We start from the raw sequence: 72,089 nt of genomic DNA, 5'->3' as shown, positions 1-72,089 counted from the left end.
GACAAGACACGAAACGTATGTTGTATTGGAAACCAGCGGACGACATGATATTCTAATAATAAATTTATAAAAGGCAAGGTGATATTTATCTACAGAATTACAGTTTGGATAATCTACTGATACGCAGTAATATTCATGATCATCTTTAGCGCTATTACCCCGAGAACAAGTTACACCATGGTATATCAAGTTGCTGTTTAATACTTTTTACACAATTGCGTAAATATTTAGAGAAAGCCATGTGACATCTCGAACTTCACGCTCACAATGTCTGATGCTAAAATGTGTGCACGAAGCATTTTTATTGCAGGTAACTTAAAATTGTGCACGATGCATCCATTAAGTTCCATAATTTACATATAGGCGGCAAGGTTTTGAGTAAAACGTTCTATCTGGCATGAGTTTACCTAAAACTTGCGTCTATATCTACAAGCTTTAGGTCACGTGCATGATTTGGACCAATGACGATCTTTATAGCAGACAGTCGGAAATGCTTCATTAGAAACCAATAATGATCCAATTATTTATACTCCCTCTGGGCCAGTAGTAAAGAACTGAGCATGTGGAAATGTATAACTGAATTTGCCAGATGTTGAAGGGCGTGTGCGAGGCTGCGATTTGTCAGATATTTATTCTCTATCAGGGCCAGTTGTGAAGAACTGAAGAAATGGAAAGGGATAACTAAAATTGTAAGCCGTGTAACTCTTTCCAACCTATACCGTGAGGCAAAGCGAAGGAGCCAATAACATGATTGGAAAGAAGTGACACGATGTATATGTTAACTTTTGAGTTTTGCAACCATAGAGATTCATTAGTCTGGTGATTTGAGTAGAAAATGCATGATCTCAATTCCAGTACCTGATGAATTATAGTAACCACTGAAAAAACCCAAGTAGTCCGCCGGACTAGTGCATTTATATTTCCATTCGCCCGTCAAAACATTTATTCGCCACGGGCGTGCGGGCGAGCGTACAGATCGAACCCCTGCGTCAACATATGTTTGGCTTCAAGCATTGATGTCAGATCACGAACCTGTGTTGAACTCTTCAACATGACATGTTAAGCCCCGGGGTCATCTACTATATCGCTTTTAAAAACTATTCTTGAATAGAACCTATGTTCTATACAATGAACATATTGATTTATGTATTATATCTTTGTAATGTGACATCCTCGAAGATAAATGTAATTAAGATACCAACGTTGGTAAGGTAAGATATTGAAACACAAAAGAAACGTCACCTTTCAAACCCAAATGCAAAATGTTGTTCTTACAAAGTAGTGTTGTAAATCCCATCTCGCTGGCTGAGGTCGAAGCAGCTATTGCACGTGCGAAACGAGGAAAGGCATTTGGCCCGGACTCTATACCTGAAGAACTGACATTCTTTATAGACTGTTTTCATATTGTTATGATAACAGTACTTGTCCAGATGTTTGGCGTTCAAGCATTATTAACCCAGTGCGTAAACCTGATTGTGACCCCAGAGACCCTTTAAGTTATAGAGATATATCTTTCATTTCTATACCATGCAAACTTTACTGTGATATTTTAAACATTCGTTTAAGTAAATGGTTGGAATCTAATGATGTTTTAGCAGACGAACAAAACAGTTTCCGATCTAAACGTGGTACCACTGAATATATCTGTCGTCTACACTCCGTGATTAGCAACAGAAAGTCAACACGCCAGTCTACTTTTGTTTGTTTTATTGATATACCAAAAGCTCTTGATTCTGTAAACCGTGATTGCCTGTGGTATACGCTTAGATAAATTGGGATTCAGGGTAGAGTTCTCACCATTGTTCAAGCAATGTATGCTAATACTTGGTCTTGTGTCCGTGTCAACAACTTTCTTACAAACCCATTTCCAGTCACTTATGTTGTTATGTTGCCCATGCTGTTTTCACTGTATATTAATGACTTAGTGGATGAAATTAACAGTTTGTCATGTGGTGTTAAGACTGATGACCTAATGCTTGGTGTGTTACTGTACACTGATGACATAGCTCTCCTTGCACCTGACAAACTTTGATTACAGCGACTGCTATATATGTTGTTATTAATTAAGTAATAATTATTATTGGGTCACAACGTTTAGTGTTTTGAATAATAATTATGGTGGGTCACATTTCGTATAAAAGACGGTCAACACTTTTGGGATCCTGGCAGGAGGTTTTCCGGAAATTATCTGCCCTTGGCCTTCTATTTCTGACTTCCTGGAGATTATTTGAGGGCATTTCACGTGAGTGGCGATGGTCGTATTTGCTCGAACTTTCGGGAAATGATTAAATATACATTTATAAAGGCTAGTTGTCCTGTTGTGAGGGACACATTCACATAACTGGAGTATACACCATCATCAATGGCTGCCAACGCTTCATCTTCATAACCGCTGTCAGACCGGTGGCTGTGTTACGTTCTGCATCAGTGCATGACTGTTTCTCTCTCGCACTAAAAATTAAAACTTTGGTGAGTTTGCTTTATTATATTTTGTGACCCATTGCCTTAGATTTTGTCTCACTTGCATTGTATTTGAAATCGATATTATGAAATTGACTTGTGACTTTGTATAACTTGCTCTATTTGCCTTAATACAAACTCTGAATGTTTTAGACTTGTCTTTGTTCTGTTTTGCTGGTTCACAAGGGAGTTTCTTACATCGTTTGTCATGGCAAATTCGTAACCGTAACAACGTCGACTGGAACTACACCTAAAGAACTTGCTAAGTCTGCTAGCCGTGCCTTGGACGTGATAATTTGTAAACTTAAATTCGTTGGTGGGATGGCCTATGATGTTTTTAACATCTTTTTCGATAATTTAGTCCAACCTATTTTATGGTTCAGTCATTTGGGCCACCCGGCAATTTAGCTGTATAAATGCCGTTAGAAACCGTGTCTGTGGGTTCGTTTTTTAGGGGTAACGGGTAAGACTCCAAATGTTGCAGTCAGGGGTAACTGGGCTGGTTTTCTGCCTTTACCAAACGTAAGATTGAAATTGTGAGATTTTGGCATAAGTTGCATTCCAACTGTCACAGTATAATACCCACTGCCATTAACAAATGGTCCACTAAATTCAGAAAATGATGGTATAATAAAGTATTGTCGCTACTTAGTTCTTTACAGCATCCTACCAAGGATATAAACAACATGTCTCAGTCAGACCTGGAGTCTGCGCAGGAATGACCCTTAGCATTAAGCTATAGGGAATGACTCTCGGAGCTGTGGAATGACCGGGTACAAATTAATGGTAACAAATTACGCACATTCAGCCTAATTATGCAATATCTTTTTACAGAGACTTACGTCAACTCTATTCTAGACAGATCACAACGTAGTATATTTGCAAAATTTCGTTGTGGTACATTACCTTTACAGGTCGAACTAGGCAGGTTTAAACAATCTGTAACATCAATAAAGTCGAGGACGAAGTTCATTTCTTGGCTCGCTGTAGTTTTTATTGATGTGATTTATGGGATGCTGTCTCAGCAGTATATCCGACCTTCACCCAGTATACCCCTGGTGACCAGGTCACTCTCATTATGCAACATAGCCAGTTTATTAAACAAATAGCCGCTTTACTACTACACATGTTTAGGCGTCGTCGGCTCACGAGTTAGCTCACCTCTTCACAATTTTCCTTCAGTTTTCGCTCTCTTAACGCTCTCGTAACTTAGTAATCTTATTAAACAACACTATTCTAATGCTACACTGTTAGAACAACTTTAGTTGTTGGTCATTTATTTTCTTATTTTTAACTCTTCCTTTTTAAAGGAATCTAGTGTCTCATAGGCCGTGTTGGCCGGATGTGGTGCTTTAGTTTATGCCAATGCTATATGATGCTTTCTACGATGTATAACTTGTGACACTTTAATAAAAAATCTTCTTCTTCAATATTCTTTAGTTAGCATGTTTTTCTTTCAATCCAAACATATATTACAAACAGCAATATGTTTTCTTAAGAAAAACTTCTGGCCAAGCATGCATATGATGGCTACCCTACGTGTAGTCTGGCCAATTTGCAATCCTCCCAAGACATGATTCCTCTCATCTCTCGTAAGCCGAGGCACGGTGGTTGAGTCAAAACAACAAATGATTCCAGACGAGCTTGGGACTCGTCATCATGGGTATAGTTGTCACGATATCCACATGCATATTCATTTTCACGAATATCATAACGAACTGTTTACAACTTTTGCCTTTTTCCTTGAGTTTGGTCGGTATGCTTTATCATCAGAAAACACACTGATGTTGTAAAAGATGCTAACCATTGGGTACAATCTATTATACAAACGCCGCTTTGTAAGAAAAAAATCTTGTATTTGTTTTTTAAAGGCAACGTTTCTTTCACATATACACAAACTCACAAAGTCATGTTTACAGATACATGATAGAAAATTCAAATAAAAGGTTTTATTTATGATATCTCCCTTTTCTCAATTCAAACATGATCAAAGTAAAAAACTAAATCAACCAATTCAATCACATAATTCAATCACATAATTCAGTCTAATATGCAGTGACACAATAATGGGGTCAGAGGATGTGGTCATGTAGGCAGAGTTAATTCACAACAAATGTATCGAAAATTTAATATCATGGAAAAATACGTCCCAGGCCCGATGTTCGATGAACGAATACTGGACGGTATCACAGACTTGCTGAGCCTGAATAGTGAAGCCTCGTCTGTGCCTAAAGTGTCCATCGTTCAGGTCATGTAGGTCCAGTATTGACATGTTAATTCCCACTTGCTCTCCATTTGTAAGAGCTCACACCGAGAAAACACGTCCCTGTTAGATGCGGGTTCGTTTATTGCCGAGCTAATTAACATAAGAGTCGTGAGTTTAGTTTTACGCCGCATCAGCAATTTTTCCAGCTATATGTCAGCAAGCCTGACCACCCGATCCTATTAGTCGCCTCTTACGACAAACGTAGTCGCCTTTTATGGCACGCACATGTTGTTGTTGGGGTGGTTGCATATTCTACCCCGGACCTTTCACTGGTCGATAAGCATAAGAAAAGTACCCTGTAAACATTTCATCATAAATATTAATCACAGTATTTTGTATCACAGTGGTATCATTAGCGCGTATATTATGAGAACAGAAACGCAACTGAAAAAACATGTAACGCATGATCACATTAAACAATAAATACATTAGTAACGAACAGGTCTCCCTTCCAATTATTTCGCTCAGAAAACGGCTGTAGAAGAGTTGGTGGCACAATCCAACCTATCTTGCTCTATGGCTCCGAAATTTAGGGGACAATGTTTCGTAATAACTTTTAAACAGTCCACTTTAAGTTTTGCAAATTTGTCCCAGGAGTTAGTTACCGATTTTCTAATAAAGCCATTTCACCAGAATGTGGAACATATCCACTTGATGTCAGTTATATAGCAAACGTTATATCAGGCTGGCTAGGACAGCTCACTCACAGCCGGCCACGAGATATTCTAAACGTTGCTACAAGCTACAATGTGATGAAAAATCTACATGATAATGGAGATACTACATGGACATCTTCAGTTAGAACACGGTTTTACATATGCATGGATCCACTAAACAGTTGGAGAGGCGGTCAAAAAACGCTGTAGAGATACATGTTACAAAGAATGGTTATCCGATATCGCAAGTTCCATGTATTTGCATGCATATTCATTACTTAAACATGGCATTGTCCGTGAAACATATTATCCTCTATGTAGTTCCGTAGATCTCATACAAACTTTGGGTATGGGGTTAGTAAACTAAATGTTCAAATCTGCAGAAGACCCCAAAACGACCACTCCAGTTCTGATAACAGGCCTAGAACTTAGAATGGATTGTCTGGTCAAGAATGGATTATTTGCAGACCCCCGTCACATGACTGGAACCTTGCGGAGTGTCGCCGTAAACACCACACCCACACCAGGTGACTGACATACAGGCAACGCAGTTCAAGGGAGGTAAATCGTGTAAGCTCACCGCTTAGTAGACTGATGAGGAGTCCTAAAATCTCAGTTACCGAGTCCCAAACATACCTTCAGACCGCGCTGCGCTTGTAAGATGTTGGCAAGTCACCGGTTGCAGTTATTTGTGAGTTACTGAAAATGTTTTAGTTGACTGAAGGAAAGTGACTTCTAGATGAAAACGATTACCCTCATTTGACTGTACACCATGCGGTGTTTTCACAGTACAAATAACGCTCAGAATCTGAATATATACTGAGGGACAAAATGAGTGAGTGAGTTTAGTTTTACGCCGCACTCAGCAATATTCCAGCTATATGGCGGCGGTCTGTAATAATCGAGTCTGGACCAGACAATCCAGTGATCAACAACATGAGCATTGATCTGCGCAATTGGGAACCGATGACATGTGTCAACCAAGTCAGCGAGCCTGACCACTCGATCCCGTTAGTCGCCTCTTAAGACAAGCATAGTCACCTTTTATGGCAAGCATTGGTTGCTGAAGACCTATTCTACCCCGGGACCTTCACGGGTCGGACAAAATGAGGGATCACATGAAAGCACGAGTGTTCCCGTATTTTTATTTTGTATCGCATAGCTTGTGAAAAAACCCGGAAAACACTTGTGCTTTCATGTGAACAATTGTTTTTCCCCTCAGTAGACCGTGCTGGCTCCATACTTTCGTCGTCATGTACACGTCATATGTTGTGATATATTCAAGCATCTAAAATCCCGATGATGGATACACCCCTGTGGAATGAACATGTCCTGATGTTTACGTTTGCCCACAATCAAAGACTGATGATGCACACTTTTCTTTAGATCACAGATCACGTCTACAATACACTAGGATAGCACTACGATGCACATTAAAACAGAGGCACAATACATCCTATGATAGCATGGCAATATAAATACACACTCATGGGTAGCACTGCAATCCATATCTGGATGGTACTACGATACTGCCTCATCGATAGGACAGAGCATTGGAATGTGCTACTGCGTAGGACTTTCAAAGTCGATTATTTAATTGTGGCTAAATAATATTAATAAAAGAAATCTTTAATTAATTTCCGATTATAAACATATTTACTGACAAAGTAAAATGTTGCTGAAATATTACGAAAATATTCCAAATGAATAAATGTGTATCGAGAACACTATTCAGATTTTTGTTTGAAAGTTTGTTTTAGTTAAAGTTCTCATATAATGTTTCTTACATCGAAGTGAGAGTTTTCATTGAATGTTCTTCACAAGAAAGTGATACTATTATGTTTACTATTCTTAACAATGAAGTGACAGCTTTTAAATTCTCTTTCACAGCTAGGGTGCTACTATATACTTTTACCTAATTTTAGTGGAGTTTTAGATATTATTCTTCACAACGGGTTTTCATGCACCGTTCCTTACACAAAAGCGATAGTTTCTGTGGCAGAGTCACCTTTGCATATAGTTACTGTTGTAAATATAATAAACATGTGATTCTTTTAAAGTATCGTGTCATGGTATTATTTTGATGAGATATACTATCTCATTAAATAGCCTAAATCTACCTAAATTTATCAGTTATTTTACCTTCAACATTTTATATCCTAACCCTAGCTCTCTAAACACCAATCTAGTCTCAATGTTATGATCTCTTTCAGTAATATTCATTTGCACTGCATGCTTTTCTCCTGTCAATCCCTCTTAAAACATGTCCTTTGCTCAGGCTAGTGTGTAAGTTCTATTGTTCTGTGTCCATCCAAGCGTGTAAGGCATCATGGTATTTAAAGTTTAATTTGATCTAGTTTCATGTCAGTATCTTATGTGGTCAGCGTCAGACAGGTTGTGTTTTTTGGAATCGAGATCATGGTGATCTGGACTGTGTTTCATATATGAAGGTTAGTAATGCCTAGTCTTGTATATATTTCTGTGGTTTGCTATGTGTGTTTAATAGTTGGTGGTTGCATTGGCTATTGTTTATAGTATTGTTAACATCTCAACATGCACTCTTCATTCTGTGTAAATAGTTTAAATGATGGTAAGTCACAGTACAGTGAGTTGTGTAATTGCTATGTTACATAATTACCTATATTATAGTATCACATGTAGTTATTAGTTTCTATTTCACTTAAGTATAATCTCAATAATCTTCTCATCTTCCTACTATGTTGAAACATAATTGCCGTTAGTACCCTCGGCCTTACAATAAAATGAATGCTTGGATAGATGTATGTGCGTATGTGTGGTTAGATGTGGTTGTTTGTATTTTTGCCGTAGTTGCTATTTTAATACTTTGTTATACATATTACTATCTGCACATGGCATTTATTCATCCTACAGATAATGTGGGCAGGATGACGTAGGTGTGTCAAGTTGGCAATAGCACAGGTGTCACCAACCTAGTATATTTTCATTGTTTAAAGTACATTCTTTTTCGTATATTCTAATGTCTACAATAAGTGTAATGTTTACATTATCAGACTCGTGTAATGTAATTAATGTATTATGATGGTGCTAATCATATGAATATCAGAAGCTGTCATGGTAATGCATATATGTTTAGCAATATATGCGCATGTGTGTGTTTACATTTAGTATTTGTGAATATGTAGTAAGTATGTAGTAATGAGATTTGTTTTACCATATTTCAGGCTAAATCGTATTTATTGCATTTATGTAATAAAATATCCACCTCCTCACACCCCAGTGGTTTTGTGATTTTGTCTGTATCCTAACGCTACTACATCTTATATATGTACATGAAATATAGATACTATTCCTTTCATTAAGGTGATATTTTCATGTACCTTTACCCAGTAGTACTTTTCCGAGATTAGTCCTCACAAAGAAGTAATAGTTTTCATAAACTACACTTCACAACGAATTGATACCATGGAAACGTTTTAATACTTGTATAATATTTCTATGTTTGTGCAAAAAAATCTACTTTAAAAAGTGATGCTGTTGTGTGTGATGTGTGTAGTCAAAAAACGGGTTGACGTTTCGTATTAATGGTCCCTATTGTCTGCGCTTGTCAATGGCGCCACGACAGTACAGTGTATGGAAACCCGTTTGGGTCAGAATCGAGACGCGTAAGACAAGTGCTGGTACGAGCTGTAGGAGATGACAGTGACCAAGTGGCAATATATAAAGGAATAATCGTTGTACTTTAACCAGTCAATAAAAACACAGGTTTGACTTCCTTCGTTACTTGTCAATGCCTCGCATGTGGGCCATACTGAACACACAATCGTGTTTGATTCAAGGGAATACAGAGGTATTGTGGGAATGCGCGACGTCATCTTTCCTGGGAAATTCGAGGACATTGTAGAAGTTACTACCATCCTGTGTCTCCATTCACGGACTGCTTTACAAGTAGGCCCATATATGTATACCAGTAGGAAATTGCATGTTCTCTAATGACAATACGTGTTTGATGACACTTAAATAGAAATGTAAATGTCACTCTATGTTTATAGTTGAAATAGTTGTTTATATTTATTGGAGTAAAACATGATTTTAATTTGTGGCATACTCGGTATTTTTAAAACTGCTTGGTACATTAAACTGACTATAACTAAAAAGTGATTTTTCATGATAAATATACTCTTACTTTCATGTCTTCTCATATCAAATATATCAACACTGATTGTAAAAAGGGAAATATCGTCGACAAGGTTCGGGTATTTGTAACTTTATCAACTCGTGGTAATATAATTGATATCAAAATCGGTACTGAAACTGCTTGGTACATGCACAAGGGTCTAAAGTTGTGATTATAATAATGACCGTGTGCCCTTTATAATGCCGATCAATCCTCCATATAATTACACCAGCTGCAAAATACCATCAAGCGTTCACTCATCACCCCACGTATAAATGTCGGTACAACTTACAGTGACTGCTCCTGTATTCCATGACCAACATTGTACACGACCACGTGGTCTAGGAGTGACTTTGGTATTGCAACCTCTACATTAACCCGAGTGACATGTGCGATACTCGCATGTTTCAGCAGCCATTGATCTAGCAACATCATCATTGACCTAGTACAATTACCTTGAGAGTAATCATATTTTGTGAGATCATATGTACACAGTCTAAAGTTTCGTCTCTAAATATAAATATATTATCTTGATAGTAACAAACAAATCAATTCAAAATGTAAATAATCCCCAGGGAGACCAGAGAATCTACAACTGGGGGAAACTACATCTAGACTTGCTTCATTAAGAGGTTCAGCATTTCAGAGAGAGCTAGTCAGTAGGGAAAATAATGAAGTTTGAGGACCGTGAGATAGACTAGATTGCAGGGAGGGCAAGGCAGTGGGGAAAATAATGTGGTTCGGGGACTGTGAGACAGACTACATTGCAGGGAGGGCAAGGCAGAAGGGAAAATAATGAAGTTCGAGGAGTGTGAGACAGACTACATTGCAGGGAGGGCAAGCCAGTGGGAAAAATAATGTGGTTCGGGGACTGTGAGACAGACTACATTGCAGGGAGGGCAAGGCAGGGAGGAAATAATGTGGTTCGGGGACTGTGAGACAGATTACGTTGCAGGGAGGGCAAGGCAGTAGTGAAAATAATGTGTTTCAGGGACTGTGAGACAGACTACTTTGCAGGGAGGGCAAGGCAGTGAGGAAATAATGTGGTTCGGGGACTGTGAGACAGACTACATTGCAGGGAGGGCAAGGCAGTAGGGGAAACAGTGTGGTTTGGGGACTGTGAGACAGACTACGTTGCAGGGAGGACTAAGCAGTAGGGGAAAAATGTGATTCGGAAACTGTGAGACAGATTACATTGCAGGGAGGGCTGGGCAGTGGGAAAAATAATGTGGTTCAGGGAGTGTGAGACAGACTACATTACAAGGAGGGCAAGGCAGTGGGAAAAATAATGTGGTTCGGGGACTGTGATACAGACTACAGTGCAGGGAGAGCAAGGCAGTAGTGAAAAGAATGTGTTTCAGGGACTGTGAGACAGACTACATTGCAGGGAGGGCAAGGCAGTAGTGGAAACAGTGTGGTTTGGGGACTGTGAGACAGACTACGTTGTAGGGAGGACTAAGCAGTAGGGGAAATCATGTGGTTCGGAAACTGTGTGACAGACTACATTGCAGGGAGGGCAAGACAGTAGGAAAAATAATGAAGTTCGAGGACTGTGAGACAGACTACATTGCAGGGAGGGCAAGGAAGTGGGAAAATTAATGTGGTTCGGGGACTGTGAGACAGACTACATTGCAGGGAGGGCAAGGCAGTAGGGGAAACAGTGTGGTTTGGGGACTGTGAGACAGACTACGTTGTAGGGAGGACTAAGCAGTAGGGGAAATAGTGTGGTTCGGAAACTGTGTGACAGACTACATTGCAGGGAGGGCAAGGCAGTAGTGACAAGAATGTGGTTCAGGGACTGTGAGACAGACTACATTGCAGGGAGAGCAAGGCAGTAGAGAAAAATAAGGTTGTTCGGGGACAGTCAGACAGACTACATTGCAGGGAGGGCAAGGCAGTAGGGAAAATAATGTGGTTCAGTGACTGTGAGACAGACTACAGTGCAGGGTGGGCTGGGCAGTGTGAAAAATAATGTGGTTCAGGGACTGTGAGATAAACTACATTGCAGGGAGAGGAAGGCAGTAGTGAAAATAATGTGTTTCAGCGACTGTGAGACAGACTACATGGCAGGGAGGGCAAGGCAGTAGGGAAAAAAATGTGCTTCAGGGACTGTGAGACAGATTACATTGAAGGGAGGGCAAGGCAGTGGGAAACATAATGTGGTTCAGGGAGTGTGAGACAGACTACTTTGCATGGAGGGCAAGGCAGTAGGGAAAATAATGTGGTTCGGGGACTGTGAGAAAACTACGTTGCAGGGAGGGCAAGGCTTTAGGGAAAGTAATGAAGTTCGGGGACTGTGAGACAGACTACATTGGAGGGAGGGCAAGGCAGTGGGAAAAATAATGTGGTTCGGGGACTGTGAGACAGATTACATTGCAGGGAGGGCAAGACAGTAGGAAAACAATGAAGTTCGAGGACTGTGAGACAGACTAGATTGCAGGGAGGGCAAGGCAGTTCGAAAAATAATGTGGTTCGGGGACAGTCAGACAGACTACATTGCAGGGAGTTCAAGGCAGTAGGGAAAATAATGTGGTTGAGGGACTGTGAGACAGACTACATTGCAGGGAGGGGAATACAGTAGGGAAAATAATGTGGTTCGGAAACTGCGAGACAGACTACATTGCAGGGAGGGCAAGGCAGTAGGGAAAATAATGTGGTTGAGGGACTGTGAGATATTCTACATTGCAAGGAGAGCAAGGCAGTAGTGAAAATAATGTGTTTGAGGGACTGTGAGACAGACTACAGTGCAGGGAGTGCAAGGCAGTGGGAGAAATAATGTGGTTCAGGGACTGTGAGACAGACTACATTGGAGGGAGGGCAAGGCAGTAGAGAAAATTATGTGGTTGAGGGACTGTGAGACAGACTACATTGCAGGGAGGGCAAGGCAGTGGGAAAATTAATGTGGTTCGGGGACTGTGAGACAGACTACATTGCAGGGAGGGCAAGGCAGTAGGGGAAACAGTGTGGTTTGGGGACTGTGAGACAGACTACAGTGCAGTGTGGGCTGGGCAGTGTGAAAAATAATGTGGTTCAGGGACTGTGAGATAAACTACATTGCAGGGAGAGGAAGGCAGTAGTGAAAATAATGTGTTTCAGGGACTGTGAGACAGACTACATTGCAGGGAGGGCAAGGCAGTAGGGAAAATAGTGTGATTCGCTGACTGTGAGACAGACTACATTGCAGGGAGGGCAAGGCAGTGGGAAAAATAATGTGGTTCAGGGACTGTGAGATAGACTACATTGCATTGAGAGCAAGGCAGTAGTGAAAAGAATGTGGTTCAGGGACTGTGAGACAGACTACATTGCAGGGAGGGCAAGGCAGTAGGGGAAACAGTGTGGTTTGGGGACTGTGAGACAGACTACGTTGTAGGGAGGACTAAGCAGTAGAGGAAATAGTGTGGTTCGGAAACTGTGAGACACATTAGGTTGTTTTGAGGGCTAGGCATTGGGGGAAATAATGTTGGCTGAGACACACTACGTTGCCTGAACGGCTTGGCTGTAGGGGACTGTGAGGCACAATATATGATACAGTACGAATATTTCAATAGAATTGTTCCGATGAATTCGGAAGTTTGTGTCACCCATCAAGAACATGTGTTTGTGTATGTCTTTGTAACACACGGGTGCAAAGTACCGAAGAGCGAGTGAATGAAGTTTTACGCAACTGTTAGCAATATTCCAGCAATATCACAGCAGGAGACACCAGCATTGGGCTACACACACACTGCACACATGTCCGAAGACGGGTCCATGGTGTGATGCACGAACGGTTTAACCACTAGAATACCCCATCGCCATACATTCCTGATGACGAAACACAGAAGGGTGAACTCATTGAGAGAATTCTGTGACATTCCCACATCAGTTCTCAAGTGTGCATTGGTCTCTTTAAAGCCTTGGTTATTCTTTACGTCCCGGTGAACATACAGGTTAGAGTTTGGTAATCGGGTTATCCCCTCTGTCAGTTACTTTCCCTACTAATGAAATATAGAGAATACATACACCGGTTCCTATAAAATTATAACTTTAACATTATTTAATCATTTTGGCTTTGAGTATCTCATACTCTACTCGTAAACGTTTTCATTGATGAATATACAAATATAGTGTTTTGTGTCGAACGTGGTTAGAATGTGGACGAGAAAAACTGAACTGAATTGAATTGAATCGAAAAAGTACCTGTAGAGATGGAGGCTCTATTGTTGGCTTCTGAATTATGCTCATGCTAGCCATCACAGGGTTCAAGGCAGACCAGTGAGTTTGTTTAACGTTGAACGTTGAGAGTGCCCCCATTACTAAGAAAGGTCAACTAAAGCCAATCGAAACATGCCATCTTTGAGTTACTACAGAGATCGCATAAGACTGGTCAGTATTTCAGTTACATCACGGAGTGACTGGTTAATGTGGGGGCAACACCCGGAGTAATGCAGACACGAGAGTTTACAGCTGTGATAGCCACGCACTGAGAATCACGGTGGCAGCCCATCTGGTTGCTCAGCCCATTGTGTATTCATGGGTGACAGGTAGAGGAAAGGGGCGTAACCCTGATCACCAAACTGCCTGCAAACACCTGGACCACCTTTGCAGAGAGCGCTGATTGTGTACACCAGTCACCCTGTCGGGGACAGGTTAGTTTCCTCTTCAAATGTCATACACGTAACGAAATAAGTAGGACTGTGTGTTGGCAAATTGTGTTTCGGAAAGCGAGTTTTCCGGATATCTGAGGTTCGGATAAACGGGGCACGACTGTATTGTGAATCAGGTGCCCGTATAAACTAACAACTAGGCCATGAAATGAACATATTTTAGAGGGAAAACACAGTTCATAACATTCCATTATAACACACACACACGCATGTACGCACACACACAGAGCGAAGTGCACGTATATGTAAAACTAAAGTGCTTGAAAGTGAGTGGCACTGATTGTGCATGTCAATTCTATTTTCTACATCTACATAAGTCCCTGAACATATATGTTATGGTCCTGATAACAGCAACCTCAAAATAAGAGATGCACTTTTCTTATTTTTCTACAATTTATAGCTTTATTTACTCCGATTTGCCATAAAAATAACGAAGGAAAACATTGCATTACTAAAAATAATGCCATACGTATCGTTTGAAAAGCTGGTTTACTGGTAATACCGTGCGGTCCTAGAAATAAGACCAAATAGTACGTGCAGTTCTAGCTACAGAAGTCACTTTACTGTAGTACGTTTGGATAAAAAACGGCCTCACATGGATACAGTGTGTGAAGACCATTTTCTGGTTTCCCTCTCCATCATGTTAATGGGATAGTATTGCTAAAAGCGGTGTAAAGTGAGTGAGTGAGTTAATATTTAACGTCACATCGGCAATATTTCAGCCATATCGTGACGGGAACAGATTTGAAAACGAATATGTGTGTGTTATAAAACCTGTCGACAAAGGACAGTAAAACAACTACAGTATCACAATTTGAATTAAAACTAGCTTGGAAAGTTAAAACTAATATCAATATTCAGACAATATAATATAAAAACAGACTATAGATCGCCAGCAACAGAAGGTAGGTCACCATACTAGGGACCATGGGGACTTACAGTACCTTTGCTACCTGCATGGACCCTAGTTGGATTTACACCATCCCTTCAGCCGCTGGCGAGTGTACAATATGCTAGCCACAATTAAAACAACAGGAATACTACGATTAAAAGCCTGGTAGAATTAAATTTACTATGAATGTTTTTGGACTTACATACCCTCTCAGGAGGACAATATTTTTACAATACTTCAACCCCCTTTGAGGGTACAGCCAATAACAATTCTAGTTACGAATCCAAACTACCAATTATTAAAATATATCTTTTTACAGAAACATATTGCTCACAATTCAATCAAAAAATCAATTTCTTTTAAAAAACCAATAATTAAATGAAAACTAACGCTGGTAAAAAGATCCTTCATCGTTTTAACTGTAAAATACATATCCCTTGTGATGGAGAATTCGACACAGTCAAGCAGAATATGCTTGACCGTGACTCTCTCATCACAAGGGATACAAAATGGAGGATCCTCACCTTTTAACAGGTATGCATGAGTATATCTAGTGTGGCCAATACGACATCGTCGTAGTATGACCTCTTCAAATCTGGACTGACAACCCAAGTGGGTATAACCAATGTAAGGTTTTATCTCATGTAATTTATTTATACCAACTTGGGTGTCCCACTTCTTCTGCATCAGATCATGGATATAAGATCTAATGGTAGCTTTATAATCAGTGTAGGGAATAAGGAGTGGTGTCACAGATTTGTTGAGTGCTGCCTTGGCAGCAAGATCGGCCATTGCGTTACCAGAAATGCCTACATGGCTGGGTAACCAACAGAAGACGATGTCGTATTGGCCAGTAGCAAGATTATTATACAGTTCAATAATTTCAATTAAAAGTGGATGTTTACAAGAAAGATTTTTAATAGCCTGAAGGCAAGAAAGAGAGTCTGAATAGATTACATACTGTTTACGTTTCGGGTGTCTTTGAATATATTTAAGAGCTGTTAATATGGCGTTAGCTTCTGCTGTAAAAATAGAACTATTATCTGGTAATCGAGAAGATATTGTTCTGGATCCAATGACAGTGGCACAAGCCACTGCACCACCGTCCTTGGATCCATCTGTAAATAAGGGTTTATAATTGCTATATTGATGTTTCAGTTGATTATATTTTTGCTTATATTGTAATTCATTAGTCTCTGATTTTTTAAATGTGGTCAATGTTAGGTCTACTTGAGGCCTGACCAACTGCCAGGGAGGAGAAGAAAGAAGACGGGAGGGAGCTATGTTTTCCAGCTGAATCCCAGCAGCAGAAAGAAAAGGTTTAATTCTATGTCCCAGAGGCGGGACAAGAGAAGACTTTTTGTTGTATAAATCCTCATAAAGGGGATTGAAAACACAGTTATATGCAGGGTTAGAATGTTTAGAGTATAATTTAGTAATGTATTGTAAAGCTAACTTTATACGGCGCTGCTCAAGAGAAGGTTCATCAGCCTCAACATAGAGACTGTCAATAGGTGAAGTTCTAAAAGATCCAAGACAAAGTCTCAGACCTTGATGATGGACAGGATCAAGAAGTTTAAGATTGCTTTTGCAGGCTCCCCCGTAAACGATTGAGCCATAATCAAGTTTAGAACGAACTAGTGATCGATAGAGATGGAGAAGGGTAGCTTGATCCCCTCCCCATTTTGAATTTGAAACAACTTTCAACAAGTCAAGTGCTTTCAGGCATTTAGTTTTAAGTGATTTAATATGTGGTAAAAAAGTTAAATGTAAATCAAAGATTAGACCCAAGAACTTGGCTTCCTTCACAACTTTAATGGGCGTCCCATCTAGAGACAGTTCAGGGTCTTTATGGGGTTTATATTTACGACAAAAGTGTATGCAGTTAGTTTTTGATTTAGAAAATTTAAAGCCGTTTTCAAGACACCATTTATTTATTCTGTTTAAACAAAGCTGCAGTTGCCGTTCAATGGTATGCATATTTTTCCCACGACAAGAAATATTAAAATCATCCACAAATAACGATCCATCAATTGAATCGTTTAAAACTTTTGATAAACTATTTATCTTGATGCTAAAAAGTGTGACAGACAGAATACTGCCTTGTGGAACACCCTGATCCTGATTGTAATGATCAGACAGGGTAGAACCCACTCGAACTTGAAACTGTTTGTTATTTAAAAAGTTGGCAATAAATTGAGGTAAACGACCTCGCAAGCCGAAGTCATGTAAGTCTTTTAAAACACCATATTTCCAGGTTGTGTCATATGCTTTTTCGAGATCAAAAAAGATAGACACAGCATGTTGTTTATTAATTAGTGCGTTTTTAACAAATGATTCTAAACGCACTAAGTGATCGACAGTACTTCTGTTTTTCCGGAAACCACACTGTATATCAGTTATAAGGTTATTTGTTTCCAAGTACCAAACAAGTCGATTATTTATCATGCGTTCCATGGTCTTGCAAACACAGCTAGTTAACGAAATCGGTCGATAGTTGGATGGATCGGTATGATCACGTCCAGGTTTAGGTATGGGTACTACTATGGCGTCACGCCATGATGAAGGAAAGTTACCCGATGTCCAAATATCATCAAAAATATTGAGAAGAGTTTCTAGGCAGGATTCTGGTAAGTGCTTCAGGAGTTGATAATGTATGTTATCAGCTCCTGTAGCAGTATCATGAGCTTGATCAAGAGCAGTATGGAGTTCATGAATAGAAAATGTTTCATTATAATCTTCCCCATTATCTGAGTTGAAATTAATAGTTTTCTTTTCTTGTTGTTTTTGATACTGTTGGAATTTAGGTACATAATTAGAAGAGGAAGAGTGTTTAGCAAGGGTTTCACCCAGTTTATTTGCGATATCTGACTTATCAGTAAGTACTTGATCTCCATGTTTAAGATGATTGACACTAGATTTAGTACCCTTACCTTTAATTTTCTGGACCATGTTCCATACCTTGGACATAGGTGTCCGAGAATTTATTTTAGATACATAATTTTGCCAAGATTGGCGTTTGTTCTGTTTAAAAGTACGCCGTGCTTTAGCATTTAAAATTTTGAATTTGTTTAAATTATGCACCATAGGATGGCGACGGAAATAATATTCTGCTTTTTTCCTTGCCTTCCTAGCTTGTTTGCACTCATCGTTGAACCATGGTTTTCTTACGTGTGGAACTACAGAGGAATTTGGTATACACTCATCAGCTATGGATTTTAATTCATCAGAAAAAGATGTAATAGCATCAGGAACGTCAATAAAACGTTCAGGTTTAAGTTTTTCAGCACACAATGTTTCATATAAAGCCCAGTTAGCCTTTTTAAAATTTCGTCTTGAAGACGGAGGAACATCAGATGGAGTTATAGGTTTTAATACAGTAGGAAAATGGTCACTTCCACACAGGTCATCGTGGACTGACCATTCAAATTCATTTAGTAGTTCTGAATTTGTCAATGACAAGTCAAGAGCAGAATAGGTCCCCGTACCAGGGTGTAAATATGTGTTGGAACCATCATTATAAATACATAAATCATTATCAGAACAAAAGTCCTCCAACAATTTACCTTTAGTGTTTATATTTACACTACCCCAGAGTGGGTTGTGCCCATTTAAATCTCCCATTATAATACAGGGCTTCGGGAGTTGATCATATAGAGCTTGAAGATCAGTTTTTGCAAACGTCGAAGACGGCGAAATATAAAGAGAGCATAGCGTAAATGCTACATGTAAAGTAACTCTCACTGCAACAGCCTGCAGATTAGTATTAAGTGAAACATGGCTTTGAATAACGTTTTGTCTGACTAGAACGGATGATCCGCCAGTGGCCCTATCACCCAGAGGTGAAAAACAATGATATGCATTAAATTGACGAAGATCAAATGTATCTGTTTGTTTTAAATATGTCTCTTGGAGACATATCGCTGAAGGTGTAAATTCTTGGACTAATAGCTGTAATTCATGTAAATTAGTCCTTAATCCTCTGCAGTTCCACTGTACAATATTAGTGGAATAAACTGTCTTTTGGGGGGATTTATTGGGGATCTACCCCGCACTCTTTTAGAGGGCGACAAGCTATGTGCCCTAGAATGGACGTTTTCAGAAACGTCCATGTCTTCAAGAGACCCGTATTTATTGAACAATTGAATTTTGTTCTGTGACCCTTTAGGAGCTCTGCCACTTTGTTGTTTTGAAGCATCAGGCTTTGGCTTCGATTTATTTTTCACAGTTTGTTGACTATCAGCTGTGGATTGAGACTTTGAGTGTGACTGAGATGATGATTTGTGATCAGAAGACGACTTTGAGGTACTAGGAAGTGATTCCTCAGTCTGAGATGACGTAGTAGGGGATAAAAGCTGTGGAGAATCGCAGTTGACCCAAGTCAAGGTAGTTTGGCAGCCTGTAGATGATTTTGTTATTTTAGATCTGGACTCAGATGGTGGTTTTGCGACTGTAGCGTAACTTTCTGTAAGGTCAGATCTCTTCACCAGTTTTTGTGCTTCAGAAAAAGAGATGTTCTGGGTATATTTTATTCTGTTTATTTCCATTTGCTCTTTCCATATTGGGCACTGTTTTGACGAAGATGAATGGTCGCCTGAGCAGTTGGTGCATTTTCTAAAGTCACTGTCACAATCTTCTGTTGTGTGTGTCTTCTCACCACAGTGAGCACACACAACAGACAATGTGCAGGTAGATACACCGTGTCCATATTTCTGGCATTTAAAACACCTGAGCGGGTTGGGGATGTATGTATCGACCTGAATATTACAGTAGCCTGCCTTCACTGATTTGGGTGCATTTGGAGAGGAAAACGTAAACAGATACGTATTGGTTTTGATGGTTTCGTTGTTTCTCCGGGTTGAAAAGCGCTTGACGTGGAGTACACCTTGATCCTTCATTTCTGATCCTATATCAAGTTCTGACATATCGTCAAACAATCGGTCTCGATCCCTAACGATACCTTTGCTTGTGTTCAGGGTTTTGTGAGCAGACACTGTGACGGGAATGCCCACGAAAGATTTGATGTTCATCAGGTTGGTGGATTGTTGTTTTTTACTACATTCAACTAATAGTGCACCCGAACGTAATCGTCTAATATTTTTCACATCTCCAGCAATACCTTGAATACCTTTGGAGACAGCAAAGGGGTTAAGCTTTAAAGGTGTTTTGTCAGGAGTCTCAATCACAACGAAACGCGGCCAATACTCAATCAATGCAGACGGTCTATGGTCAGTATCATAAGGGTCAGTTTCAAGTAAACGTTTTGTTTTCTTGGGTGGAATTTCATAAGCCATGGTTAGTTTAATTTGGTTCGTCATCCGAGCTCCCCACCCACCACGGAGTATCACAAGGACAATGCTAAAGCAAGCGGGCCTCCAGCCTGCAGCACCAAGGATACCCGGATGATATACTCTAGTAGAAGAATTATAAGAAATTAATCTACCAGATTGGCCCTTGAGCCATCGCCTTCTGGCACAAGACTCTAGGCAAGTTCATATGATCATAATGCACAATACTTAAATTTACAGATTAACAATAGTGCCAAGACCAAACTTCAAAATAATTCCAAATGAGATTTCTGCAATGACACACATGTAGTCTATGCACAGGGCTTGGCATGACCAGCCGATTGGTTGAATCGGGCCCATTCAACCACCCGTCTAGGTGAAGTAAGGGCCGAAGTGGTGTGTTGGGCAAATGGAACACAGTTAAAAGCCCAACTGCCCTCAACCACCAGGATCCCGTCCTCCACCGACACGGGACGCAACCCACGGCAAACAGGTTGCCCAATTTAGTCGCCTCTTACGACAAGCAATGGGGTGCTGTGGACACATTCTGTCCCGGGTCCACACGGGAGTAAAAGCGGTGTAAAACCCAACTCACTCACTAACTCAAAAGCCGCCAGATGAACTGCAATCTAACCTGTTAACTAATAACCATTAAATACTCAATGAACTCTGATCACAATTAAAAACATCATACCAACTTTGTAATGGTTGTGCGGATTATTTGTTCAAAACAGTTGTTTACCAGTCTATCATTAAATATTGACTGAGTGACACAGTTCACTATTTGTTACGAGGGAGGAGTGCAGAGAAAGGGACAGCCAGATTTTCGAGAAGTGCGCGCACAAATGTCGACAAATGTATTTATTAATTTACCTGTGCTGTGCCTACTCTTTCCTTTCTCGAACACCCGATTGTCCATTTCACTGCTCTCCTCCCTCGCAACAAACAGTGACCTATGTAAATATTTAGTGATAAATTGTCAATCAATACTTATTAACTTTAGAACAAACATTTCTGCAAAATCCAGAAACTAGTAATTAAATGTAATCAGCTGTTCTTCAATTTTATAATTAGTTTGATCAGGTGCCAAAAAACATGCAAAAAGTGACAAAGTGCACAAAGTGCGTATGCCACACTCTATGCGTGAGATCAAATTGCAAAGTGCTTGGCAACATGTTTACTCAGGGTTACTAGGTTTTGTATTTTTTTTAAAAAAGAAAAAAGAGTAAGATCACTTTTACAGATGGATATGCGTTTAAAGTAACATTCCTCAGATGTGTTTTGTATTTGTATATCTCAGCTTTAGTATTTAGATGATGCAAAAGTGTAAGTTCTAGGCTTTTATGTAGATATGATATTCTTAGTCAGAAGAAGCATTTACATGAAAGGGCTTCCAAATTGAGTGAATTGTGCAATATCAAAATTCATCAACTGATTAGTTCGGTAAGCACATCTCAATCCACTCAAAATATTAAACGAGTGCAAAGGTAACATTTTTAACACTTGAATGTCAAGCAATATCAGAATCAGTTCCTTGAGAAGTTTCTTCATACTTGAGATCTTGCGTCCATTCAACATCTTTGTTCTGAGCGGCGACTTTTCTCAAGACATATCCATCATACAGCATATGACTATGTCGCTTGTCATGATCTTGCCAAACGGGCACCACATGCATGTCTACAGAACACAGGCTTGACGCAAGTCTGAACATTGCCAAGTTAGGGGAGATAACTCATGCTCATATAGTACCCTTGCACCTTGAAAACCACTAAAATAATCATCTTGGAAAAGCATGATGAATGGATTGTCACTATTTTGCCCCGCCCCATTCAAATATCGGACATGAATGTTTTTTAGGAAAGATTACATTTTGTTTGAGTTGATAAGGTTGTATTTTCCACGAACCTGAGTGAAAAAGTAGGTCCCTTCAGAGATTCTTCACGGATGTCAATCGATCCTATCAGTCCACGGAGACATGGCCCTGAGCTGAGGCAATATTCTATTTATATCATGGATATAGTTAATAGGTTTTTATTATATTATATTCATTTCAAGGAGATAGATCATATCTTGCAACAGGTATATTTGACTTGTGTAGATTCTTGTGGGTTTGTATTTTTAATATGTATCCATCAAATGGTTAACACTGACCATATATTTCATATTTCATTGGTCTGTTTACAGAGATTGTTATTTTTTAATTGCTTGCTGCTTTAAGGCCCTTGAGGCATGTAATAGCCGTGGCGGACCGAGACACTTTTGAAATAAACAGCGGGGAAATACCTAACTAAAGGTTTACGAATGTCAAGTAAGTTATTACTAATATTTATGTTAATAATAATGCTCACTAATGTTCGAGCGAGAGGGAGTGCAAATACGTAATTTGCTATACTCCAAAATGTCCTGATAATATCTTAGATACGTAATATTCCTCAGTTCAACAAAAGTCTTTGTGCTGCATATGTCTTTTACAAAGCGAATTCCTTTGCTGTGTCAGTGTTTAAGTTATATTGTTTTCTGTCTAAAATGAAGATTGAGCCAAATTTTTCGAGAGAAAATGTCATAATAATACAGGGAATATCTTTTATTTCTTTTCTTAGAAAAGGTTGAACAAGGCTTCAAGGCAATGTGTCCGTAAACATTCATTTATATTTCTTATATAGGAAAATACCTAGTTTCAGTTTTCTGTTTGTTTTACTTTCTGTTCTGTTTTTAAGTATGTATTAATTTGTTTGTTATATTTTCTTATTCACTACTTTATTATATATATCTCACTTTGTGTGTTGGCGATTAGGTGCGTCACACTGATTGTGATCGTGGATGTACCAGGGGACACAGGTTGTGTTTGTGGATGTATCGGGAGATACAGTTTATGTTTGTGGGTGTACCAGGGGATACAGATTGTGTTTGTGGGTGTACCAGGGGATACAGATTGTGTTTGTGGATGTACCAGGAGATACAGATTTTGTTTGCCACGGTGTATCAAGACGGGGGACGCCAGAGGGTTTCACACTTTCCTCGAACATGGGAAACCTCGAACCCAGGTTTGATGAGTGAACGCTTTAACCACTGGGCTACCCCGCTGCCGGGGACAGCTAACCTAAGCCATATAAACCTGAGCGACGTTTGGAGCACGAAGTGGTCTCCCTTGCAAGGCACAAAGTGAGCATGAGAATACGTCCGGTATAGTGACAGTGTTGACTGACAAAAGCCACACCTCGCATGTGAGGTGACTGTACTGTTACTACCAGTGTAGTGGAACGCAACCTCACGGAGTAGTCTCCCTTGCATCGTTCACCACGATCAATTCTTTCAACATCCAGAGTGACGGTGTTCCTATCATTGTTTTTGAATGAAGGCTAACAATGCAGTGTCAGCAGCGACTGTGGTATACCAAACATTGCCAGAGTAATCTCCCCTGCACTATTCATATCAAGCTCGTATGTGCACGCTCTCAGAGAGCTGGTGAGACTGTGGCAGCGATAGGTATACTTCAATACCGCAGCTAACATGGTTATCTGTGAACGATCCGTACATTTGAAATAGGTCATATGGTCTGATGGGATAAAGGGCACATGGTCTGATGGGATAAAGGGCACATGGCCAAACGCAGACCGTCATTTCCTATTCTGAGAAATAAACATAATCTCTGTGGAATGACTTATGTGTGCGCCCTGGGTCCGTGTTACTCCGGCCCCACCATGCAGATCTATAGACCCCGTCCCGTCCCGTGCTGGGTCCATGTTACTCCGATCTCACAAAACAGCTGTATAGAGACGTCATAGCACCCCAGTAGACCCCATCCTGTCCTGGGTCCGTGTTACTCCGATCTCACCACACAGATCTATAGACCCCGTCCCGTCCCGTCCTGGGTCCACGTTACTCTGATCTCACCACACAGATGCATAGAGATGTCATAGCACCCCAGCAGACCCCGTCCCTTCCTGGGTCCGTGTTACTCCGACCCCACCATACAGATGTATAGAGACGTCATAACACCCCAGAAGACACCGTCCCGTCCTGGGTCCGTGTTACTCCGACCCCACCATACAGATGTATAGAGACGTCATAGCACCCCAGTACACCCTGTCCCGTTCTGGGTCCGTGTTACTTCGATCTCACCATAAAGATGTATAGAGACGTCAAAGCACCCCAGTAGACCCCGTCCCGTGCCGGGTCCGTGTTACTCTGATCTCACCATAAAGATGTCTAGAGACGTCATAGCACCCCAGTAGACCCCATCCTGTCCTGGGTCCGTGTTACTCCGATCTCACCACACAGATCTATAGACCCAGTCCCGTCCCGTCCTGGGTCCACGTTACTCTGATCTCACCACACAGATGCATAGAGATGTCATAGCACCCCAGTAGACCCCGTCCCTTCCTGGGTCCGTGTTACTCCGACCCCACCATACAGATGTATACAGACGTCATAACACCCCAGAAGACACCGTCCCGTCCTGTGTAAGTGTTACTCCGACCCCACCATACAGATGTATAGAGACGTCATAGCACCCCAGTACACCCCGTCCCGTCCTGGGTCCGTGTTACTCCGACCCCACCATACAGATGTATAGAGACGTCATAGCACCCCAGTAGACCCCGTCCCGTGCCGGGTCCGTGTTACTCCAATCTCACAATGCAGATGTCTAGAGACGTCAAAGAACCCCAGTAGACCCCCGTCTCGTCCTGGGTCCGTGTTACTCCCATCTCACAATGCAGATGTCTAGAGACGTCAAAGCACGCCAGCAGACACCGTCCCGTCCATGTATTTCTCATGACTTCTTGGTTCTAATGTGACTTCACATATAGATTTTAGTTATGCTACAAAACACTCTCAACAGCAAGAACCAAATACTAGTCATTTCTAAGGCATAACATGTTTGTGACAGCAACTATTACAACAGATCTAGACTTAAACATATCCAGTGAGTTCGAAGTGAAAAGAATGCATCATTTGTAAAGAATATTCTTTACAAACTTACATGCGCGCTCATTACTCAACCGTACTGAGATCTTTATTAGGATGTAACGCCTGTGTATTCTCTACATTATGGGTGACTATAAACAGATCTTTACAATGAGATATCCATACAGAGTATTCTTTCAATCTGTTGATGCACCATAGCTTACGGATCAAAGTTACGCAGTTGTCGTGTATAAATCGTGTATAGAAACCAGTTCAATAGAGACCATCCTTACACGAACACAAAGCCGTGGCCTGACATGCGCATGTTTAAACATTTGGAACGTCATTTCAACAGTGCTCCGCCATTATCATTGAAAGATTTTGGTGAAAGATATTGTGAAAAAGTTTGTCCTCACAAAAGACACGCTGGTTCGCAAACGATTAATAAATCACCATTAAATTTCCTGTCCACAATGTCACGCATGTCATTTTTTTTCGACAAAGTGAGAGCAGGTTGTATTAGTCATGTCTGTGTGGTGTGTCGGGTAGCTACATAACGTGCACATCGCAATATTGTAGGCTGACGAGCGACAGCTATGTTATTAGCTTTAAAATATCAGACCACATCAGGTAACGGAGAATGTCCACATCACACGATGTCTAACTAATTATATGTTTCGTACAAAGTTCGCACCATAACGTCAATAGGTTTACGATTCATAAACAAAGTTCAACACATTGACACAACACACACGTCACTGTCGTGACATTTACATTTGAACACACATGAGATAATCAAGTGGAAATTTAATGCAATAAGTATGAGAGATGAAACTGTTTTGGGTTTGAACTTTGTTAATTTTTAAAGGAATGTAAATGTATTCTGGAATGTGAAACCCTACGTCTCTATTTCAGGAAAGTGAAAATGAACAGGACATGGCTTGTAACTGAATGCATACTAGCATGATAAGTTTGATGTGTAACGTTACAATCTCAGCAATGTGCCGGCAGTGTGTAAATATTCGAATCTTGACTCGACAATCTAGTGATCAATAGCATGAGCCTTTATACAGTTGAGATACGATGACGTATGCCAACCAAGATTGCGAGCCTAACCACCTGGGATCGTTATTCGACTCTTCCAACATGTTCTCCTGAAGACCAATTCTAACTCGAACCTTGTTGCATGTTTAACTGCTTAATAAAATCAGGATCATTTGAAAAAAAACAACTGTTCAGTCGCTGTAAGTTTGATTTAGTAATCCAACATTAGGAGTTATACGGTATATCTCTGGTACGTTAAAAGTTGGAACTATTGTGCCGGGTAGTATCTACCAGATGGCTTAAGGTAGAACTGTCTGTACCCTCCACCGGGAGCCATGGTCATTCATGTCCCCGGTGCTATCGATTGAATTTTACCAAACAGAATCACTACACTACTTCAAATTATCAAATAAATTTAAATACCAAAATACTAATCTCGATAGGATGACACACTCATTTCGTTTTCACCCTTTAAGTCTTCCAAATATAGGTAAATACAGAAAGGTCAAAATTCAGTTTTCTGGGGACACTGATAGTCTGTATACTAGATTAAAACATACGAACATTCGTAAAGTCTGAACAACAACACTGGTATCACTAAAGCTGAGGTGAAAATCTCTCAGTAGATGGTCGTAGTCAGCATACATCTAAAGCTACATCTAAACATGCACCTATCACCCTACCTTTAACAGTGGAAGATACAAAAACCTTTCAACATCCATATGGAATCTCTGGTGAAAGACGATTCGATCGTACAACTGTGACTAGAGTATGTAATTGTACACATATATATCAGTGTCTCCATGTCCGAGTAACACGTGCATGTACTGTGTAGAGATATCACCGGTATATATTTATATATTACATATATATCAGCTATCCCATGTTCAAGTAATACGTGCATATACTGTGTGGAGATATCACCGGTATATATTTATATATTACATATATATCAGCGATCCAATGTTGGAGTAACACGTGCATATACTGTGTGGAGAGATCACCGGTATATATTTATATATTACATATATATCAACGATCCCATGTTGGAGTAACACGTGTATATACTATGTGGAGATATCACCGGTATATACTTATTTATATATTACACATGTATCAGCGATCCCATGTTGGAGTAACACGTGCATGTACTGTGTGGAGAGATCGCTGGTATACTGTACCAGTCCTAGTATACCGAGATATCAGTATTCCTGCAATATTGCAAGGCTGGGCTTCACACACTATACCTATGTGACGAATAGAACCTTCGAGTGAAGAGTGAACGCTTCAACCGCAGGACCAACCTGGAAAAGATTGATTAAATAAAAATGAGTGACACTTGTCATACAATGGGCAGTGATTCAACTGCTTCTTGCTTTTGCCCACTGGCTACAATACAACGTGAATAGCAAGAACCAGAAACCATTCGTTTCTGTCACATAGAATGTTGTTGATAGCTAATGTCACCACAGGTCTAGATTTGCACATGTCTTTTAGTGTCCACCACACTGAAATCTTTGAACACGAGTGTTTGTTTCGATTTCTTGCCAGTGTGTTCTCCACATTCACCTATAGATGTGTGTGACAAGACATAAATAAGTGCGTAGAATAATATGTCTGTACAGGAGTTTTTCAGTTTGTTGTAACACCCTGGCGGATCACAGTTACCAAATCGTCCTTAACTCTTATAGAAACACGCTCAATACAGAGGACAATGGACGTTTCCGAATGTTTCAATATTGAGCTGTCGTCTGTCCTGAACGACTATGGTGAAAGAAACTGTCACAAGGCCTGTGATCACACAATGACACACTGGTTCATATACAAATAACAGTCATCACTTAATTCCTGTGAACAATGTCATGCATGTAGGTTTCCTCGGGGAAACCGTTTGTATTAGCAACGTCTGTCATGCTGCCGACGGTAGCGACACAAGTTGCACAGCACAGAACAGTACGACCTACTACCACACGCGATACTGCATTATGTTAGCATTAAATAAACTATATGTGTTATCGACAATGTTTTGAATACGAATTTCCTCGAGAGAGTTTTAGCATGAGTCATGTCTGTGGTACATTGGGCCGCTAACCAAGGGCAATACCAGCAGACGAGTGCACACTTCATAATGCTAGGCTATAGAATGTCAGTATACAGCACTATATGGACAGTGTCCAGCTTACACGACGGTGTTGAAGCAGACCTGGATGCTCTGCTGACTGACTGCAGTGACATATCTGAGTACAAAGTGTCCTTGTCGTGAATAGGGTCAAAGTTCATAAACAAAGTTCAACACATAAAAACAACACACACGTTGCTGTCGTGACATTTACATTTGAACCTACATTTAGAAAACTACGAGAGATGAAACTGTTTTCAGTTTCAACTGTGCAAATAATTAATCAAACACATTCAAACTATTCAAGGAAATAAACATGAACATGAAGTGTCTGGAAACATACGTTTTATGAAGAAAGCAAGGCGGACAGTAAACTCAAGTGTCTATGTTTTTCCTTCTCATGATGGAAGAAAGTTTGTGTCTGACTCGGCTCGTCAGTATGTGTAAAGAAAATTATCAACTTAAAGCCGCCGAAAATGCCGATGAACCCTCACATATCCATAGTGGAATCCATTTTTGCTTCATTAATCTTTTGAGATATGGAAACTACTCTTACGGCAGGATTAAGATTGATTTAGTAGTCTGAAATAAAGAGCTATCTAATTAGCATACGGTTTATCTCTGGTGCGTCAATAGTGAGGAAACGGTCTGGTAGCGTCGTCCGCGTGGTTCCATGTATACTAAACGAAAAAAGAAACTTTACACGACTTACTTAATGTTCCTACCATACCTATATAGAAACACAGTGGAGAAATCTGGTTTATGGACGTAATGAGCGTACAGTAAAACAGGATTAGACATTAAGATATGCTTGGCGTCAACAGCAGTAGCGTCACACAGTTAGCAGTCTACCTAGAACAACTCCATGTTGGAGTGCTACATGCATAGTTTGTGTGGCAATGTCACTGGAAGGGAAAGTACTGTCAGGGAAACTCTCGTTGTTGTAGTTTATCCCTAGTATTATGTACACAGAAATGAAGGGACACCGTTACACTCCACACCATCGACTCAGATGCTTCTCACGTCCTCGCAGTGTCAGGTATATCACCTTTAATTTGGTCTGCACCTGCGTGGGCGTCATAGACGGACACGATCTACGCACATGAGATATGTGAGTTCATACTACCAGTTCCAATTCAATGGTTAAAAACTCGTCATTGAAAATGTCAATCCATACAAAAACAACCAAACAGAATATCTTTGCACTAGGTGTTGGTCTTTGTTGTACAAGACCAATAAAGCACCATTAATTTCATGTGAGCGGAAACGAGGATTGTGACTGCAATGTAGCAGATAGGCGAAGGCAGATAAGTCGGTAACTGACATGAAAGGAAATGTACAATACGCTCAACAGGCGACATGGACTGACAACTGCACACTGCACACTGCACACTGCACACTGCACACTGCACACTGCACACTGCACACTGCACAGTTACCAGGTATAACTAAAGTGAATGGGGTCTCCACACTGCACAGCCTCCAGGTATAACTAAAGTGAATGGGGTCTACACACTTTTCTACTAATGTGTTAATTCTAATAGACATTATATCACTGCCATGAACTTAGGCCAGAAGATTAATCAATGAAAATTAGTCCAAGTAGCTATAGCTTAAACTTTGATTTCCAAATATAAACTTTAATTTTAATGTATTTTCAAATGTTTTTAAAGTGTAATGTACAGAAAGTTAAACATTACTTGTCATTTGCTTTCTAGGGATATGTTAATGTACTTTCAAATGTCGTGTCCTTCTGTCGTCGAAATGAAAATGAATTTACAGGCGCCATCAAGGCAATAAATCTGAAGAGGTTGATACTGAAGGATGAATGCAACTCGTTTAATAATCCTTCATTGAAATATGTATAATGTTACAGTTTACATTATACATATTCTAAACCTTAACCAAGAGAAAGCAAAAGAAACTAATAACAATGATAATAGCAATAACAGTGACAGGGTAACGTTCTCGCATCTCTAAGACCCAAACTTTGATATTCGCACATATGGCCATACATCATCGTGGGTACATCGCATACATTAATTTGTCGTGTTATATATTCAGATCACACATTGTGCGCCACAGTAAGATGTACATTACAACAGTTACTATTTCCCCCTATCACTCCTCCATGTTTGGATCCTGGACCGGTTTCATCCAAAATTCTGAAGAGTTTGTTTGCGAATCTTCGAAGACCACATTGAGACATCCTCCTGAATCATGCACAGTTACTTCCTTCATATATCAGTGTATCTCCTATGAATCTATTTCTCACTTCAGGAACAAATTCTATTATTTTAGCAGAAAGAACTTTTTATGTTTCCATAGTTTGCCCAGACGACAATATAGATACTAAATACCACACGCTTGGTATATTTATACAGTTTTAACTGTTTCATCGAGTCTGCGTGTACAGATAACAGGTACGATAACAGGTAATAGATAACCTTCTACACACAGAAATAAGTTCTACAAAACTCTGAAATATTTTGTAGATCTGAGATTTCTAGTACATTCCAGCATGTAGTCTAAATATTGTACAATTACAGTGTACCAAGCCGTTTTACCTCTCTTACTCGCCATGTATAAAATGAAGTATTGTTACACAACGAATAACCTCATAACAAAATAGCTTCACTTCACGTCACTTCAAAGGTTGTATGTATATGTTGTGTAGATTGTTTCTCGGGAGCTACTTAAGGAGTACATTCTTGTGGAGGATACGTTGAGGTAACACAGGATCGAGTGTACACTGCTGATGGCAATGACATATAAATGGTGACATTTTCACATTCAGTATATATGATGGTAAAGGACAATTTATATACAATCTTGTTGTCTCTCAGGAAAAGAAAATACGCTGCAAATCTGCACATCTACATTTCCTTGGCCAATACATAGAGTGCGTCATGTAACTGACAGTCATCCAAACGAACACGTGTCAATACTGATACCTCTCGAAGTTGAAAATAGGATAAAGTACAAAAACAGAACGTTTAACATATGCGGCAAGAGTTAAACCTGTGATGTTGACGACATTGAATTCAGAGACCACGATAAGATACATACCAACAGACAGAACAAAACGCCTACTCACAAAGACTCAAAGGTTAATACATCCTCAAACTCTGTTCACAAACAATTATTCCAACAAATAATAGACACTGTAGTTAATACTGATGTAGAAAATTGGGATGTACCAATCGTTGTAGATAAGAATTATTTTATTAGATTACAAGAACTCTTGTCTCATGTGCTAACACATTATTTGCATGAAGAAAACAGGCCAGAAGAATGGGCAGCATTTATCCACCTGTGTGCAAGTGATGATTTCAACGTAAATAACATTGTCAGTCAGTTATTTTGGAATGTAGTCAAATGCCACCATAACAGCAGTAATCATGCTTGGAGATTCTCAACTCAAGTGAAGCAGTTCTGGACAATAGGGTTACAGGTATTTCATGCCAAAGCCATCCGCGTCAGATGGGAGGGTAGTGAAAAACTGGTGTGCTGCAATTGTGAATGCAAGTGGTGGTCACACCTTCCAGTGACGCCATCGGTGAGTAGAAAGTGCCTTAATAAACAAACACTTGTCAAAAATAGACTGAGTCAAAAAAGAAACTTCACATTTTTTCTTCAGGGCACTATAAAAGAAAAAAAGATGGTAAGATGGTTAAATTGTTATTATTTCATCGCTGAGATCCGTGTGATGTACTCGATACACGGACAGTGCCACAATCAGTTTCATTCCAAAATGTGTCAGTTCAATATTGAGTATGGCCGCCCCAAGCATTCACCACTGCCAAACACCGTCTCCTCATCGACTGCCTGATGCTTGTGAACACATGGCTGGGGTTTCTGGGCCATTGCTCTTGCAAGGCAAAGCCAAGTTCCTGCAAATTCAGATGGTGTGTCCTAAGACCACGAAGCCTTCTCCCTAGTGCATCCCAAGTGAGTGAGTGAGTGAGTTAATATTTAACGTCACATCGGCAATGTCTCAGCCATATCGTGACGAGAACATTTAATTCTGAAATGAAATATATGTATAGTATAAGACCCTGCCAACGAAGGACAGTAAAACAACTAGAATATCACAGTTTGAATTAAAACTAGTGTGGAAAGTTAAAACTAATATCACTATTCGGACAATACAATATAAAATCAGGCTATAGATTGCCAACAACCGAAGGTAGATCACCATACTAGGGACCATGGGGACTTACAGTGCCTTTGCTACCTGCATGGACCCTAGTTGGATTTACATCATCCCCTCAGCTGTTAGCAATTTAGACAAATCTAGCCAAAAGTTAAAAATACACAAATACTACGATTAAGAACAATGGAACGTTTAAATTGACTGTGAATGCTTTTGGACTTACGTACCCTCTCAGGAGGACAATAATTTTACAATACTTCAACCCCCTTTGAGGGTACTAGTGCATCCCAAACGTGCTCTATTGGATTAAGGTCAGGGGACCTCGGTGGCCAGTCCATGACGTTGATGCCAGCGTTTTGAAGGAAATTTCGTGTCAACACCAGACATCGGGAACGGTTGTTCCCTCAGAAATCACCCCACACCATGCAACTTCCGCCCCCGAATCTGTCGACTTCCTGTAAACAACATTGGACATACCCTTCACGACGTCGTCTCCAGACTCTGTACCTGCCGTCCGCGATTCTGAGGGTAAACCTGGATTCATCGCTAAAGATGACTCAATTCCAGTCTCTCTGGGTCCATCGGAGGTGACTTTGGGCCCACGGCAGACGCTGGCGTTGAAGAAACGGCGTCAATATTGGCCCACGATATGGACGTCGAGAATGGAGATTGGAAGCCCGCAAGCGATTTCGAATAGTCTGGGAGGACAGTCGACCTCTAAACATCTCAGCCCTGGTTCATGTAGCTGACAGAAATCTGACACGTAGGTGACGTAGGACGATTTGACGGTCTTCTGCTCGTGACATCACACGTGGACGACCCGACCTTGGGCGATCAGAAGTGGTGCCAGTTTGTAGTAGACGACCTTGCAAGTCGTAAACAGTACGACGGCTGCATCCCATTGCTCTTGCGACATCAATAACTGATCTTGCAGCTTGCAACATGCCAACGGCACGTTCACGTTGCACATTTGATAATCAAAGTATCGTTATCACTGTGGTTTAAAAATGTTTTTCTTTTTCCATTTCTTGAGGTCAATGGAAACACGTGCAAATGAAGAAAACTTCGATGCGAAGATCACGTGATCGACTGTGCCTGCAAAACCTGATTTGGCACAAACGTCTTTTGCACGACGAATGGATTGGTTTGAGTGGATTTTGCTAACGTTTCTGTAGAGTCGAAAGATAGGGATCCCATTTCGGATACAGAGATGTATCATAAGAGGAAAATTATTCATTTTTTTTTAAAATTAAATTTTGTGAAGTTTCTTTTTTGACTCAGTATATTCTGTTATCTTTTCAATGTGTCCTCGTTTGTTATATATCTATTACACCAGTCATCGTGTGTTATATATCCATTACACCAGTCACTATGCCATCTACATACGACGTTTGGTTTGCCTTTCAGTATATAATAGCTATGATGTTAAGAGACGGGATTGTTCATACAGATTCATTTTGTGTTTGTCCTAGGACTTGCTGTTCCTATACTCGTTAACACCAATGACTGATGTTCTCCTGTTCACAGTTGTGTCATAGTTCCCCACATTCTCATGGAGATGAAGCACAGACACCAAACTAAGGTTCAACAGGACATAGAATACTGATATGCCTTTGTACTTTGAGACAATTTGAAACTGTCCGTGTTATACGAATTCCGAAACTAATACATCATTTTGTAAAGAAATGCAAATCATTTACACTTGATTTTAAGGGACTTGTAATGTTGCTTCACGTTATCAATAGTTCAGAAATGTGAAGCAGAAAATACACAACAAGGTACGTTTTCCTTCCTACTACATACAAAGTGCAGTCAGACTGACTACTCCCTGATGCACTGGGATTTGCAGCGTTCGGTAAATGTAAAGTCCTGGTACCTTGTCTGCTTCCCTGGACATGGGCAAACACACGTTTGAGATCAGGAAGTAAGTCACGATGACACACATTGAGGCGCAGTTTAACAACGAATGTGCCCGAAGGTTGCTAGGTAACATTAGAGATTGGCTAGGTAGGAACAGTACAAACGTCAGCAAGTAAACCTTTCGACTTAACTAACGTTCTCGTACACACAGAGCTCAGTTAAGGGTCAGATAGTGGGGAACATTGTATAACATATCAAGTAGTTTGACCTCCATGATTCATAACGTCCGCAAGACGAGGACCAGAAAAGCAGTACGAGGAACATGAAACATGACAATGCTAATGTGTATAGAGTAGCGTTAAAAACTCACAGAGTTATGACAACATGAGCGTGACACTGCCAAACCTCATACTCCATACGTCTTTGTGAAGTAAACCCTAAATTGGTAAATCTATACTTGTTTCCAATACAGGAAAATATGATACATTATTTGTAAAGGTACTTACAGGGGTGCTTAACGTGTTTTCAAAATGTATATTACATTCTTTCGATATGATTCCGTATAGGTTCATAAGACATGTGTGTTTTCACAAAGGTTAATTGTCAGGAATGTATTACTATCTGATGTAAGCAGACCAATGAAGATCCAATGAAGGTTAGAATATTGGTCTTCAGCAATATTTGTAAGAGGCGATTGGCCGTCGCAGCTGTTGAAATAAATAAAACTAACCGTCCATAACATTGTGTCATCCCCGTACGTCCAGGGTTATGATGTGATCTTTGTTTGGATGAAAATGTCCATTCAACATCTATTTGTGACGGTTAACCACAGTTGCTACAGGGGTGAACATCACCATCACTGACTTTAGTCCTCTTACAACTTCCGTACATGGTGGACAGAGATTTAAATGTAATGAATATTTCGTCAATTGTAGTTCTGAAAAATTAAAACAAACATACAATTTACTAAATGAAAATGCATTCGAAACAAAGTACGATTATATTAAGACATCCTTAGAAGCCCATGCGTTTGACAAAATTACAGACAACACAGTACTAGTTGCAATATGTCTGCTTGTATGTTTTTTAAAACCACAAACAGCAACACTCCAACCTTTATATAAACTACTCAAAAAAGAAACGCTTAGGTAGTATTTTTCTGTGTAACTTTTCGAATTTGAATCATTGGTGTCTATGTAATCAGTATATATCTATTGTGAATGCTGTCTGCAAACATTTCCGAGTTTGAATCCATCGTCATTAAGGATAACTCGCCAAAAAGCACCAAAATCTGTTTTCCTAAATAAATGCAATAAATTATGGACGGGAAGAAATTCATGTGTTTCCTTTGCACATTCCATGCATCATTTCCAGTCAAAATCGGAAGGGGTTCAATGCTTTTGCGACAGCTGACAATCTTAAAGTTGGTGTTACCTACTGAAGCTCAGTGCAGCAATACGATTGATCATGTGGAGACTTTGGATTTCAAGGCAACCGAATGTGCCACAGAGAACCATAGCAAGACTTTGACATCGCTACCAGCAGCAAGGATCAACACGTGATCGCCCCCGTGTGACCACGCCCGCTCAGGACAGGCTTATTCGTCTTCGACATTTGAGGAACAGCTTCATCACAGCATACTACACAACATCGGTAGTGCTAGGACTCAGAACATACGCTGGTATACGTTCCAGAAGACCTTTGCGAGGACCTGTCCTTACACGTCAACATCGGTAACAACGCAGACATTGGTGTCGCCAACATCTCCCATGGCCATTTGCAAAGGTGGAGAACTGTTCTTCAGTGATGAGTCACGTTACATGCTGCGACGTTCCGATGGAAGAGCAGGTGTATATGGACGTCGTAACGAGCGCTACGCTGCAAATTATGTACAGGATGTCAGCTGATTTGGTAGTGGGAGTGTCAGGGTTTGGGCTGGGATCCCATACAGTGGCAGGACAGATCTCATTCAGATCCAGGGCAATTTGGATCTCGACGTTACCGTGATGAAATCGTCAGGCCTCATGTCCTTCCTTTCATGAACCGCAAGCACGTCACTTTTCAGCATGATGACGCTCGGGCGGCAAGAATAACTAGGGATTTCCTTGCCCAGAATAACGTTCAGGTTCTTCACTGGCCCTCACGATCACCGGATCTTAAACTTAGTGAGCATTTGTGGGACGAATTGGATCGTCGTGTGCGGCAGCGTAACCCTCAGCTAAAGACGTTACCTGCTCTGCTTGTAGCCTTGAGGGGAGAGTACCAACTCATTCCGAGGCACTTCATCCGGAATCCAGCAAACATTCATGCTAATGTGGCCGCAAATGATACTGACTGCTCTGCGACCTTGACCTTGCAATACTTGTCGTTTCTGACGTAAAGTTTCTTGCAGCATTGGACCGTTAATGTTCATTTAGGTTTTCCTCATGACCGCCCAATATAACTGAACCTTAAGTGCATAAACTGATAACTATTTCAGCTATGCGTTTCTTTTTTATGACTAATATATATATATGTGTGTAGATAGATAGATAGATAGATAGATAGATAGATAGATAGATAGATAGATAGATAGATAGATAGATAGATAGATAGATAGATAGATAGATAGATAGATAGATAGATAGATAGATAGATAGATAGATAGATAGATAGATAGATAGATAGATAGATAGATAGATAGATAGATAGATAGATAGGTGGAGCCAGCAATCCAGTTATTGGCATGTGGAGGTCACTGCACCAGGAGAATATATATGGATACTGTGTGTATGTGTGTGTGTAGAAGGCAAACAAACATCCAGACAGACAGACAGACAGACAGACAGACAGACAGACAGACAGACAGACAGACAGATAGAACTGTATACTAGATGTTCACCTGTTCGGCTGAGGTGGTGTTATGGTTTGATAAAGCAATTTGCTGTGATTAGAAGACACGTGTAGTGGTAAGTCAGGGCAATCTGGATGTCAGATGATACTGTGGTGAGGTGTTGCGACGTGTAGTGGTAAGTCAGGGCAATGTGGATGTCAGATGATACTGTGGTGAGGTGTTGCGACGTGTAGTGGTAAGTCAGGGCAATGTGGATGTCAGATGATACTGTGGTGAGGTGTTGCGACGTGTAGTGGTAAGTCAGAGCAATGTGGATGTCAGATGATACTGTGGTGAGGTGTTGCGACGTGTAGTGGTAAGTCAGGGCAATGTGGATGTCAGATGATACTGTGGTGAGGTGTTGCGACGTGTAGTGGTAAGTCAGGGCAATCTGGATGTCAGATGATACTGTGGTGAGGTGTTGCGACGTGTAGTGGTAAGTCAGGGCAATCTGGATGTCAGATGATACTGTGGTGAGGTGTTGCGACGTGTAGTGGTAAGTCAGGGCAATCTGGATGTCAGATGATACTGTGGTGAGGTGTTGCGACGTGTAGTAGTGCTTGTCATGGGACAACATCGTGGAACTCTTCTCGAACATGACAACACCAGACCCAACACTGCCAGATCACTTCCAACGTTCTTTCTTCAACGTCATAATGTTGAATCTCGCTCACTCGACCTCAGCCCAGTAGAACATCTATGGGATCATCTCGTAAGTTAACAGTAGTTAATCATCGTTCGACTCCCCATGATCAATGGGCAAGAATTTCAGGAGGAAGTATTTCATAAGGACACGAGTACAAACGTGCATCGATGCACACGGAAGCCATTCAAGATACCAAGCGTTATACCTGTTGTTGTGACTCTCGGCTGTCTGTTTCTGAAAATCGAGATTGAACATCATCGGCAATAAGACGGTGTGTGTGTGACGGGGAGTGGGGTTAGTGGGTAGTGGGAGGAGCAGGAAGGTAGACCAGTAGGTAAAGCGTTCGCCCGCCGTGATACCGCTGGAATATTGCTAAAAGCGACGTAAAACTCACTCACTTAGTTCCTAAAATGCGTTATACATACAATTACCACGCTTGTTTTAGTGTTCGTCACAGCAACAATACTCACATGGCAAAGAGCAAAGTCATGAAGAACTCCTACGAAACACTTTATTACAGGCAAGGCACAGGCTTACGTTGACAAATAATCAGGTCGAACGGGGATTCGAACTACCCAAAAGAGGTTTGTGCTGTGCCCACAGAACGAAACCTTGTGCAACGACTGGGATACATATTGCCATTATATAATTATCATACACAAAAAGTGTGTAAATCATATTCAAATAAATAACCCTTTGGCTATGAGAAAGATCAGATATCAAGCGAGTGTAGTATGGCAGTCAATGTGAGACTGGAAAGCTTTCCTCTTTCACTGAGAGCACACATTCGTGATATCCACGTTATCCGTGTTTCAGAATGAATGTTTCGATCATGCCCAAAGGAAGCTGAAACCTCACTGAAAAAGCGACCTTCGTACAAAGACAGCTAAATGTTGATAAATACATCAGAAACGAAACTTGCTTCAGTCAGTTCATTTCACTGCTGATCAGTGAGCAAAGGCGCATCTGCATGGAAAGGTAAGTCTATCATTTGAACAGCATCAAACAACTGCATGTTTATATAACTTGCAAGTTATTGTTATTTCAAATCACAGTGAGGTTAGACATGATATAATCCCCCATTTATAGGTTGTTTTATTCATTTCAGGACACCAATGGATCTACACGTCACACTTAGTGTTGTTCTTTCGTTGCTGTTGACACAAGGTAATTTTTGTAGTTAGCTTTAATTAAACATACATGCATAAAGAGCACTTCACAGTGTTTACACTTTCCTGTCTGAAGTTACATAATATTTGACCCAGGCTCTAGTAATGTGTAAGAAAGTTGACTTTCGTGAGTGGGGCAACGGTCATCAAGCATTTCCTGACAACAAGCTGTCTCTAATCGAGTCATGATTTTTTAACGTATCAAATTTCAAGCCGACGTCATAGTTTGTGCCACACTGTAGTCCGAATACGTATTTCCGTTGTTTGGATGCTAGGGACCTATTATCAAACATAGCATAATATATAGTACTATAATATGCCTATACATAAAACTGCATATCATTTCGAGATTAAGAAGTTGCTCAAAAACGTTACTGAAAAAAAGAGTGAATCAATGTTCAGCTTATTTCTTTGTCCTAAGTTGATACAATATACGAAATGGTATTTGTTGTCATGTTTTCAGCGGAACATTGCTTGGAGGGACAGAATTGTTGGAACTGCTCACGTACATATTGCAGTACAGAGTGCTTTCCTGGGTATTTCGGCCTCAAATGCAGCTTGACTTGCAGTAAGAATTGCCAGCACAGTAAATGTAGTCGAACAAAGATTGGCACCTATAACTGCTCTGACGGCTGTGTACCTGGGTTCCACGGCTCTCAGTGCAACATTCCCTGCACAGGTCCGAAGGGAAACTGCACAAAATGTCCTGGAGGATGTGATGGAACGTTCTGCCATCTGACATCATCTTGTGTTTCTGGATGCCAAGACCAATACTATGGGTCCAACTGCAAGAACTGTTCACCCAGATGTCGACACTGTAACAGGATAACAGGCAGATGTGATAAGTGTCATGATCCATATCATGGTCTGGACTGTGAATACTCATGTGAACATTGTTCAACAACTGACTGAGTACAAACATGTGCACCTGGGTTGTATGGAAGTACGTGTTCCAAAAGATGCAATAAAAACTGTTTAGTTTACCCTGCAAGCAATAACACTTTGACAAATAACAGTTCCTCTTCGTGCATATCTGAATGTGAAAGATATAGTGGTGAGTGTATCAACGGTTGTGTGGATGGCTGGTCCGGTCCAAACCGTCACTCTCGGGTTTACTGTAACACAAATTGTTTGGGTTGTAATGAAACAGGTGTTTGTGTTGGAGGATGCTCACCTGGTTACTTTGGAGAAGACTGCCAGCCTTGTTCTACGACCTGTTACAATAACACATGTCACCCTGAGAGTGGGTTTTGTGTGAGTGGGTGTATCAGGGGACAGCATGGACAATTCTGTAAACTCTCCTGTGCGAACTGTTTGGGTGGTGCCTGTCATGCTGGCAGTGGGAAATGCGCTGAAGGTAATGTTAGATCAATTAGGAGAGTTCGACATGTCTGCTGTTGAATTACATGACACCATAAGATGTCATTGAAGTGGAGGCTCTTCTGTAGAAAATGTTTCCGACTGGACTGACGAAAACACATGAAAGTAATGTAAATAATCAACAATGTGTGACCATATATAATGTCGTAATGTCATAACAGGCACTTTGCTGTCACGACTAGTACTGTAATGAATGTTTCACTATGGCGGCGAAAAACCATAGCTATATATAGCGTATTCTATCTGTTTTTCACAAGAACTGTCAGAAATGGCTTGGAAAACCTCGCAACAGTTAACAAACTTTGCTTGATATGTAAAAGTATTCTACAAGCTTCATGTTGTTTAAACAAGCTTTTCATAAGTCAGAATCGTAAAACTGACAATCGTTTAGCAGTGATTTCTTGCATCCTTGAAATTGGGTTTGTGGTCATTTGCTATTGTACAGTGTGACCACATGGTGACACTTTAGTACCATACCAACAGTAATACTGGCTCGGTGAACACGTTGTTTTCACGGATAAATCTATGTCATACCTCGGCAATAGTAAATTTGGCATGTTTCAGAGATCACTCGGAGCACCATGACTGTGATATCAGCAGTACTGTTCACATCGTGTATACTTCTGATCGCTGATGTAGTTGGTATCTACCTTTTCCGTCGTTGCCGGAAAAGATCCTCAACAAGAAGGTGAGTGTTTTGTTATCTCTATTTTGTTGAAACTCCGTGCTAATTATACTGAACACTATTTGTCACCTGACTATTCGTTGAATATTGATACGATCAATTCCAAGCAGCTTACGTTCAGAGATGTTGAAGTTGTCTGTCAGTCTGAGTCAGGTTGAAGATATCACATGTGGACAAACCGAACAGTTTGTACAACAGGTGAATGCGAATTATGAACGCAAGTTTGCACACCAACAGAATCAATGTAACCCAGTCTTACTGATCATAGATACCATGCAGAAGTAAAGAGATGTAGAACTTTGTTTTTAGAACTCTTGTGTATATTTCCAGGCTCGATCAGGGAGATGTGTCCAGACATACTGAGAGATCAAGGCCAGAGGAAACCTTGGAGTACTGTGCAGTACGTCGATACTGGGAAATAGATTACGATGAAGTATCTCGGCCGCGAGATCAGCAAGAAGGGCGGGCAGAGATAGATGATTACAATGAAGTATCTCACTCTCAAGATCAGCAACAAGGGCGGGCAGAGATAGAAGATTACGATGAAGTATCTCAGCCGCCGTATCTCAGTAGTGATCCCGCACTTCCTCCTTTGACGAGCAGCATTCCTGGGGCGTCTAACACCGAAGACCATCCTGGTGATACATCAGTCCGCTCAGCAAGTTCTTCTCAGTCAGACACTCTCTCAGTGAGGGATATTTTTATCGGTGATCCAGAAATCGTTGTCAGATATATTTCACCAACTGAAGATGCCTAGTGTTTGACAATAGAACACACCAACACAATACTTAAAAGTACATTATATAGTCTGGTTCATAATTATTGAGAATTTTTCTTCTTACTTTGAGCTATCCTAACACCTCAACTGATTCACTGATACTTAAAACTAAGTAATGGTATAAGGGAGGTAACTCTTCTTGGCCTACTGAGTATAGTACAATTAGAGTTACCTCCCCTGAATTTGTAGCAGACGTCATTTTCCTCAGCACTGTCAACAATGTTGAAGATAAAAGAAGGTTGAATTTTGAGTTGTGTAATCAAGGAATTGATGATGTAAATACATTGGCAGAGAGAACAGGAACTCCTCTTTCTACTGTGTATAGGATTAGGAAGAATTTTAAAGAGGGAAAGGATTTTGGGCACCAGAAAGGAGCAGGGAGACCCAGAAAATTGGACTTCTCAGATCGCGTCCGGCTGGGAATTTTAGCGTCTAAAAAGCAAAGGGCAAGCATCTCCAACATCAGGTATGAAATGATAGAAAGGGGATCAACAGTTGTATCAAAATCTACAGTTAGAAGAAATTTGATTGATCTTGGATGGGAGAAAAAGACTGGAATTCCTTCTCCTCTCATGAAACAAGAACATAAAGACAGGCGTGTTGAGTCGTGTTTGGCACATGAAAACTGACTGGGAAAATGTGATTTTTACTGATGATAGCTCAATATGGGTATATCCCAATAATGTGAAAATATGGACAAAGTCTGCGTCAGCACCGTTGTATCAACGACCTAAATACAGCCCAAAGTTTCATGTATGGGGAGGGATATCCTTATTAGGAACGACCCCGCTGTGTGTGTTTGAGGGAAATCTGACAAGTCAACGCTACACTAACATATTAGATAATTTTCTCCTTCCAAGTGCACATGTGTTTTATGGAAATGACTGGATTTTGCAGCAAGATAATGATCCTAAACACACCGCAAAACATGCCAAGCAGTGGTTTCAGGAGAAAAATGTGACTGCATTACCATTTCCTGCATATAGTCCTGACTTAAATCCCATTGAGAACATTTGGGGGATGATGAAGGAATGTGTGAATCAAAAGGGGTTGACAAAAATTGAAGACATGAAGAGAGAAGTGGTCCGATACTGGGACAGCATAACTCACGAGACACTAACCTCTCTGATAGGAAGTATGCCTACCCGTCTTAGACTGTGCCGTGAAGCTCAAGGAGACTTGATAAAATATTAAATTGTTACCTACCCAACATGAAAAGGTCAGTTCACTTTCACAATACATTCAATTTTATCTGATTTGTTCTCGTTTAATAATATGAAATACTTTAGCTATTCTCAATAATTTTGAACCATACTGTATTGTACCATTCTTCGTGACGCCACAAGTTTCTAATTTAATTTGAATTACTTCAACAAGTTACCAGTTTAAAAGGTTCATTACCAATATGACATCAAATAAATGAATAGAAAACAGACTTTCATGTTTGTGAAAAGCAAATTAATGTGAAAAAATGCGTGAACAGACCACTCAGAAACATTGACTACGCCAGTGTATTCGCGGAAAGGGCAAGCAGGTCCTGTTGTACCTGTAATCCCCACCACTTAATGGTTCCTAGTTTCACCTTTCTGCGAGATAAGCAAAATGAGTTTGGTTCAACAGTAGACGGATTCGGAATAAAGACTGTAGACTCCCGTTTCTATTTGTGTAACATTTACCTTGTTGTGTTGGTTCCACATTGCCGTCTGAAGCAATTTTCTCTATGTGTATGTCGTCTGTGTTTACGTCAGTGATGTCCTTCTAGATGTAAATATTTCGTGTACTTCATTTTAAATAAGGACTATAGTCAAGCGCTTTATCGAACTAACTTTGAGACCTGCAGATCATGGCTTATGTAATGGATACTTTCTTAAAAGTGTAAATATTTGTCCGTTAGTGAGGTTTCTGGTGCTAATAAAATGTCTAGCATTTTTTCTGCTCGATTCATCGATATTTTCAGTGGGAAGCAAACATCTTCAATTTAAAGTGTGACCAAAGCTAACGTCATGGAATGTCTTTAAATGCTATGAAGCCACGGAATAACCATTTAGCACTTGTATCATTTAATAGTCCCCTCAACCATGAGCATGTGAGAATGTTTGAATACAAAAATCATCTCTTCCGCAAACTCTGTACTATAGGACTAACACTATTTCAGTGGAGTTGTAATACGATAATTGTTGCGCAGTGGAATTGTTAAACACATTTTGTAAGTACTGAATATGAAGAAAAAAAGAAATGTTCTCAACTAAACGGTAACCAAACAATGATATTGCCACTCCGACCACCAAACTAAAAAATGACACCTTTTTCCACTCCGTCCACCAAACTAAATATTGACACCTTTTATGACTGTCCACCAAACTAAGTTGACTAGATAAATTATCTGAATTTACACAACTGTTTCGAATTATGAATAATGCCCGAATATGGCAACTATTTGTCTTAATTCACAACAGTGCAGACTCACACTCTATTTTTTCGACCCCATCGCTTGCCGTCCAAAGCGCATCTACACGACCCTGCACATGCAAAAAACTCAAACTGCACGAGACGTGACGGTTGCGTTTTTATGCGATGTTCATGTTTCTTGAAAAGGTGTGTTTTGGCTATTGCTTTTCACATATCAAAATCATGAACTAATGTAACTGACATTCTCTTCAGAACAATAATTATTTATTTGTCTCTCGTGTAATAATTGTACATACCTGACATATTCTTTGTTTAAGATCTTCTTTCAATAATATTGTGACTTCATTTTCATTTGTATATATTGTGTTCCAAGAGAAACGATTTCATAAGAGGTGACCATTCACATCTGCAATCAACGTGGTAATTTCATATAATAATGTATGCTACACATGACTGCTACTGCTACTGTGTAAGTTACTTGCTAAATAAAGACAGATTGAACTGAGTAATGCTAAAAACGCTTAGCTTTGTTCTCTAAGTTCGATTGCACTGATAATTGTAAATATATGATGGAACGTACAAGAACATTCAAGTGACAGTGCACATGTCTCAGTGCAAATATATCCGTCAGCGTCTTTACAGTCTACATGACTTCATTGAGTCCCGCGAAGAAGACAAGGGACATCCTCTGGTGTTCTCTTTCCACACGATGGATTCCGTGGAACGATGTCATCAACACACTCCTGAAGATGGCACGTGATGACACCGATGAGACGATAGATGGTAACTGGCGGTCAGTTCTTTGAAATGATTCAAATCATAAACCTGTATCACCAGGAGATCGATTTCTCCTTGGTACATTTTCCTGTTTTGTATATGCACGTTATGCTGAGATTCTTTAAAATTTGCTGAATTGTTATCAAGTATTAGAAGCCTCGCTGGAGATAAGGAAACATATACTCAGATTCCCATTGGCTACTCATCAAGTTGGGGATGTCCTCTGCCCATGAATCATATGAGTGACTAAGGTCAAATATGACGGCAATGTTTCGGCCACACAGCGATGAGGAACATTTGGTTTATGAGAACCTATCAGAAATATCTGTCACAAAGACAGTAAATCATACGCATGTTATCACAATTTGACCATAAAATTAAACATTCCAAATGATAAAACATTCAACTCAAAGATCAATGTTATATGTAATACCGTTAAAATACGAGCTATAGGCCACCATTCACCAAAGCCAGACCACCTTACTGGGGATTATGATGAGGTACAGTACTTTGGGTTCTTGCATGAATCATGTGCAATGATTCAGAAAAAGAAATAAATTGTTTGCTATGTGTTTCAAATATATCGGTCAATGCCTTTACAGTCTAGTCTGTCAGGAGAGTCTTCGCTTCAGCCTTAAAAATGAGCCATTATATATCATGTATTTTCAAAAGCCTCTATTGGGAATCCATATGTAAATACAGAAGGATGAGAATCATATCTCGCTCTCAACTGATGATATTCATGTTTATAAACTGATTAATGTCTAATCTTAGTAAAGGGTCCTGTTTGGTCTGATTAACAGCCAAGGAGGAGTAGGTAACATTTTAAATGACTTGTGTGGTTTTGAGCTCTATACAGAGTGTCGGAACTAGTTTAGTATTTTTCTGAAATAGTGCCTCATGTTACGAATTATAAACTGACTCCTAAGGGGAGTTTAAAGGATTCGAACATAATCTAATGATATACTGTAGAGATAACTGATACAGAGCAATTGAGAGAAGGTTCATCAACTTCCACGTACAGACTGTCACTTAGGGAGATCCTGAAAGAAGCTCCTATATCAAGTCTCAGTATTGGATGTAATATTTTCAAATTACTTTTCCGTTTTCCACAATACATGGTGAGGCCATAATCCAGTTTCGAATTACTTGTATAAACGAAGGAGGGTAGACTTATCCCCTCTCCACTCAACTTTAAGATGAATCACAGGACTCTAAATGGTTGAACGGGAAGAGGCTGGCGAATGTTAAGCTTGGAATTTACTACTGTTATAGACATGATTACACAATGCCATTTAGAAAATGGTCACATGTAACATACGTTATATTTGGAATTATGCATTCTTAGTAAAGTACAAATTCTAATACCTTTTTGTCTTGTGTCCCATCCGGGATTCGAAGCCACACCCTCAGAGTCAGGCACCTAATCGCCAGCATAAAAGTCAGTTTCAATATCTTTAAATCATCAATATCCCTAGAAAACGTAATGAGTGTCAAGTTCCGCTGACAAAGAACCTTTACTTACAAAACGTGAGAATTTGGACACATCCTTAACCACAGTTCAATGGTTAACTAGTGGATCTATACACTCCTCTAGATCAACATTGGAGACGAAGCGTATATTCCCACGCCGATATGAAATGTGATAACTTCCCAAACATTATCATGGATCAGCTCACAGAGGATGAACTAATCTAAGGTTGTAAAGTTTATAAATAGAAGCAACAAAACCCTTTCTCTGAGTCGATTTGTGGTTCACGATGTTGTTAATGAACACTCGAGTCTAGACCAGACATTCCAGTGATTGTCACCGTGCTATACGATGACAGTACATGTGTTTATGAATCCCGCTGCGTCTTGGTAAAAGACCTCCAAAGTCTAAGGTTCAGGATGGTAAATCAGAAGAAGGGATTTGGCCATTTGATGGTTATCGAACAATATTAGTTCAATACCCGAAGTGCAAGTTAAAAATCCTGCCTTTGTTTTCATTTTGCCAACGCATGCAGACATACCGATTCATATGCATAAAGAAACATACCCACAAGATCAGCAACAAGGAGGAGAGCGGAATTGGTTCCCACTGGAATGCCTACCTCTTGTCGAAATGGTTTAACCTCAAATTGTACTAAGTTGTTATCAATGATAAATTCTAGCGTTTTACCTGCTGTTTCTACATATTTGCTTTGAGTTTTGACAAATTGCTCTGAACCTCTCAGCATAGACATTTATGTGAATCTGTGTTAACCACTTTTATCCATAAATGAATCATAGATCAAGGGGTAAAGTTTGTAAAATAAACTGTAGGTTTAATATCCAGTACAAAGCAGCAATGACAATACCTTCATGTCTTAGATTTAATAACACTGCTGAATGATGTTGGCATCATTCAGTGTGCCTTCACTCTGCGATCTCGACGATGGCTCTGCCTTCATTCTGCCTTTCCCCCACCTCTTGTAATGAATCAACCATGACGGCGACCCCCCTCCGTTTGTTCAATACAGAAGCCACTGCAGTGGCGTTCTGAGCCATTCTCGTTCTGCCTTCTTGCTGCCTTCATGGGTCTGCATTCTCTATGCTTTCGTCGTGCCTCCTTTGAGTGTTCACTGGCATTCTGAAAATTGTTAGAAAGCTGAGGGAAGGCCGAGCGGTCACCGTCCAATGAAAATAGGGTGTTAGGAAATACTGTTTTCATACAGTCATAAAGTTATGTTATTTGAGGCATTGTCTGTGCGATTTACAAACTGTTCATGCAGGACAGCCAGGCTTTGGATATCACCTGGCTGGGAATGAAGTAAAGGAAACAGCAAGAGAGTTATTTCCAAATGTTATCTGGTATTTTGACTAATACATGACAGTTCCAAATGGAAGAAAAATCCGAATGAATGCAGATTTTCTGCTTCAGGAAGACTCATTAGTACAAGTTGACGAATAATCAGGACGAACTCTCATTCGAACGACCCACTGCCAACTGAACGAGATGAATCTGAAATCCAGCATACAGTAGACCGAGTTACACATGACCACCATACAATTATCGTACACGCAAATATTTTAAAACATTTACAGTGAAATTACTTGGCAGTGATAGGATAGGTCAGATATCTATCGATTACGTCATGCGAGGGACGATCAGAAACTCCGTAGAATCACCAAGAAAACGATACAAATGCAGCTATTTTTATGTGTTATTTTTCAACATATTATCTGTCAAGAACAGCGTTTTGTTTGACATTTTAAGTTGGTACCCTGAAAAAACGTAAAATCTATAAAAAAATACATCATAACCTGCAGAAATCAAGATATGCAAGGAACTTTTTGTGTGATTGACATTGATAGAAGTGATCTAGAATCACAGTTAGATGTTAAAGTTCACCAAAGAAGCAATTAGAAATTACGATCGCTCGTTTAAGTGCCATGTTGCCTAAAAGAGCTTTTTTTGGAGACACTACCCATTTGACGTAATTTTAACTTATTGCAATGTGTTCCTACTTTGTGCTAAGACAGACTTAGATACGACTTTGCTAAAGATTTCTCCAAAATAGAATGAAAGCTTTTCAAACACTGGGCATCGAAAATACTGTTAGTCTACGTGTGGAATATGTTTGAACTTCATTGCGAAAACATGTCCGTGATATCAACATCATCATTAAACCAACTTTGCATGTAAAATTCATGTTTCACACAGGAACATTTTGTTTCGATTATGCCCAAAGGAAGTTGAAACCTCACTGAAACAACGACCATCGTTCAGAGGGTGACAGATCGAGGCTGATAAATACAGCAGAAACTTGTTTCCTTTGTCAATTCATCTCAATGGTGATCGGAGAGCAAAGGCATATGTGTGTGGAAAGGTATATATCAACTACATATTTATATCACTAGCGATTTATTGTTATTTTAAATCAAGATGAGGTAAGACAGTATTTAATATTTAGGGTTTCTTCATTTATTACAGGACAACAATGGATCTACACGTCACACTTAGTGTTGTACTTTCGTTGCTTTCGACACAAGGTAATTTTTGTAGTTAGCTTTAATTAAACATACATGCATAAAGAGCATTTCACAGTGTTTACACTTTCCTGTCTGAAGTTACATAAGGTTTGACCCAGGCTCTGGCAATGTGCAAGAAAGTTGACTTTCGTGAGTGGGGTAACGGTCATCAAGCATTTCCTGACAACAAGCTGTCTGTAATCGAGTCACAATTTTCTTACGCATCAAATTTCAAGCCAACGTCATAGTTTGTGCCACACTGCAGTCCGAATACGTATTTCCGTTGTTTGGATGCTAAGGACCTATTATCAAACATAGCATAATATATAGTACTATAATATGTCTACCTGTTTGTATTTGTATTTCTTCGTCTTTCCACTGTAATTTAATACTGAACTTGACATTAGTTTTACCGTATTCATTCAGGGATGTTAAGTTTCGATTCCTACAGTTGTTTTTTGTGTTTGTAAATTATACATAAAACTACATATCATTTCGAGATCAAGAAGTTGCTCAAAAACGTTACTGAAAAAAAGAGTGAATCAATGTTCAGTTTGTTTCTTTGCCCTAAGTTGATACCATATGCTAAATGGTATTTGTCGTCATGTTTTCAGCGGAACATTGCTTGGAGGGACAGAATTGTTCGAACTGCTCACGTACATATTGCAGTACAGAGTGCTTTCCTGGGTATTTCGGCCTCAAATGCAGCTTGGCTTGCAGTAAGAATTGCCAACACAGTAAATGTAGTCGAACAAAGATTGGCACCTATAACTGCTCTGACGGCTGTGTACCTGGGTTCCACGGCTCTCAGTGCAACATTCCCTGCACAAATCCGAAGGGAAACTGCACAAAATGTCCTGGAGGATGTGATGGAATGTTCTGCCATCTGACATCATCTTGTGTTTCTGGATGCCAAGACCAATACTATGGGTCCAACTGCAAGAACTGTTCACCCAGATGTCGACACTGTAACAGGATAACAGGGAGATGTGATAAGTGTCATGATCCATATCATGGTCTGGACTGTGAATACTCATGTGAACATTGTTCAACAACTGACTGTGTACAAACATGCGCACCTGGATTGTATGGAAGTATGTGTTCCAAAAGATGCAATAAAAACTGTTTAGTTTACCCTGCAAGCAATAACACTTTGACAAATAACAGTTCCACTTCGTGCATATCTGAATGTGAAAGATATAGTGGTGAGTGTATCAACGGTTGTGTAGATGGCTGGTCTGGTCCCAACTGTCACCCTCGGTTTTACTGTAACACAAATTGTTTAGGTTGTAATGAAACAGGTGTTTGTGTTGGAGGATGCTCACATGGTTACTTTGGACAAGACTGCCAGCCTTGTTCTACGACCTGTTACAATAACACCTGTCACCCAGAGAGTGGGTTTTGTGTGAGTGGGTGTATCAGGGGACAGCATGGACAATACTGTGAACTCTCCTGTGCGAACTGTTTGGGTGGTGCCTGTCATGCTGGCAGTGGGAAATGCGCTGAAGGTAATGCTAGATGAATTAAGAGAGTTCGACATGTCTGCTGTTGAATTAGTTTACATGACACCATAAGCTGTCATTGAAATGGAGGCTCTTCTGTAGAAAATGTTTCCGACTGGACTGACGAAAACACATGAAAGTAATGTAAATAATCAACACTACGTGACCATATATAATGTCATAATGTCATAACAGGCACTTTGCTGTCACGACTGTAATGAATGGTTCACTATGGCGGCAAAAAAACCCAGCTATTGTCAAGCGTATTCTATCTGTTTTTCACAACAACTGTCAGAAATGGCTTTGAAAACCTCGCTTTGAAAACAGATAACAAACTTTGCTTGATATGTAACAGTATTCTACAAGCTTCATGTTGTTTAAACAAGCTCTTCATAAGTCAGAATCGTAAAACTGACTTTAGTTTAGCAGTGATTTCTTGCATCCTTGAAATTGGGTTTGTGGTCATTCGTTATTGTATAGTGTGACCACATGGTGACACTTTAGTACCATACCAACAGTAATACTGGCTCGGTTTTCACGGATAAATCTATGTCATACCTCGGCAATAGTAAATTTGGCATGTTTCAGAGATCACTCGGAGCACCATGACTGTGATATCAGCAGTACTGTTCACATCGTGTATACTTCTGATCGCTGGTGTAGTTGGTATCTACCTTTTTCGCCGCAAAAGATCCTCAACAAGAAGGTGAGTGTTTTGTAATCTCTATTTTGTTAAAGCTCAGTGCTAATTATACTGAACACTATTTGTCACCTGACTATTCGTTGAATATTGATACGATCATTTCCAAGCAGCTTACGTTCAGAGATGTTGAAGTTGTCTGTCAGTCTGAGTCAGGTTGAAGATATCACATGTGGACAAACTGAACAGTTTTTGCAACAGGTGCATGCGAAATATGAACGCAAGTTTGCACACCAACAGAATCAATGTAACCCAGTCTTACTGATCATAGATACCATGCAGAAGTAGAGAGATGTAGAACTTTGTTTTTAGAACTCTTGTGTATATTTCCAGGCTCGATCAAGGAGATGTGTCCAGACATACTGAGAGGTCAAGGTCAGAGGAAACCTCAGAGTACTACGCAGTACGTCGATACTGGGAAATAGATTACGATGAAGTATCTCACCAGCGAGATCAGCAACAAGGGAGGACAGAGATAGAAGATTACGATGAAGTATCTCACTCTCAATATCAGCATCAAGGGCGGGCAGAGATAGAAGATTACGATGAAGTATCTCACTCTCAAGATCAGCAACAAGGGCGGGCAGAGATAGAAGATTACGATGAAGTATCTCACTCTCAAGATCAGCAACAAGGGCGGGCAGAGATAGAAGATTACGATGAAGTATCTCACCAGCGAGATCAGCAACAAAGGAGGACAGAGATAGAAGATTACGATGAAGTATCTCACTCTCAAGATCAGCAACAAGGGAGTGCAGAGATAGAAGATTACGATGAAGTATCTCATTCTCAAGATCAGCAACAAGGGAGGGCAGAGATAGAAGATTACGATGAAGTATCTCACTCTCAAGATCAGCAACAAGGGCGGGCAGAGATAGAAGATTACGATGAAGTATCTCACTCTCAAGATCAGCAACAAGGGCGGGCAGAGATAGAAGATTACGATGAAGTATCTCACTCTCAAGATCAACAACAAGGGCGGGCAGAGATAGAAGATTACGATGAAGTATCTCACTCTCAAGATCAGCAACAAGGGCGGGCAGAGATAGAAGATTACGATGAAGTATCTCAGCCGCCGTATCTCAATAGTGATCCCACACTTCCTCCTTTGTCGAGCAGCATTCCTGGGGCACCTAACACCGAAGACCATCCTGGTGATACATCAGTCCGCTTAGCAAGTTCTTCTCAGTCAGACACTCTCTCAGTGAGGGATATTGTTATCGGTGATCCAGAAATCGTTGTCAGATATATTTCACCAATTGAAGATAAAAACCTAGTGTTTGACAATAGAACACACCAACACAATACTTGAAAGTACATTATATTGTTCCTTTCTTCGTGACGTCACAAGTTTCTAATTTAATTTGAATTACTTCAACAAGTTACAATTTTCCAGTTTAAAAGGTTCATTACCAATATGACATCAAATAAATGAATAGAAAACAGACTTTCATATTTGTGAAAAGCAAATTAATGTGAAAAATTGCGTGAACAGACCACTCAGAAACATTGACTACACCAGTGTATTCGCGGAAAGGGCAAGCAGGTCCTGATGTACCTGTAACCCCCACCACTTATTGGTTCCTAGTTTCACCTTTCTGCGAGATAAGCAAAATGAGTTTGGTTCAACAGTAGACGGATTCGGAATAAAGACTGTAGACTCCCGTTTCTAACATTTGTGTAACATTTACCTTGTTGTGTTGGTTCTACATTGCCGTCTGAAGCAATTTTCTCTATGTGTATGTCGTCTGTGTTTACGTCAGTGATGTCCTTCTGGATGTAAATATTTCATTTACTTCATTTTTAATGACTATAGTCATGCGCTTTATCCAACTAACTTTGAGACCTGCAGATTATAGCTTATGTAATGGATACTTCCTTAAAAGTGTAAACATTTGTCAGTTAGTGAGGTTTCTGGTGCTAATAAAATGTCTAGCATTTTTTTCTGCTCGATTCCTCGATATTTTCAGTGGGAACCAAACATCTTCAATTTAAAGTGTGACCAAAGCTAACGTCATGGAATGTCTTTAAATGCTATGAAGCTGACTGCACACATAAGATCCTCAACGCATCTTTATCACCACGGAATAACCATTTAGCACGTGTATCATTTAATAGTCCCCTCAACCATGAGCATGTGAGAATGTTTGAATACAAAAATCATCTCTTCCGCAAACTCTGTACTATAGGACTAACACTATTTCAGTGGAGTTGTAATACGATAATTGTTGCGCAGTGGAATTGTTAAACAAATTTTGTAAGTACTACATATGAAGAAAAAAAGAAATGTTCTCAACTAAACGGTAACCAAACAATGACATTGCCACTCCGACCACCAAACTAAAAAATGACACCTTTTTCCACTCCGTCCACCAAACTAAATATTGACACCTTTTATGACTGTCCACCAAACTATGTTGACTAGATAAATTATCTGAATTTACACAACTGTTTCGAATTATGAACAATGCCCGAATATGGCAACTATTTGTCTTAATTCACAACAGTGCAGACTCACACTCTATTTTTTCGACCCCATCGCTTGCCGTCCAAAGCGCATCTACACGACCCTGCACATGCAAAAAACTCAAACTGCACGAGACGTGACGGTTGCGTTTTTATGCGCTGTTCATGTTTCTTGAAAAGGTGTGTTTTGGCTATTGCTTTTCACATATCAAAATCATGAACTAATGTAACTGACATTCTCTTCAGAACAATAATTATTTATTTGTCTCTCGTGTAATAATTGTACATACTTGACATATTCTTTGTTTAAAATTTTCTTGCAATAATATTGTGACTTCATTTTCATTTGTATATATTGTGTTCCAAGAGAAACGATTTCATAAGAGGTGACCATTCACATCTGCAATCAACGTGGTAATTTCATATAATAATGTATGCTACACATGACTGCTACTGCTACTGTGTAAGTTACTTGCTAAATAAACACAGATTGAGTTGAGTAATGCTAAAAAGGCTTAGCTTTGTTCTCTAAGTTCGATTGCACTGATAATTGTAAATATATGATGGAACGTACAAGAACATTCAAGTGAAAGTGCACATGTCTCAGTGCAAATATATCCGTCAGCGTCTTTACAGTCTACATGACTTCATTGAGTCCCGCGAAGAAGACAAGGGACATCCTCTGGTGTTTTCTTTCCACACGATGGATTCCGTGGAACGATGTCATCAACACACTCCTGAAGATGGCACATGATGACACCGATGAGACGATAGATGGTAACTGGCGGTCAGTTCTTTGAAATGATTCAAATCATAAACCTGTATCAACAGGAGATCGATTTCTCCTTGGTACATTTTCCTGTTTTGTACATGCACGTTATGCTGAGATTCTCTAAAATTTGCTGAATTGTTATCAAATAACAGAAGCCTCGCTGGAGATAAGGAAACATATACTCAGATTCCCATTGGCTACTCATCAAGTTGGGGATGTCCTCTGCCCATGAATCATATGAGTGAGTAAGGTCAAACATGACGGCAATGTTTCAGCCACACAGTGATGAGGAACATTTGGTATAACTAAGAGAAATATCTGTCACAAAGACAGTAAATCATAAGCATGTTATCACAATTCTGCCATAAAACTAAACAATTCAAATGATAAAACATTCTACTCAAAGATCAATGTTGCATGTAATACCATTAAAATACGAGCTGTAGACCACGAGTCACCAACGCCAGACCACCTTACTGGGATTTATGGAGAGGTACAATACTTTGGCCTCCTGCATGAACCACAATAGGATTGGCGTCATGAATTTGATCGGTGGCAGTCGTAGGAAAAGTTACCCATAAACTAAAACATGTCACAACATGTGAGCATAAATACTAGTTACCTGCAAAGTACTACAATAACATGTATACTAGCATTCTGTCGCCAGAGGTCAATCTTTTCACCATACTTCAACCCCATTAAATAACACTGCAATCGTAATATTCGTTATAAATTGCACCAACCGCATAGTTACAATACAATCATTTAAAGTGTATTTAACGTGGTATCCCTTGTGAAGGAAAATTCTACACAGTGAAGTAAAGTAGTGCTTGACAGTAACACTCTATGAATACAGAATGGAGGATGCACACCTTACAACAAATATTCATGAGTAAAGCGAGCATGACCCGTTCGACATCGTCAGATTACAACTTCATCATGTCTGGATTGACATCTCAAGATGGTATATCCTAAGGTTTCCTCAATTTCAAGAAGTTTGTTTATACATGTACCTACTTGGGCGTTCCACTTTGTTTATTTCCATTTTGTTTATTTCCATTAAATGTTTAATGTACTCTCTGGTATTAAAAGTATGACATCAAGGAAAAACAGGCTTTTCAAGAGCTAGGTTAGCTGCAGCTTTTGCATAGCCAAATATGTCTGCAGGTTTCGGTAACCAGAAAAAACGATACAGAACTGGGCGTATTACGTAACTCTGAAATAGCAAAACTATGTGAGTGACTATATTATACATTTTTTCCTGAAGGCGGGACAATAAATCATAGAAGAAAATAAATTGTTTACTATTTGTTTCATGTACAATGAATCAAAAAAGAAAATAGTTTGTCTACTGTTTGTTTCAAATATTTCCGTGAATGCCTTTACAGTCTAGGCTGTCAGAAAAGTCTTCGCTTCAGCCTTAAAAATGAGCCATTGTAATGTATTTTCAAAAGGCTTCGTTGTCAATCCATATGTAAATACAGAAGGATAATTATCATATCTCCCTCTCAGTTGATGATATTCCTGTTTATAAACCAACTGATTAATGTCTGATCTTTAAAACTTAGTAAAGGGCCCTGCTTGGCCTGATTAACTGCCAAGGAGGAGTAGGTACCATTTTAAATGACGCAATTATATTAAGTCAAGATTGACAACTGAAATGTGTGGTTTTGAGCTCTATACAGAGTGTAGGAACTAGTTTAGTATTTTTCTGAAATAGTGCCTCATACTGTGAATTATTAACTGACTCATAAGCGAAGTGTGATGGATTCGAACTTAATCTACTAATATACTGTAGAGATAACTGATACAGCACAATATGAGAGAAGGTTCATCAACTTCCAAGTACAGATTGTCACTTGGAGAGGTCCTAAAAGCTCCTATACCAAGCCTCAGTATTGGATGTAATATTTTCAAATTACTTTTACATTTTCCACCATACATGATGAAGCCATAATCCAGTTTCGAGCGAATGAATTACAGGACTCAAAATGGTTGAAAGGGAAGAGCCTGGCGAATATTAAGCTTGGAAATTACTACTATTATAAACATGATCATACAATGTCATTTAGAAAGTCGTCACATGTAACATATGTTATATTTGGGATTAAACATTCTTAATAAAGTACAAATTCTAATACCTTTTTGTCTTCTGTCCCATACGGGATTCTAAGCCACACTCTCAGAGTCAGGCACCTAGTCAGTTTCAATATCTTGAAATCATCAATATCCCTAGAAAAGGTAATGAGTGTCACCTTCCGCTGACAAAGAACCTTTACTTACATAAGGTAAGAATTTGGACACATCCTTGACCACAGTTCAATGTTTAACTAGTGGATCTATACACTCCTCTAGATCAACATTGGAATAAAAGCATAGATTCTTATGCAGATATAAAATTTGATAACTCCCCAAACATTATCATGGATCAGCTAACAGAGGATGTACTAACCTAAACCCTTTCTCTGTTAAACAGCTGAGTCGATTTGTGGTCATAGCATGAGTATGAATTTGTTGTAGCAGTGTTACAGTTTCACTATGTTGTTAATGAACACTCGAGTCTAGAGCAGACATTCCAGTGACTGTCACCGTGCTACACGATGGCAGTACATGTGTTTATGAATCACTCTGCGTCTTGGTAAGTCTGACGTTCAGGTTGGTAAATCACAGGAAGGGATTTGGCTATTTGATGGTTATCGAACAATATTAGATCAATACCCGAAGCTCAAGTTAAAGATCCTGTCCTTGTTTTGGTTTTGCCCACCCACGTTGACATTCTGATTCATATGCATAAAGAAACATACCCACAAGGAGGAGAGCAGAAGGAACTAAAGTTGGCTTTAATTACATGCATAAAGAGGATTACACGGTGTTTACAGTTTCATGTCCAAGGTTACGTAAGGTTTGCCCCAGCCCCCGTTAATGTGTAAAAAAGTTGACTTTCGTGAGTGGGGCAACAATTCTCAAATGTTTTCTGACACACTGCTGTCCGCAATCGAGTCATAATTTTCTAACGCATAGCTTGTTCCACACTGCAGTCCGAATTAGTGTTTTCGTCGTTCAGATACTAGGGACCTATTTATTTAATTATCAAATATAATGATTCATATGTCTACCCGTTTGTGTTTGTATTTCTTGTTTACCCAAAGCCATAGTTGTCTCGTAGGAACTGTACTGCCCCCTTCGTCTTTGCACTGTATTTTAATGCTGAACTTGACATTCATTTTACCATTTTCATTCAGGATTTTGAGATTCAATTACTATAGTTGCTTTTGTGTTTGTAAATTATACAAAAAAACTACATATCATTTCGAGATCAAGATGATGCTTTAAAACCTTTAATCAATATTTTGTTGTTGTTTGTTTCTTTATGCTATATATGTGCCAAATACTAAATGGTATTTCTTGTCATGTTTTCAGCGGAACGTTGCTTAGAGGACCAAAACTGTTCGAACTGCTCACGTACATACTGCAGTACAGAGTGCTTTCCTGGGTATTTCGGCCTCAAATGCAGCTTGTCTTGCAGTAAGAACTGCCAACACAGTAAATTTAGTCGAACAAAGATTGGCACTTATAGATGCTCTGATGCTCATTTGGTACCTTTTGTATCGTTATTTCTTCCAACAGACGAGAAATCTAGGGCAAATCTCACTACTTAAATCACACATAAATACATTTAAGTATTCTGACAATAATTAGGAGAATTGTATGAACTAGATTAAAAACCTGCATTCATTGTTTCAGGGTGAGAAAGCTTGCAACAAGAAGAAATTAGAAGTCAAGAAAAGCGAATGTTGAGAAGAAAAAGTTAGTAGCCTGAAGCAAGAAAGTGAGAAATATACTCTTCCAAAGGAGAATTTTGTTTTTCTTTTTTACATGCGGTTTTGGAGTTTATTTACGGAGAGCATAAAACTGATTCAAAAATGACATCAATCTTTAAGTACAGTGAAATTATCATTTTACAAATGTCCAAAGCATGATTATGAGGAAAGTCACTTGGACAGAGAAAATGTCTAGTATAACCATGATGAGTATCGACAACAGCAGCGGTGACGCACAGAATACGGATATGCTGAATGTTGCCTTGAGGAATGGTTTCATGCTCTTGCTGAAGTGCTATGTGCAGTTTTTGTAGTGTCTGATCGAGGTTGCGATTTACGCTGGTGCATGCTTCACTCAAAAATATATAATATATGTTCAATATTGGACAAATGGGGTGATCGAGAAGGACATGTTAAGACCTGAACATTGTTTCGCTGGAGGAGCCTGTCAAATACGTGCAATGTGCGGTCGAGCATGTTAAGTTTCCTTTTTTAATGAGTATATTATCTATTATTATTTTTATTAACATATTAAAGAGTAGTTAATATGGCGGTAGTTTCTTCTGTTAAAATATTGCAATTGTCTGGTAATTCAGCTTTGTAAATAAAGATGTCTTTGTATTGTAAATATTTCTTAATTGATTAAATTAGTGTTTGTACTGTAATTCATTTGCTTCTGACTTCCTTAATGTGGTTATGGTAAGACCAACTTGGGGCCTTACTAATCGCCAAAGAATGAATGAGCTGAGTTGAGTTTTACGCCGCCCTCAACAATCTTCCAGCTATGATCATGACGGCAACCAGTAAATAATCGAATCTGACCAGACAATCCAGTGATAAAAGAATGAGCATATCTACACATTTGGGAACCGACAGCGTGTGTCATCCAAGTTAGCGGGCCTGACCACACGATCCCGTTAATCTCTTACGACATGCACGGATTACTGAAGACCGATTCTAACCCGGATCTTCACGGGTACTCGACAAGGAGGAGGAGGAAGCAGATGGAAAGCAGCTCAGTGCCAGCAGCAGAAATAAATGGTTCGTATCCCAAGAGGTGGAACAAGTGAAGGTTTCGTATCATACAGATCCTCAAGTGGGGATGAGGCCACACGGTGAGAGATGACCTTTTGTGATTTGGGCAGGCTGCTAAGAACTAAACCAAACTAACAAAATGTCAGGGAACACAAGACATGAGGGAAGCTGAAATAAACAGACAGGTGATACAGCATACGGCACACAACAGAAAGTCTGCAGCAGACAAAACCGGAAGGTTCAACAGACTGCCAGTGAAAGTCTTGTCTTCTTTGTTGACTCACCCGACAACATGACTACCGCCATCAAGCAGTTTGTTACGACCTCTGGGGACCTGAAAAGTGTCTTCAAAGAGGTAAAGACAACATTCATGATTGGGACTGAAGTGATTCTACAACAGTTCTTCAAAGAATCACAGCGGCCCCTCTCTTTACATGCTCTACAATTGTTTTCACAGGGCAGCCTTGCAGGAGCAACACCGTACGGATGTGTTCAGAATGTTATTATGCTATTTTATTTCCTTTTATTTGCAAGGTACGTATTGTGTATGAATGGTGTGAATTTGGTGTGTATATGCTTCATTGCATCAGTTAGATATACTACAAATCATGTATGTAATATAGAGTGACAGTGCTAATGTGATATTTGTTCAAGAAACGCGGCACACTAACAGTGTACTGTCAGCATCGAGTGTGGTATACAAAACCTTGACTGACTTAGCTTCCTTGCACCATTCTTAACATGTTGTGACGTGAATGCAGACAGCCTCGAGACAGCTAAAGTAGCAATACGTCAACCTTCCATACATTCGTAACAAGTCATATGTTTTGATGGGATGTGAAGATCATATGGTCTTATAAAATGAGAAGATCATATGGTCTGATAAATGAGAAGATCACATGGTCTTATAAAATGAGAAGATCATATGATCTTATAAAATGAGAAGATAAAATGAGAAGATGACATGGTCTGATGGGATGTGAAGGTCATATGATATGAGGACGGTGGAATGAGGGATATAACCAAGGTTCCTTTAACACTGCACTAAAAAATGTGCTCGAAACAAAATCTGTTTGAGTAATTAACTACGAAAGCTTCTTACATAACATGCAATAGATCATCCAGTAATAACAGATAGATACAGTGGTTGTTAAATTATAATAATACATGTCAAAGAAGGACAGTATAACGCTTAGTTTATCAAAGGTGTAACTTGTAAAGCTAGTGAAAACCTTTTACGTGTGCAGGATGATATTATTTATACACAGGCGATAGATTGCCAACAACGACACTCAAATGATTGACAAGAAAGAGCTTCTCCACACTTCCAGTATTGCTTTTGTTGAAACTGAGCACCTTGGTACATGTTACTCCGATCTCACCATTCAGATATGAAGATTTTGTTGAAATTGAAACTTCTATGTCTGAAAGCAGAGATTTTGGTGTTTGCCAATACAAAAGGAACCGTTTGAAAAGTCTACGTTTTCGTTATAGATGCTTGATCATAATTACTCGTTCTCGTCACGATATGGCTGCAATATTGCCGATGTGACGTTAAATATTAACTCACTCGCTCACTCATTATAGATTCTTGAACCGGTATAGATGTTTTTCTTCATTGTCACCTAATTCACACAACGTGTACCCGATTGTAACATTAAACCCTGGCACTAGCTCACTGTGGAAATGACAGATTTCAACACCTTTATCAATGATAATTACTGTGTCATTTATTACACATGAGCCTGACTCAGGAACATACAGATTCTATGATCTCTATCGTGATACATTATTTGCCATGTATTTAGTGCCCTGACAGTATATTCCTCGAAAAATACATACAAGTCATTGGAAGAGTGTGAACAGTGTGTGTCTCTGTTCTAACATGACGTTGTACATCTACAATATCTCTGGTCATTTGGATAGTGATACATGAATCGCTTCATCTAGATCGTTAGTGTAATATTTGTATGTCATAAATTGTTGGGTTTTTTTTCAACAAAACATCACATAGATCAGATATTAGAATGTTAGATGTACTGAAGGAAATACTACATCCTAGTGATCCTACGGTCAGTGTTAAGAGTGTTCCGAAATATCTGCATGGTTTTCAGATGTTTTAATCACGATGGACCGGTGTTACAACTCGTTGACTATATTTATTCATGTATATTTCCCCATGCGCAATCAGCTATGACTCTAGTGTATTCATTGCTTTTGTAAGTCTCTTGTTACGACCATGCAGTGATGTTACACAGCAGATGTCCACTTTTAAGCCTAAACGTTGAATTGAAATTTTGTATTGAAAGAGCGAACGTGATGCGGCTGTAGTTTCAATGCATCAGCGTCCTGGAGCACTTACGATATGTGAGTGAGCCACCTCGAGAATATTCCTGTCAGTGGAATTTCTAGCACTCGAAAGGAGTTACAGAGGTGGTCCTTGAATGACATTGTAGACATTAATCCAGTTATGAGAAGCTCTGACTTATCTCTTTTCAGTTGTCAGAAGTGAGGTGTCACCCAGGTCTATCTCTCGTTGACACATGTAGTTATTGAGTCACCAAGAGCTGTAACATATAGATCTGAGAGTCGTCAGCATACAAGTGAAATCCAAGGTTGTCCTTCCTGACTATGTCGCCCGCAGATAACGTGTACAAGGTAAAGGGAATGTGCCCAAAACAGAACCTTGCAATACCCCTTACTGTAGCTCCACCTATTTGTACTTTTACCCTCACTTTTACCCTCAATGACAGCAGGATTGAATGGTTTGTTATGTCGAACGCTGCTGAGAGGTCCAGCACTGCCAGTACTTGTGCTACTGCGCCATCATGGTCCACAGCCATGAGCATAGTCTGCCGTACAGGCCCTGAAGTACATATATCCAAGAAAGTCCACGTATGTCTAGAAAATGTCATGTTGTTCGACTCGTTTGCCTGAATTCATTGCCAAATTCTTAAATAGCAGACAATTTCAAGTCCGTGTGGGTTCTACCCTGTCTGATCATTACAATCAGGATCAGGGTGTATTTTGTCAGTCACACTTTTTAGTATAAAGATAAACAGTTTATCCAAAGTTTTAAACGATTTAATTGATGGATCGTTATTTGTGGATGATTTTAATATTTCTTGTCGTAGTAAAAATATGCATACCATTGAGTTGTGTTTAAACAAGATTAACAAATGGTGTCTTGAAAACGGCCTTAAAATTTTCTAAATCGAAAACTAACTGCATACATTTTTGTCGTAAATACAAACCACATAAGGACCCTGAACTATCTCTAGATTGCACGCCAATTAAAGTTGTTAAGGAAGCTAAGTTCTTGTGTATAATAATCGATTCACACATAACGTTTTTACCGCATATTAAATCCCTTAAAACTAAATGCCCGAAAGCACTTGACTTGTTGAAAGTGGTTTCAAATTCTAAATGGGGAGGGGATCAAGCTACCCTTCTCCATCTCTATCAATCACTCGTGCGTTCTAAATTTGATTAGACTTGACTTTGTCTTGGGTCTTTTGGAACTTCCCCTATTGACAGTCTCTATGTTGAGGATGATGAACCATCTCTTGAGCAGCGCCGCATAAAGTTAGCTTAACAGTACATTACTAAATTATACTCTAATGAATATAACCCTGCATATAACTGTGTTTTCAATCCCCTTTATGAGGATTTATACAACAAAACGTCTTCTCTTGTCCCGCCTCTAGGACATAGAATTAAACCTTTTCTTTCTTCGGCCGGAATTGAGCTGGAAAACATAGCTCCCTCCCGTCTTCTTTCTTCTCCTCTTTGGCAGTTGGTCAGGCCACAAGAAGACATAACATTGACCACATTTAAGAAATCAGAAACTAATGAATTACAATATTAACAAGAATATAATCAACTAAAACATAACTATAAATCCTTATTTACAGATGTGTTCAAGGACGGTGGTGCAGTGGCTTCTGCCACTGTCATTGGATCCAGAACAATATCTTCTAGATTTCCAGACAATAGTTCTATTTTTACAGCTGAAGCTAACGCCATATTAACAGCACCTAAATATATTCAAAGACACCCTAAACGTAAACAATATATAATCTATTCCGACTCTCTTTCTTGTCTTCAGGCTATTAAAAAAATATCATGTAAACATCCACTTTTAATTGATATTATTGAATTGCATAATAATCTTGCTACTGGCCAATACGACATCGTCTTTTGTTGGTTACCAAACCATGTGGGCATTTCTGGTAACACAATGGCCGATCTTGCCGCCAAGGCAGCACTCAACAAATCTGTGACACCACTTCTTACTCCTTATAGTGATTATAAAGCCACCATTAGATCTTATATCCATGATCTGATGCAAAAGAAGTGGGACACCTAGGTGGGTATCAATAAATTACATGAGATAGAACCTTACATTGGTTATACCCACTTGGGTTGTCAGTCCTGATTTGAAGAGGTTATTTTACGACGATGTCGTATTGGCCCAACTAGATATACTCATGTGTACCTGTTAAAAGGTGAGGATCTTCCAATTTGTATCCCTTGTGATAAGACAGTTAAATTCTCCATCACAAGGGATAAGTATTTTACAGTTAAAACTGTTAAAGTTAAATTTTGAATAGTATGTTTCTGTAAATAGATGTATTTTAATGATTGGTAGTTTGAATTAGTAGCTTGAATTGTTGGTGGCTGTACCCTCAAAGGGGGTTGAAGTATTGTAAAATTAATGTCCTCTTGAGAGTGTACGTAAGTCCACAAACATTCACAGTAAATTTAAGTCTACCGGGTTTTTAATCGTAGTATTCATGTTCTTTTACTTTCGGCTAACTTTTCGTACAATCGCCAGCAGCTGAGGGGATGGTGTAAATCCAGCTAGGGACCATGCAGGTAGCAGAGGTACTGTAAGTCCCCTGGTCCCTAGTATGGTGATCACCTTCTGTTGTTGGCGATCTATGGCCTGTTTTTATATTGTACTGTTCAAATAGTGATATATTAGGTTTTAAGTTTCCACGCTAGTTTTAAATACTAACTGTGATAATCTAGTGTTTTTTTCTGTCCTTTGTCGACAGGTTCTTCATGATATGCATATTTATTATTTTTTATGTCACGTATGTTCTCGTCACGATATGGCTGCAATATTGCCGACGTGACGTTAAATATTAACTCACTCACTACTACTGCTGCTGCTGCTGCTGCTGCTACTACTACTACCATTACTGCTACTGCTACTGCTGCTGCTACTACTACTGCTACTACTACTGCTGCTCCTCCTCCTCATCTCCTCCTCATACTACTACTATTACTATGACTACTACTACTACTGCTGCTGCTACCACCACTACTACTATTAGTACTACTGCTGTTGCTGCTACTGCTGCTGCTACTGCTACTACTACTACTACTACTACTACTGCTGCTGCTACTACTACTACTACTACTACTGCTGCTGCTGCTACTACTACTACCATTACTACTACTGCTACTGCTACTGCTACTGCTACTGCTACTGCTGCTGCTGCTGCTACTACTACTACTACTGCTGCTGCTGCTGCTGCTACTACCACTACTACTACTGCTGCTGCTGCTGCTGCTACTACTACCATTACTACTACTGCTGCTGCTGCTGCTGTTGTTCCTCCTCCTACTGTTACTACTACTATTACTACCACTATTACTATTACTACTACTGCTGCTGCTGCTACTACCACGACTACTATTACTACTACTGCTGCTGCTGTTACTCCTACTACTACTACTACTACTACTATTACTACCACTATTACTATTACTACTACTACTGCTGCTGCTACTGCTGCTCCTCCTCCTCATACTAGTACTGGTACTAGTACTGCTACTGCTACAACTAATGCTACTACTAATACTTCTGCTACGACTACAGCTATTTCTGTTTCTACCATTATTGCTGCCACTACTACTACTACTGCTACGACGAGTACTACTACTGCTACTACTGCTGCCGCTACTACTACCATTACTACTACTGTTATTTCTGCTGCTGCTAGTGCTACTGCTACTGCTACTACTGCTGCTGCTACTACCACTACTACTATTAGTGCTACTGCTACTACTACTACTAATACTAATACGGCTGTTCCTCCTCCTCCTCATACTACTACTACTACTACTACTAATACTACTACTGCTGCTACTACCACTACTACTATTACTACAACTGCTGCTGCTACTACCACGACTACTATTACTACTACTGCTGCTGCTCTTCCTCCTCCTCATACTACTACTGGTACTAGCACTGCTACTGCTACAACCAATGCTACTACTAACACTTCCGCTACGACTACAGCTATTTCTGTTTCTACTATTATTGCTGCCACTACTAGTATTACTACTACTACTACTGCTACGACGAGAGTACTACTGCTGCTGCTGCTGCTGCTACTACTACTACTCCTACTGCTACTGCTGCTGCTGCACCAACTACTACTACTACTACCACTCCTACTGCTACTACTACCACTCCTACTGCTACTCCTCATCCTCCTACTACTACTACTGGTACTGCTACTTCTACTGCTACTAACACTACTACTGCTACTACAACAACTACTACTACCAGGAGACCATGAAGCATACATGTTAGGCCACAGTATAGATTCCGCCCTTCTGAGAGTGCAAAACCATCTGTTCATTGTAGACTAACATGGCTAGCATGGAAAAGTAAAGCATTCTAGTAATTAAACCAGATAACACAATATAAAACACGGGCTACAGATTGCTAACAATTAAAGGTATATCACCATGGGGACTTACGGTACCCTTGCTACCTGCATGGATTTACACCATCCCTTCAGCCGCTGGCGAGTGTAAGAAATACTAGCCATGGATAACATATAGCAATACTCTGCTACATTTCAATACACCGCCTACCAGTGGAGGCAGTTTAGAGTAATATGTGATATTATGTGACAAATGCGGAGATGGTATGACCGGTCAATATTCATTCTGTCATTTGATTTATGAACAAACACCAGCAGGGTGTGTTTTGACGTGTAGAAATGTCCTTGTATTTGAAGTATACATATTGTAACATTGCATGTGTATACATGGGTACATTAAGAAAATTAAGGCAACAAAGGTAACGTTGATAACGATTACAAAGACGCCTGTTACCATTATCTATAACATATATACTACCCATCAATAGTTTAAACTCACGAGTGTAACTGTAGCCATTTCCATAAGTCAACTGTCCTAAACTGGGTTTAGCAAAATATTCCATACTGTTTAAAGGTATTGTTTATGCATGAGCTGATCGGTTGTAAGACAAATTCGTAACGATGAGAAATATGAGTTCAGTAAATAATGAAAATCAGTGAAAAATGACCAGTTCTTTACAAACGTTTACACCCAAACTCAGCTGTTCTCAAAAACGTTTTTGCACATGCTTTTCAGCAATTTGTTGCATGATCCCCATGCAGTTCATCTACATGACATTTGCAGTTGGTTGCCCAAGTTAGTGGAGAAATCCATCTCCAATCTAACCACCTATATATACATAACATATAATGAGGGTTTTAAGTGAGTCTTAACTTTTGATGGGTAGTGTATGTGCGTTTATGTATGTGTATCTGTGTACCTGCTGATCTAAGTTTGGTGTAGGTCTGAATATGCTTTATGTTCATGCAGTTAAAGCTCTCTGCCTGGCTATATATAGTTGCTACATAAACGACAGTGTGACGCGCATTAAAATAAAAATATTTGAAATATATGACTTCATGTGGAATTGTTTAATACAACCTCTCTTTCTATTGCGTTTCGGTCATAGAAGAACGGGGTGGTACACACATGCATACACATAGAAACACACCGCACTGTGGCTGCACGTGATGACATTTCTACTTCCTCGTTTAATACATGTAGGGATCAAATAGGGTTATATCTGACATGGCTACTTCACAGTCTATTAGTGTAAATTCGTTTTCGATGGGTTGATGATGATGGTGATCTCATGTTGAAATGCAAAGGAATGTTCTGTGATAATTAGTCAACGTTGATGAAGGAAATATTTTTATGCGTCTGAATTGATGATTCAGTATGGCAGGCGGGAGGCCTCGTTTTGACACAGTGAAAAACCCTGCCTTTAATCAGCGCTTACACCAGGAAATGTTCCACGCTGTGTGTGAGCGACGACCATCAGTGGTTTAACACTCTTATCAGTATTTCGAGGCTACAGGATGGGGTATTACCTCCTCTATGTTCTTAGTTACAACCCTGCATTTACAGCTATCCCAAACTAGTTCAAATCGCATGTATCTGGGTTGAAATAGGTCTTGAGCAAGCCATGCTTGCAGCAAGGGGTGACTATCAGGCTCAGTCTCGCCGACTCTGTTGACACATGTCATCGTGTCCCAACTGCACAGGTCGATGCTCATGATGTTGATCACTAGACGGATTGTTTACAGATAGCCTCTGGAATATTGCTGAGTGTGTAGTGAAGCAAAAAACAAACCAACCAAGTTGTTTCACACCACATCAGGTTCCTCATGGTAAACTCGTGTTGACAGAGTTTGCGTCGGGGATCATACTGTCCGATACTCTCTTTCAAACTCTACACGAGAACCCATCGACTGATACATCCATGAACATGTAATCAATTAGAAAGGACATTCACAGAATGGTTCTGCTTATTTTGGCAACTGCACGTTGCCTGTGTGCTCCTGCAACAGAGTGTTTCCGGCATACATTTGTAATCCCCGCTTTACATGTAGGGTGAATTCATCTCCGAGAGTTGCCATGGGGTGCATAGGGTGTATCGCGGTGAGTCAGGCAAGGCAGGTACTTCTCACGGCCTCCTGTTACGTTCAGCTGTGAACTCAGGTGATCTTGTAGAAAACGCTGTCACTAATACTATACGCTCTTTCATAATCCAGTTCTAAAACGCAACAGTGTCAGAGAAGCGATAGGAAAAAATCAAATTCTATTGAGGTGAGTGATGTAATAAAAAGACTTATGTTATGGTTAAATGGTATAGAACATTACTGCATAGGCGATTCGTGCTCCTAACAACCACATGCATAAACAACCTTTCAGTCGAAAATGCCATTGTACAAAACTGTATAGTGATCAACATTCGCATTCCTCGGGAATAGTATGACCTGTGTAGAATGACACACGAATAACGTAAGTTGTTAAAATAGGTCAGTCGCCACGTGTAGTTATTTCACACTGTTGGTTTTACCAGCTATCACATCTCTGCACTTAGAAGTGTCTTTTGTGTTGCAGCTGGGCAGATTAAGTCCTGTAAGCAAAAGACCTCAAGTTATTTACAGCCTCATATTCATCATATCCAGCCTGCTTTCCACAATGTCATGTCATAATGTTGGGCATGAAGGTGTGGCAAACGTCTGAATGTTTGACAAGGAATAAATATATCGACGGACATGAGCTATTTATACATTTGATGTAAGTATACCAACACTTAGGAGTTACGTAACTCAAGGGTCTTGTGGAAGCTATGAGTATAAATCTGTGGACCTTATCATGCCTCTTGCTTTACATTCAAAACTGTAAGTGCACATCATTATAGCTGTTTTGTCCACTACCTAACGTGACAACAATTCAGGTTCTCCGGAAGCACAGCAGTGTTATACAGTAGCACATTTGGTTGATTCTTTGAGTGGCAGTTTAGAATTCGGGGAGTACAGGATTAGCAAACTTTATGGATAACAACTTCTTTATTACGATAGTGCGACGTTTCAGTACAGATTCTTGCACCGTTGTCAGGCAGGAATGTTACATACAGTGGTGGTAAAGTACATATAATGAGGCCAACAAAGATAACAAGTTAATCAACACAATGGGGTGGGGACTGAGGTGATGAAGCCAGCGGGTAGACAATGGATGAGGGAGTAGAAGTTAGTTAGTTCGACCTCACCATACAGATGTATATAGATTATTAGAGAGACGTCATACCACTCAAATAGACACCGACCGTGCAAGTATTGCTCATGGCCTCATGGTTCGTATGTGACTTCATCTGTAGATTTTTTGCTACAAAACCATTCACCATTTAGAATCAAACACTTGTCATTTCTGTGACATAACATCTTTATGATATCAACTAATAAAACATATCTTGCATATCTCTATTGTAATCACAGTGACGAGATGCATCATGGGTGAAAAGTATATCCGTTACAAACATACATGTACACTCATAACCAAATCAAACAGAGGTCTTTCAACACGGGTCTTTGTAAGGTTTTCAAGCCTGTGTATTGTCACATTATCGTAATACTAACTGCACGCATTTATGACTGGCTATAAACAGACCCTTAGAACGAGATATCCGTACAGAAGATTCTTTCAGTTTGTTGTTGCACCCTACGGATCAAAGTCGCGCAGTTGCCCTAAATCTGGTATAGAAAACAGTTCAATAGAGATTACTGGAACACAAAACCCCGGCCTGATATGCACATGTTTAAACACGGAACGTTCACAAATATTTAAAAGCTGCGGCGGCATCAACATTGAAAGACTTTGGTGAAAGATATTGTCACAACGTTTGTGCTCACCAAAGGACAGGCAGATCCGTAAACCATTAATAAATCATTATTAAACTTCCTGTTGACAATATCATGCATGCATGTTTCCTCCAGAAAGTAGTATGTCCTGTGTGTCGTGGTGGGGCGGATAGCGACAAAAACGTGCACAGCGCGGTACAATATGCCCTACGACCAAGGGCAATATGAACTGTCTAGCGAAACTGTGTTATGTTACAAGCCTTAAAATGTCAGACAACATCAATTAATGGAGAATGTCTAGATCACACGATGACTGACTAATGATATACTTGTACAAAGTTCGCACCATGTCGTGAATGGAAAAAGTTCAACACGTTGATAAGACAGACTCGTCCTTGTTTACCTTTGAACCAACATCATATAATTCAATGATAATTAGATGCAACACTATGAGAGATGCAACTGTTTTGGGTTTCAATTTTGCTAATTCATAATGAAATGTAAAATCTATTCTGGAATGTCAAACCCGATTCCATATTTCAGGAAATCAAAAGTGAACGAGGAATGAATTTTGTAACTGAATATTATATTAGGGTTGGTTCGTTGTTTCAGCCCAGCTGTATGAAGGCAGTCTGTAAATATTCTAGCCTGAACCCGAAAATACACGGATCAACAACATTAATTCCATGCAGTTGGGATACGATGACAATCAGGTGATCAACAGCATGAACCTCTATACACTTGAGATACAATGACATGTGCCAACCATGTTCGCGAGCCTGGCCATCCGATACCGTTAATCGCCTCTGACGAAGCGAACTGTTTCTGAAGACCAGTTCTAACCCGGATCTTAGTGTAGTTTCTGAATTGAGTAATGAGAGCATGGTCATTTGATGTTTAAAAACTACTCCAGCGGTAGTGAGTGTGGTTTAGTAATTCGAAATTAGGAGTGATAGGGTTTATCTCTGGTGCGTTAAAACTATCGATATTGTGCCATGGAATATCAACCACGTGGCTCAGTGGAGCACTCGACGGGGAGTCATGGTCATTGACATCGAGTGGATATTGACTCCTACAAACAGAATCTCTACAATACTTGGCAATTATCAATTACTAAAATAAATTTAAGTACAGAAATGCTCTCCGTGATAGGATCACACACACAAACACACGCACACATACACGCACACACACGCACACACACGCGCGCACGCGCGCACGCACGCGGCGTGTCTTTTAACCCAATGGATCTTTTGAACGTAGGTAAACACAAAAGAGATCAATATGCCGAATACATTTTTCTGGGCCAACTGATATTCCACACGTTAGATTAAAATTATATATTACTACAAAAGAACTTTCGTAAAGTCTGAACAGCAACGCTGGCATCACTAAAGTCTTGGCAGCTGAGGTGAAAATAAGTATACCAGTACTGGTTACCGACAGAGCAATACTGGTTACCGACATAGCTGTATTGCAGCAATATCACAGCAGGAGACATCAGGAATGGGCTTCACACACTGTACCTTTCAAGGGATTCAAACCAGCGCCTTTGTGTGAGGAGCGAACGCTTTATCCCCTGGACCATCCCCCCTACGCTCAAATATATGGGAAATGCTGGTGCAGAAAAAAAAAATCGGTAACACTTATGACACAATGGACATTAAATCAACTGAGTGTTGTATTCGCTCATGAGCTACAATGCAAATTGAACAGCGAGAACGAGACACCATTCATTTCCGTGAAATGTTGGTGATAGCAACTGGCAAAACAGTTCTAATTTGGCACCTGTGTGTTAAATGTAATCACGTGTGAAAATATTGAGCTATTTTCTTTATATACTTTCATGTGCACTCATAACAACTCCGTCATTGTGGACCCGTGAAGGTCCCGGGGTAGAATAGGCCTTCAGCAACCCATGCTTGCCACAAAAGGCTACTATGCTTGTCGTAAGAGGCGACTAACGGGATCGAGTGGTCAGGCTCTCTGACATGGTTGACACATGTCATCGGTTCCCAATTGCGCAGATCGATGCTCATGTTGTTGATCACTGGATTGTCTGGTCCAGATTCGATTATTTACAGACCGCCGCCATATAGCTGGAATAGTGCTGAGTGCGGCGTGAAACTAAACTCAC

General features: G+C 39.8%; 1 protein-coding gene across 1 annotated transcript; it reads left to right on the top strand.

Annotated features, from left to right (window-relative positions):
* Window positions 1-41,099: 41,099 nt before the first annotated feature.
* LOC137282175 (RNA polymerase-associated protein LEO1-like) lies at window positions 41,100-58,398 on the top strand. Its single transcript, XM_067813903.1, has 4 exons — window positions 41,100-41,206; window positions 41,534-41,875; window positions 51,696-52,566; window positions 58,345-58,398. The coding sequence occupies exons 1-4, from the start codon at window positions 41,100-41,102 to the stop codon at window positions 58,396-58,398; spliced, it is 1,374 nt and encodes a 457-aa protein (XP_067670004.1).
* Window positions 58,399-72,089: the final 13,691 nt, after the last annotated feature.

Source organism: Haliotis asinina, chromosome 4, assembly GCF_037392515.1.
Source record: "Haliotis asinina isolate JCU_RB_2024 chromosome 4, JCU_Hal_asi_v2, whole genome shotgun sequence".
Classification (NCBI taxonomy): Eukaryota; Metazoa; Mollusca; class Gastropoda; order Lepetellida; family Haliotidae; genus Haliotis; species Haliotis asinina.
This window is presented reverse-complemented; position numbering and strand designations above follow the sequence as displayed.

Bases quoted from the DNA above. Each gene is read 5' to 3' on its own strand.
- LOC137282175 (XM_067813903.1), top strand. From the start codon at position 41,100: ATGACTGTGATATCAGCAGTACTGTTCACATCGTGTATACTTCTGATC. The intron at 41,207-41,533 runs GTGAGTGTTTTG...GTATATTTCCAG, and splicing joins AAAAGATCCTCAACAAGAAG to GCTCGATCAGGGAGATGTGT. The intron at 41,876-51,695 runs GTCAGACACTCT...GTATATTTCCAG, and splicing joins CGCTCAGCAAGTTCTTCTCA to GCTCGATCAAGGAGATGTGT.